Source organism: Dromiciops gliroides, chromosome 2, assembly GCF_019393635.1.
Source record: "Dromiciops gliroides isolate mDroGli1 chromosome 2, mDroGli1.pri, whole genome shotgun sequence".
NCBI classification, from domain to species: domain Eukaryota; kingdom Metazoa; phylum Chordata; class Mammalia; order Microbiotheria; family Microbiotheriidae; genus Dromiciops; species Dromiciops gliroides.
Genome location: NC_057862.1, coordinates 22,907,035 through 22,968,352, shown reverse-complemented (window position 1 = coordinate 22,968,352; position 61,318 = coordinate 22,907,035). Strand labels below are relative to the sequence as shown.

The window sequence follows — 61,318 nt, the reverse complement described above, 5'->3', positions numbered from 1 at the left end:
AGAAAATTAAATTTTGTGTTTCTTTTGAAAAGCACAGCCTTTCTGGTGTGAACAATAGACCACAGAGAAGGGAATAAGCCTATATATGTGTGTGTATATATGTATATAACTATATATATATAACTATATAACATATATATATACACACACACACGAGCTAGATGTCATATATATATGTGTATATCTATGTGTATAAGTGTATGTACACACAGAGCCGGGAATGGTTCAAATCCTGGTCTCCTCTGTCTTGTGTTCTTTCCGCTACCTTACTGAAGTTCTGTGACTTAATTCATCAAAATGGCTATTGACAAGGGCAGCTAGGTGGCGCAGTGGATAAAGCACCGGCCCTGGATTCAGGACTACCTGAGTTCAAATCTGGCCTCAGACACTTAACACTTACTAGCTGTGTGACCCTGGGCAAGTCACTTAACCCCAATTGCCTTACCGAAAAACAAAACAAAACAAAACAAAACAAAAAAATGGCTATTGACACACTGCAAAAAAATGACATGATTAATGCCTAAGGCTACTTGTAAGTAAAAGATCTTTAAACACCCTACATTTTCCATTAACATATCATTAGCTTAATGGAAAACAATGGCTTGGCATGAGGATCTTGTTACATATGTAAGAACTGCTATAAATGATGCCTAGGATCTAGCATTCCAGGGACACATTTTTTTAATCATAGAGAATGGATACCATGTCCAAACACTCTATTCAAATGTTCATTACCCTTCTATAGTAAAATCGGTCTTAAAAGGCCCATTAACCACTGCTATTTGAATCACACAGATGCAGAAATGTCCCGTCTGTTAGAGACCATTACAAGTTGCTGACAAGGCATTTCAGGGTGTAAAAGCAAAGCTTCGTAATGAGGAAGTTGCCCAATAGGCCAGGGTAAGGCTGTGTGTGACCAAAGAGAAGAGACGTAGATTATGGTTCCAAATGAGTGGTTAGGAAAGCAACATGGCCCAGCAGAAAGAGCATTTTGGTTTAGACTGAATGGAGTGAAATGAATTGAAAGAAAGGAAATGCTCTAGGGGCTTCAAATATCAACATGAACACCAGATTGGGGGGGGGGGCACTGCAGGACATCGAGTAATGATAGGGTAGCTTTAAAAGCTGCCATGACCTGAGGCTTCATTGGGAGGCATACTACCCAGAATGATGGAGGAAATAATCTCATGGTTATTCACTGCTCTAGTCTATCTGTTGGACAATTAGGTCCAATTTGGACCATCACACTTTAGGAAGATCAGTGGCCAGTTGGGGTGGACAGCCAGATGGGTAAGCACTACAGACCATGCCGTTCAAGGCTTGGTTGAAGGAAATGGGGTTGCTTAGCCTGCAGCAAGACTTATAGATCCTTCAAGTACTATTCATTGGCCGCAAAGGTAAGAACCACATTTGGTAGACAGTAGAATTAGGATTTCATATGATCAAAGTGATGATAGCTTGAAAGGACCTTAGATATGATGCACTCTTAACATTTTTTTTTCTCTACAAATAAGAAACTGAAGGCCAGAGAGAATAAAGCACTTGGTCAACATCTAACAGGTGGCACCTAAGAGTTAACTCGGTCTTCTGAGACTCCAAATCTAGTGGCTTCCTGCCATATTTCCTAACAATTAAAATTGTCCAAAGGAATGACTTTGTAGGAATATCAGAGGGGTTTCCTGCTACACATTTTCTTTTGAGGTCACTCACTCTCCTGGGATTATGAGTGTTGGGTGTAGAAGCCTTGGGTCCTAGTTCCAGTTGACTTTGGATATCATTTTCCCTTCTGGGTCCATTTCCTAATCCATAAAATAGAAGAAAGGGGTCAGCTTTTCTATACCCCCCCCTCCTAGTTCTTAAAAATTTTTTTTAAAAGGAGCAACATGGCTCAGTGGAAAGAGACTAGTCTTGGAATGAAGACCTGGTTTTATGCACTGGCTTTGACACCATGATTTTTCATGACACCATGAAATCAACCTTCTCTTTTTCTTAGGTCCCCTCCCCCCCATATGTAGAATGAGTAATATTTGCATCCCCTACTTCCTGGGCTCGGTTGTTTTGAAAGCACTTTATAGACCATAAAGCATCACAAATCTGATGTATCAGCTACCTTCCTTGGAAATCAAGGAAGAAGACACTGGATATAGACTACTAAGAAAGGCAAAGATGGAAGAATGTTTTATTTCTAAATTATCTTCTAGGCTCACTTTTTAAAATGCAGTTTAAACTCTGAAGTACCACCTGAAACCTATCAGATTGGCTAATATGACAAAAAAATTAAATAATAAATGTTGGAGAAGCTGTGGAAAAATCAGAACACTAATGTATTGTTGGTGGAGCTGTGAACTGATCCAACCATTCTAGAGAGCAATTTGGAATTATGCCCAAAGGGCTATAAAGCTGTGCATACCCTTTAACCCAGCAATACAACTATTAGGTCTTTTTCCCAAAAGGATCATAAAAAGGCAAAAGGACCCACATGTACAAAAACATTTCTAGCTGCTCTTTTTGTGGTGGCAAGGAATTGGAAATTGAGGGGATACCCATCAATTGGGGAATGGCTGAACAATTTGTGGTATATGAATGTAATGGAATAATATTGTGCTGTAAGAAATGATGAGCAGGCGAATTTCAGAGAAACCTGGAAGGATTTACATGAACTGATGCTGAGTGAGATGAGCAGAACCAGAACATTGTACACAGTATCAACAACATTGTGTGTTGATCAACTGTGATAGACTTGACTCTTCTCAGCAATACAATGGTCCAAGATAGTTCCAAAGGACTCATGATGGAAAATGCTCTCCAAATCCAGGAAAAAAAAAAAAACCAAAACAAAAATGTATGGAATCTAGATGTAGATTGAACCATACTATATTTTCTTTTGTTTTTCCTTTTTGAGGTTCTTCCTTTTTGCTGATTCTTCTAGCACAGCATGACTAATGCAGAATTATATTTAATGTGATTGTACATATATATATAGTCTATATCAGATTGCTTCCTGTCTTGGGGAGGGGGGAGGGACGGAGGAAAAAAATTCAAATTAGACATCTTATGAAAACAAATGTTGTGAACTGTCTCTACATATAACTGGAAAATAATAAAATACTTCTATGGGAAAAAAAATGCAGTTTAAAAAGTTTGTTTCATTATTGTATAATCAGAGCAAAAGAAGCACTTCCCGCCCAAATACTATTATACTGTGAGAATGTATGCATCTAGTTCCAGCAAAGTAGCTGCAGGTTCCTCAAGTATGGCTTTGACCCCAGGGGTGCAAAAACTACCTAGAAGCATTTGAAAAATGGATCACTTGTGCTCCTTGGCTCCCAGAGTCTGAACAAAGATCAATTGATCAAAGTTAGAGAAGCGAATGTCATCTTTTTTTTGTCTTTTTTTTTTGCAGGGCAATCAGGGTTAAGTGACTTGCCCAGGGTCACACAGCTAGTGAATGTCAAGTGTCTGAGGCCACATTTGAACACAGGTCCTCCTGAATCCAGGGCCAGTGCTTTATCCACCGCATCACCTAGCTGCCCCAGAATGTCATCTTAATGAAAGGAAAAACACACGGAGCTAAATCTCAGTGGGAAAGGCTAATCCTGGAAGGGGGCTCCGCTTCACTGGAAGGCTTCAAGAGGTGGTTGGGCATGGGCATGGGTGAGAGGGTCCATGAGATTCCTTTCCACCCATAATTCCCAAGAGGTAAATCTACAGCAAAGGTTGGGAAATCATGGCTGTGCGTGCTGCCCAAGGCCAGAACTGGCTTTCTGTTTCAATTCGGCTTTTCTATGACAGTGATTTCTAAGAGTATTTCACGACACTTTTTAACTATTCCTCATAGCAATTTAAATATATGCTTTCATTTATTCAAACGCATGGACTCATTTTAGCACCTTTTAAACAGTTCTCCATTGTTGCTAATTATGTGGGTGTGGTTCATTTTCTGTGGATCAGATGGTCCTTTAAAGGTCCCCACTCCTGGTAAACAATGAGTCCTTGTGGGCTCCCAGTTCTATTTCCATTTCAGAATTTCAGACCTTCTTTCTCAAAACCACAGCTAGATATAGATATTTAGATTTGGCCTGAGGGATTTTGTGAAAGCTGCCTCCAAATTTGTTCATCCAGACAAAATGAATGACTGAAAATGGGCACCTGTCATTCAAGTTGCTCATGAACCCCAAATCCTAGATATGGGGGCAAAGACCATAGCTATCAGGCCATTGTACCTATGCTGATTAATGACTAAAAATTCGTTTGTGCAAGAAATCACACTTAGCTACTGATTCACAAATTCAGTTTCAAGTCCAACGGAGCCTCTGTTTCCCTGGATCAAACTGCTTCTTTACATAAAGAACCATAAATGTCCAGGTCTTTAGGATACAGTCAATTCGATTCTTAACTCCTTGAGTGAGTTATTTAGGTAACTTGACAGTACTAAGGGGCCAGAATGCTTCTGCATGAAGTTGGAATTTAAGAGCAAGCAAGCTGAGAATATAAAACTATATTGGCCTAAATAATTTGGTTTTATGTGGAAAATAAATCATAACAGTTATTTCAAGAAAGTAACATTCATCAGCATAATTGTTAACTGCCATTTTATTATTTATCCCTTAAGACTGAAATGTTGTGCCAAGTGCCAGTTAGTAATCCTCTCCAGCAGAACAGGTGGTGCTCTGCTTCCATTTTCCTTATTTTTTACAAATGCAGTACAAGTAGAGGGCCACCCTAATTCTTCTCTATTCACCCAGCATTTGCTAAAACCTTATGTATTAACCCGAAAACAGTGGCTTTCAGGAAGACCTTCCACCCAACCAAAGGAGAACCCAGCAGAGATTCCTCTGGTCACTCCTGCAATCACAGGTACTGCAGAGCTAAGGTGCGTGAAGCCAACTTGCTTCAAACCTCTCCTAGGTGCTCATTAGAATCATTCACACTGACTAAATCATGTAGTGAAACCCTTTAATCAACACAGGGCTAGTTTCTAACTAGCACGATTCTTTAATATTAACTTTCATAACTCAGAAGTAAGATGACTACAAATTGCTTTCCTAATTTATGCTGAACTACGCACAAATCATCTATTTCATACAGATACAGATAAATAAGTAAATATGTTTCAAAAGGCCATGTTCTAAAGAAGGGAAAAATTGCCTGGTCTTCTCTATTCCCAAATGCATGCAGTCTTACTACCTGTGTATCAAAGACAAAGGAGTTTCAGAATAGCTCCAAAGTCAAATTATTAGCAAGGGAATGAATTCATGAATGTTTTCAGAGCAGCTTAAAAAGAAATATCCATGTCCCAGGACCCAAACACAAGCAGGGCCAATTTACCTTGAAGGCAAAAGGACCCAAAACTCCCTTTTTAGGCTAACTATACACATGGCAGAAAACACATGCTTAAAGCTGGCCCGCAGAACCCAGGCAATGGGAGCTATTTACATGGTGGTAAAGACCACCAGTGTAGACTGATGCCAAAGAGGATGGGGAAGAGTGAAAAGGAAGGTCTATCTAGCCTGGTGATTGGGAAAAAAATAGCTCTAGTGTCTAACATAAATACAGTTATCATACAGCTACTTAAAACCCTCCCTCGAAGACCCTCCCCACAAAAAATCCATCAGCACCCTTTCAAAAAAGGACTCATCTATAGCTATAACCAAACAACTACCAGGAAGCCACTCTGAGTAGCAGGATCAAGTACCATAAAGATACCAATCACCATTCCCCAGCATCATTCCACTTAGATATTCATGTCATTTTCAAAGAGTAGTTTTCATTAAAATGTTGTGTTTCACTAAAAGTAACTAATAAGTGCAATGGTGATTATGTTGGGTGAGGGTTTGAATTTCACCTTAGTAAACTGCATGCTCAGCCAATTCCTTTCCAAGGTTGACGCCTATACTCAAAGGCTAGGAATCCATTCAAACAATTTCATAACGAAAACTGTCAATAGGATCGCTGGTGAGTTTGCTAGAGGCTCTTCTGATACAGGGAGCCCTTAGCAGGCCCTCATGTTGTTTATAAGGCAATAACATATGCTGCAAAATTCCTATCATTTCTCTGATTCCAAGATGTAAAGTAGAAAGCTATGGGAAAGATACTATGCATACATGTTCTATCCTACCACATGAAGCATCTAAACTTAATTAATTAGTGCATTTCAGGCTTTTAATTGGGCATATTATTTGAAGTCCTATGCCCTTATTTCCCCTTCAAGATGGTTGGTTTTGATGCTGAGACAAATTTAAATTTCACATTGTTGTAGGCAATCAGAATTCATTTTAAACATACAAATATACCCAGGGAAGGGTCTTATGATATTTTATAACATAATAAAATTTGTGTCTGATTTATGCTCCTAAATAACATCTCAAACATGCAAAAACTCTAGGAGAATGTTTTGAAATTAGCTCCAACTTCCCCCAAGCCCTGCACATCAATGCTAGGTTTACAGTTTTATTTATAGAAAACAAAAACAGCTGTATTGATGAGATCTACATAGAGCATTATTCATTATAATGATATTTACAGTTTTAAGCAAAACCTTGGAAAAACAGAGGACAGCTTCAATTTTACAACAGAGAAAGGAACACACACACATATAAAGACAAATATTGACAGAGCTTAACATTACAAGAGAAGTATCCATTATCAATACGAGACCCCAGGAATCACTTGGCTGGACAGCTAGAGCTTCTTAATCTGACTGTCCAGGTCATTAAAATATGGATGATTCAATGCCATTTTGCCAGAAATTCGTTTGGCAGGATCATAGACCAACATTTTCTGAAAAAGAAAGAAATGGAAACCTATTCAGGAAATTGTATCAATGAAACTAAACAGATTATCTATTTAAATTTTCTATTAAATTAATGTCTATCACCAAGCAATAAATTAATGTCAAAAACTTTTGGGGCAGCTAGGTGGCACAGTGGATAGAGCACCAGCCCTGGATTCAGGAGGACCTGAAATTCAAATCTCACCTCAGACACTTAGTAGCTGTGTGACCCTTGGCAAGTCACCTAACCCCAATTGTCTCACCCCCCCCAAAAAAAAGCTTTTGTAAGATTCTCACTTCAGGAAATTTTAAAAGCCATCAATCCTTGTGCCTGCCTTAACCAAGAGAACTACTTAAAAAAATAAAACACCCCCTGCCCCCACATTCATTAGTGTTAAGAAACCCTAAGTGCCCAAACCTCTATTTTTTGTTGTTGTGAATTCCATGTTCAAATACATAAAGCATTTCAGGCTCATAGTTTACAAGTAAGAATATAAATTTAGGCCAGGAAAAATAAAAATTATATTTTTTTTGGCTAAGAGAAAGTCATTTGCAACAGCAATTTAAGATGTTTTTTCAGGATTGGTGGTACCTAACTGTAGTTGTTTCAATATTGCGGAGAGGAATCAGGGTGGGCAGGGGGAATGAAGCAGCGCATGCATATTCCAGGGGGCTTACTTAGTATTAGGCAAAAATTAATTTACACATTTGAAAGCACTAAGGAAGCAGAGTTAAGACTGACCAGAATGTGACATTAGACCAACAAGGGCAACATGAATACCCTTGAAATCCTAACACAGTAGACATCACATGTAGCTGAATAAACAAGGCACATGACAAGCCGTTGGTTGGCAGCAGTCTCTCCTTTGCCATATTTCTGGGCCCTGGGGTTGCCTTCAAAGGTATTTAAAACAGATGCTACCACAAAGCAGGGGCCCTTCAGTTGGGGAGTGGTCAAACCAACCAACTGATGCATAATAATGCAATGGAACATTATTATACCATTAAGAAACGAGTGAAAAAATACAATTATTCTTATTAACTGTTACAGCTTGAAAGAAGCAGGACCAGACGAGCATCCACAGTGACTACAATAACATAAAGGAATACAGCCAGACAACCAAAAACCACCTTTATCCTTTCCTTGGAGAGGATGTCTATGGGGAGGGGTGGGGAGAAGCCAAGTACAAGAGATGGTAGAGGGGCCGCTAGGTGGCACAGTGGATACAGCACCGGCCCTGGATTCAGGAGGACCTGAGTTCAAATCTGGTTTCAGACACTTGACACTTACTAGCTGTGTGACCCTGGGCAAGTCACTTAACCCTCATTGCCCTGCTCCCCCCCCCAAAAAACAAAGAGAGAGAGAGAGAGATGGTAGATGTCTTCCACCAAGATCACAGCATGAGCTGGTTTTGTGTCACTGTTTTAATTTGTGACAAGGAAGGCTTATGGGGTGGGGTGTATGTATCAACAAAACCAGCTAGACTTAATCCTGGTCCCTGAGATCAAAAATGACTCCCCTTCAACCACACTTTAGTAGGTCCTGGAAGCACCAAACCAACTGAGACCTGGGGCAAGTCTTCAGTGTGAGGGAACTGGTTCCAGAAGACTAGTCAATGCCGAGGAGTTGTCTGCTGTTCACACTGGGCTAACAAAGGCGCAGCTTGGAGTGCAGAGGAGAAATGGAGCCGGAGGACGTGCACTCCAAGCCTCTATTGGACACTTTTGGATGAGATGCCCAAGATGACTGGCTACACGTGAACAATGGTCTCTAGCATGCTAAGTCCTGGGCTCATAGCCCAGCTCTGGGGCCTCCCAGAACTTCCATGTCCACACTTGTGAAATGGACAAGATGGCCTCTGATGCTTCTTTTAGCTCTAGATTTATGATCTTATGAACTAAAAACCTTTTCACTTTGTACTTGAAAGCAAAAAATACAATAGAATTCACAAGCAATGAGTGACAAACCACGACAAATTATAAAAGAATAACGTTGGTTAGAATAGTTGGCATGGAATGAACCTCATGTTCCAAAGTCATTATGTACACACACACAAAATACAAACTAGATCTGACCAGGTACTGAAGATAGGAAACAAGCAATATTCTCAACACACCTTAACAGCCCCGAAGATTTCAGAAATAAGAACACACACACACACACACACACACACACACACACACACACACACATGCGCACGCACACACGCACGCACGCATGCTCTTGAACAATGATGTTATAGAGAAAAGTTTTGAAAAGACTTGATGGCACTGATCAATACAAAGTTCAGTCCCAGTCCAGAAGACGAAAGATAAAACAAGACCCTCCCCTTCTGTCAGGGGCAATGATCTTAAAATGCAGAAAACCAATTTTCATGCAGGAACAATGTGGGAATTTGTTTTGTCAGACTCTTGAGTGTCTGGTGAGTTTTACTTCTCTTTCGTTTGCTGGGATTGGAAGGAGAGCCCAAATCATTTCATTTTTAAAAAGGAATGGCTCACTGCATTGGCAAGAAGAGACACATATTGGGACAAAGTGCTGTAAAAATAAGAGATTGACATTACTGAGGCTGTCATAGGAATAAGAAATTTATTTTGGCAGGGAAAAGGCTGTTTTAAATGACTAAGAGACTGAAGAATTGTCTTTCTTATTGAATATGTGGGAGAAGGACTGGCAATGACAGAGACTAGTGAATTCAAGGGAAAGGTAGCAGGCCACACAGGAAAAACTGGGATATTAGCAAGACCAAAAACTGAGTGGGCACAGAATAACACAGATGAATGGAACAGATGCCTGCAAGACATAAGCACTAACCCCAAAAGGGAGAAGGGAAGAATATAAGCCTAAAACATAAACATCAGTGTTTAAAAGTATGCCCTACTAATATTCTCTTTTCCTTTCTTCTCCAATCTAAGAGGAACCAGACATTTCAGTATTTCAAACTAAAAAGATAACTAGGAGCTAGGCAAAGTGTCTTGAAATGTAAACCCTTTATGAAGGCATAGTGATTTAATAAACATTTATCACTCAGACTTTTAAAATAAAAACTTGCTGATGAGCCAAAGGTAAATAATATAGCACAAAAGTCAACAAGGAACAAATGGTCTTCACCAGGAGTTATTCAACAATTACCTTACTTACCAACTCTTACCTTAATTCTTTCAAGTTAATTAAAGTATAACAAACCCTCCTAGAGTCAATAGCCAATTAAAAAAAAACAATATCCTTTCTACAAAACAAAGAAAAAGCCCAGAATCCCCCCACTGTCACACCTTGGTTCTGCCCCCAAACAAAGAAAACAAAAATACACTAACAGAAATCAGCTTGATCTCAACACACACACACACACACACACACACACACATTTTTGAATATTACATGTATAACATACTCTCTAAAAAGCATGTAGTATATAATAAAAAAAAACCCAACCCAAAACCACTGAAAGCAGGAGCTTTCCATTTTCAACAAGTGAGTTTACCATAAAGCCCCACCAGAACTTTATGGGAGAACTACTCACAGAGAGCAGATCGATGCCGTTTTCATCAAGGTTCTTGACATGTGACGTCAGACTTCCTGGTTTCCACTTGGGGAACGTATTCTTATAATCCTGCAGCGACTCGACTTCTGGCCATACTTCATTATTAGGTGTCCCCAGAGCCCTGCAGGACAAAAGTTTACTAAGAGACTCTCTCTTTACTCTGGGAGGGTTTTCCATAGTGTGAGAACAAGAGGAAATGCATAAAATACCTGAAAATTCGGAAGAGCTGGTCAATTTCAGAATCCCCATGGAAAAGTGGCTTCTTAGTTGCTAATTCAGCAAATATTGTGCCTATGCTCCAGATGTCTACGGGAGTGGAATATCTGGCAGAGCCCAGCAACACCTCTGGAGACCGGTACCACAGTGTTACCACCTAAAACACACAAATGTTAAATAGTTTACAAATGCACTAAATGTAGATTGCTGGGAATAAGACATCTGTCAAAACCTGAGGATGGATGTTTCATTTGGAGGAAGAGCAAAATGCAAAGCTAGAAATAATTTCCTTTTTTTTTTTTGAGTCATTAAGAACAAGGGTCAGCCCAATCCTACTCACCTGTTTTTGCAGAGCCTAGGAGCTAACCAGAGCTTTCACATTTTAAAATAAAGTCTTGTACTTTATTAGCTCAAGGGCCATATAAAAAGCAGGCAACTGGCTGGATCTGGCCCTCAATTCCTGCTTTATATATGAGCTCCTTAGGCCAGAGAGATGAGATTACACCAGCACTTATCTTTTTATGTACAGAAATTAAACAGGAACACAGACTATGACACAAGCTTGCTCCCGGGGCCCCTCCACAATGGATGCTGTGCCTATAGAACATGGCAGTCCCTGTTTACATGCCAAACTAGAGATGTGGGCAAGCACACCAATGATCCAGAATCTCCCACTGAAGGGTCTCATTTGTTACACACAGGACTAATAACAAAGGAAATAGGGAGTGAGTGACCTGACCCCAGACAGCAAGACCTTGAGTGAACACCTCACTCCTCAGAAACCAGACAATGCTCTAAGTGGGTCACACAGAAGCTGCAGACTCCAGTGGACGCCTCCCTCAGGAGCCTTAAGCTTGAAGGTTAAAAGACATCCTTGAGCTCTGTAGCTGAGGTTACTGTCACAGCTGGGCCAGTGAGCTTCCTTCATGTAAATAATGGGCAAAAGCACCCATAGGCCTCTTAGAAAGGCCTGTAAGCAGGGCCTTGGCCCCCAAGTGCGGTGTCAGCTACAACACTTGAGCTCTGCAGAAGTCCCAGAAGGCTCATGGTGGCTGCTGCCCAGCCAGAGGAGCCTGGCGAAGCCCTGTCTGCCCATCCTCGCTTCTCTGCAAGGCGGCACTCCCCTGACAAGCTCCCCCTCCTTTCTCTGCACCCCCACACTGTCCCATTCAGAACACTCTTAGAGGCCTCCTAGTTCTTACTGCTCTGCCTTTCTTTGGGTCGATTTGTCTCCTCTGCCCTACCAGGCGAAAGCACATAAGCATGGCAGTTCAACCACGCTTGTCCTACAGCAAGGTCATCCACAGCACAGAACGGGCAGGTGACAATTACTTTAAAAAACCAATCACACTATCGATCTGTAGCTGGAAGAGACATCAAAGTCATCAGGCGAAGCCCATCATTTTACAGAACAAGAAACTGAGGCTCAGGGGCTAGGTGACTTGAAGGATGGAATGGCTTCAACGGAACCAATCTCTGACCAATACTGAAAGCCCCCAGGGGAGCCCCTTCCTGGGGAGCCCGCTCCCTTCTTTCCACACCTCCCAGATCCCAATGGAGGAGCTGGGATTCTGCCTGATCCCCAGGCTCGGGCCCCCACCCCACCCGCCTATTCCCCCCACATTTATCACCATTGACAATGATCCTCAGAACAGGGCCTGGCTCAGTCAGGTTCCTCTCCAGCCTAAAACCTGCCCTCAACACCCTGGGGGACCCGCACATGCATGGCCACAGATGCTCCTTCCTTCAAAGACCCGCCATCTACTGACTCCCCACCTCCCTCCCCCTCCCCTGCAGAACCAGAGCCCTCCCTTAAGCACTTGCACATACTCCATGTACCCAGAACCACAAGCACCTATTTCTCTATTCCTTATGGCCCCTAACCCCACCCCGTCCTTCAGGGTGCTCCCAGATCATTGCTTCTGTCCTGGTGGCTCTACTTCCCTCCCCTACTACCCTTGACATGTTGGTGAACCAGCTCAGCCCTGCACGATCCTCTCACCTTGTTCCCATGATACCTTGCCCAACCCATCTATCACCCACACACTGCTCTTCACACACTGCTGAACCCCCAGGAAGCCATGACCAGCTCCCTGAAAATGTCCCCTGGTCTCAGCTGCCCTCACTGAAGCCAGGCTTCCAGCACACACATGCCCCGCTCTGCAGCAGCTGCTCCCCATTCTCCTGTCTATTCTTCACTGGGGTCCAACAGTGGCTCTGCTCGGCTTCCCTCTGGGGTCACGCTCTAGCTCCGCCCCACCTCAGGTTGTCTTCCCTCCTTGAGGGTAAGGACTGGCTTCTCCCCTTTTGATATCCCCATCCCTTATCACAGTGCCTGGCACACAACAGGTACTTAAATGTTTACTGACCAGTGATCAGGGGGACCCCAGTGAGGTGATAAGCAGAGCGCTGGACCTTGTCTCCTGACTCCCATTCATAAGGAAAAAGGAGACAGTTTTAGGATAGAATGCGTCTTTTCCACCGTAAGTGAAGAATTAAAAAAAAAAAAATAGAATAAAGCTAATTTATGAGATAAATAGAAAATACTAAGTCCAAAAGAAAAATTTCTTTTAACTCTTCTTACCTCATGTGTGTAGACCCTTATAGGTATTCCAAAGGCCCGTGCAAGTCCAAAGTCAGCGAGCTTAATTACACCTTTATCATCTATTAACAGATTTTGAGGTTTCAAATCTCTGTGCAGAACTCTTCGTGAGTGACAGAAGACAATGCCTTGTAAGATTTGGTACAAATAACTCTTGAAAAAAAAAGAAAATATATTTAAAAACTTGAAACCATTTTAGTCTTTTTCCTAGTAATAATAGCTGCAGGATTTTAACTCTTTTCAAACTTAAAGAAACGTGATGATAACCATCAGTGGCTAGCCCACTTGAGTCTTATCGTTATAGCTGTATTTTTTGTACTTCATATATATACATTGTCTATTTTCATCACTTTATATTTTTCTCCAAGAGAACCTTTGGGGAGACGATAGTTTTGTGCTGACTTCTATTATAAAAATGACCAATAAACAAGTGTCAGCGATACTCAAAGTTCATATCCACTGTTAATCAAAGGATATCCTCAACAAAGCTCCATTTTAAATACAATTTAATAGGACAAAACCCTTCTGGAGAAGGGCTAATCAATGCCCTCAGTTCTTCATCATAAATACGTTAGGGGGATTTTAAAAGGAGCGCTGTTCATGCAGCCAGTCAAAGCGCCAGAGCTATAAAAGTTAAAAGTATCTACAATACAATAAATTCTCCTTGTAATTAAGTTGTGTACCAAAAATGGATACTAATTGATTCTTCTAGCACAGGGAACCATGAAGATGAAATTACCCAGCAAGGACAAAATTCCAGTATCAAGCGTTCGAGGACACAGCTGTTCATTAGGGATCTACAGTGCCCCCTAAGGATCCCAGTCGCCATTTTACAACTTCCCACGAAGACAGGGTGGGTTTATTTCATGGCCACAGGGGAAACAACACAAGGGCGCCATTCTCCTTTCTGCTGGTTTCTAGAGAATCTGTCTGGAACCCACTCTCTTTGTAGAAATAAATGCGCCCAGGAAGGGGTGGGGTTTGGATGGTCAAGTGGCTGTTCTATCACCACACTACCAGTCTTTTCCCTCGATAGAGCGAAGGTCCCAGAGAGCAGGACGTTTTCCTTTGTTTCTGTGTTTATCTTCAGTGCCTAGCACGGTGCCTGACACACAGCAGTTGCCTACAACATGCCTGAATGACGACTCATGCTCCCCAAATTTGAAAGGCATAAGGCAGGAAGTTCTAAGAATTATCACGGACTTGGAAACATTGATTTTAAGTTATAGCTTGAAATGAGTAAACTAACTAAGAAATATGAATGAGTAAAAACTGGAATTAAGTTCATCTTCCAATTACAGAATCAGAACTGGAAGAGACCTTAGAAGCCAACTGGGTCCAAATAGCAATAGAAGACAATTCTCTGCATCAGAATGGAAGGGGGGGATTCCTCCAGTCTCTAGTTAAGAGACCCGACCAGCTCCAAGTAGCCCCTTAACTTTGGCTCAGGTCTAACAGAAAAGAGATTCGCCCTGATGTCAGGCCCCAAAGGGCCTCTTGACCACCCAGTTCTACCCTCTGGGGGGGCCAAGCCTGACAGGTCTAACGCCTTCTCTACAGGGCAGACCTTCTAATACTTAAAAATAGCTGCTCGGTCCCCTGCACCTTAAACTTCCTCAGCTTCTTTAACCAGAACCTCCTACGGCCCAAGCCTGAGGGCCCACCATCACTGCTCTCCTCAGGAGATTCCCCTACCTTCTAAACAAAAGTCAGTATCTATCAGCCAACTGGTAAGAATCGCCTTACTTTGTACACAGTATCAACAACATTGTGTGTTGATCAACTGTGATAGACTTGATTCTTCTCAGCAATACAATGGTCCAAGATTATTCCAAAGGACTCATGACGGAAAATGCTCTCCAATTCCAGAAAAAAAAGAACTGTGGAATCTAAATGCAGATTGAACCATACTATTTTTTTTGTTTTTCTTTTTTGAGATTTCTTCCATTTTGTTCTGATTCTTCTTTTACAACATGACTAATGCAGAATTATGTTTAATGTGATTGTACATATAGAACCTATATCAGATTGCTTGCTGTCTTGGGGAGGGAAAAAAATTGAAACTAGAAATCTTAGGAAAACAAATGTTGAAAACTATCTCTACATGTAACTAGAAAATAATAAAATACTTTTATGATATTAAAAAAAAAAAAGAATAGCCTTACTTTAACCAGTGAAGAATCCATATACTGGCCAGGAGGGATAGAATCCAAGTATTTCTTGAGGTCCATAGAGAGGAATTCAAAAATGAGGTAGAGTCTAGCATCTTGCATGAGTACATCTTGAAGGCTAGAAATAAAAAGCAATTTAATGAATTCACATCTTATGAATATTTCTAGTCTCTCACTTCCATGAAAAATGTATCAAGGGTGTCAGAGGGGACAGCAAAAGTACCCTGTGAATTGGGCCTATGAATCCGATACAGACTAGTCTATAAAAAGGGTCAAATGGGAAGCTAGCATTTAAGAGCAGTTTATAGAAGAAACCACGAGCTTCCAGGGTCGTTTTAAAAGTCGACTACAGGTAATCCCAAGTGAAGTGCCCAGTTCCCACAATGCTCTGAGAGGCTAACACAACCAAAGCCAAATGCCAAGGTGTTCTCTGCACAAGAGAATGGGAGGAAGGAATAGACATTTTCAAATGGGGACGAGAGGTGGGGCTCCTGGAGTGGGGAGCAGCTTCTAGACACTGGATAGACTCCCATAGCACCTATTTTCCACCGGCAACAGCGGCTTGGGCAGCTACCATTATAAATCAAGTGGTTCCCCAGCAGATAGCTGGCTGGTTGCAGGGATAGGATGAAAAGTCAGAGGCCTCGGATCTAACTTGCCCTCTACTACCTCAGCCGCCTTGGCAGGAGGCATGTTACTCCTCTTATTCTACTCCTGTAACATTCCCTGTCCAGACACAGACATCCTTGAGCTATATCCAGTCCTTGTATGGAGCTCTTACTCATGAAAGGCCAAATAAGCTTTGTTGAAATAAATTTCAAAAAATTTTGAAGTAGGAAAGTCCTACAGAGAAAAGTTAGCTTTAAAATGGTGCTAGAAATGAAGGTATTTCCAACCCACAATTTTATGCATACCTGACAATGTTGGGGTGACGAAGTTCTTTCAACAGAGAAATTTCTCGAATTGCAGTACTTGGAACACCCTCTTCCTCACTCTCTAATCTGATTTTCTTCATGGCTACCACCTGACCTGTAGTTTTATGTCGACCCTTATATACAACACCATAGGTACCTAAAACATAAAAAAGTCAAATGTTTCCCTTCTACCAAAACAAGCGGTTACCAAAAAACAAAACAAAACGCCACTCCTGCCTCAAAAAAAAGTATTCTAAGTCATCAAAATAACTCTCTATTCCCATGAATGTGTAAATGATATGCTATTTCCAACAGCTTTGTTTGGCTATTGTCCTTTTATTCTCTATTAAGGAGATGATTTCCCTTACTCAAAGACTGAAGGCAGGAAACAAGCCACATGTAAAATGTAACATCTATTCCATTAATGGGGAGGACTGGCATTTACTATATGTGTATCATCTACTTCTGTAGCTTATTCTAACAACCAATTTTCATGAGCATGAGAAACCAAGAAAAGGTTATGGGATTAACATACATATTCTTTGCTTAGGAAGGTGATGACAAGGTTTCCATCAAAATAAACCCATGAAGGGGGCAGCTAGGTGGCACAGTGGATAAATCACTGGCCCTGGATTCAAGAAGACCTGAGTTCAAACCTGCCCTCAGACACTTGACTTACTAGCTGTGTGACCCTGGGCAAGTCACTTAACCCCCATTGCTTCGCCAAAACAAAACAAAATAAACCCCTGAAAATGTCAAATCAGAAGATCTGGTTTCAGATCCCAGGTGTGACCTCAGTGAGATCTCTGTACTTCCCTATAGGTGTTCTCTAAGGTCCCTTGTAGCTCAGATCCCAGGATGTGACTTAAGCTCACTCTTCTGCTTCCTAGAAAGTTAAGTACCAAATAGCTAAGCAACTGAAATTTTATTTGTGTAACTGAGTTATAAACTGCCAAGTGAAAACAATTAAAGAATAACATTTTGGGGTGCTGTGTACAGAGAACAAGACAACAAGCCTCATAATTAAGCTCACAGGAGTTGCCATGGCCCATGCACTGAGTTAAGTCCTGGGAATACAAATGCAATCACAAGGACAAAAGGCCCCTGGGTCTGAGTCACCCACGAAGACACTTCACAAAAGAGGTTAAGACTTAAGCTGGGCTTCCAAAAGAGAGATGGAAATGTCAAACGTGACTTGGACTAGGGTGGAGGCACCGGAAATGGAGAGGTTCAAATAGAACACATCACGAAGATACAAAGACTTGGTGAAAAACTGAATAAAAAGATTAAAAGGCAAAAATCAAAGTTCTTTCAAGTCTGGGAAATGTTTTCTCAATGAAATGTAAAGTATAATTTACTGATATCACAGAACTTCAGAGCTGAAAGGTAGCTCAGAAGCCAATGAGACCATACAACTGGGCATCCTGCCTTTACCTGAAGAGGTAAAGTGAGGGGAAATCTGCTCCCTGGGAGAGGAAGCCTTGAGAACAGGGGCTGTTCATTTTTGCCCATACACACTGAAATGAATTTAGGCCTTTTCATTTCTACCAGGCCTAAATACTCCCCTTTGCAACCATGACCCACCACTCCTGGTTTGGCCCAGTTAGGCCATCCATCCAGTGAATGGGTCTCCTAACCTTCAAAAGACCCACCGCGATCCGCCCCCCACCCCACCATAAGATGTTGACTGGAGTCCCTCTCCCATCCTGTCTGCCCTCTTTTTTCTGAGTCATCAACATCTTTGTTGGGTTCACAAGATACTGTCTTTTCAAAGTCACAGTATCCCAGATACCTTTTACTCGTTTGGTTTTTCTACTTCCAGTTTATTCCAAGCAACTGAATTTTCTGTTTTTCACTGAAAGAGTGCTAATAAAGTAGGAATTATAAAACCCACAGAAGTCCAAATGATGACAACAGGACTGTGCTTTCTTTGAATAATAAGAGGATAATTAAATCCAAAGAATATGACTGATCCTAGATTTTCTCAGTCTCTTTTCCTGGTTCATAATCCTTGTCTCCTACCCCCACTGCAGTGTATTACAGAGACTTCATTAACTTCCATGACTTTCACGATCATCTCTATGCAGATGGCCTTCAGACCTAAGTCTTTCCCTACTCTCCTTCCTGAGCACCGCTCCCACCACCAGCTTTCTATTGGGAACTCTGAATGGAATCGTCTCCAGGCATCTCAGTCTTATCTTTCCTTCCAACTCATTCCTTTTCCAAACCTCCTTATTTCTACCTATCCTTCCCATCACCCAAGTTCAAAACCTCAGGCCTCCTCCCCCACGGGCCTTCCCAGACCCTTCTCACCCCTTGCTTCTATCAAATGAGCTGCTGACTCTTATGGATTCTGCCTCCACAAGCCCTACAGACTCCTCTGCTGGATCTTCACCTCCCTGCTACTGGAGTGGGGCAGAGCAGAGGCTCTCTTCTTGGCCCTCTCTATTGTCCATTCAATCTCCAAATGCCTATAGGGAGCGCAGCCCTAATGTCCCCAAGACATCTGAAACTCCAAGGGTCCCAAGTTGAACCCATCATCACTCCAACCCCCAAATGCTCCTCGTTTTCTAACTTCCACATTACTACTCAGGACACCCCATCCTCCCAGGCATGCAACCAAACTCTCAGCCCCCCATAATAACATCTTTCATGCACACCCCCTCCTCTCCTCTGACAAGGCCCCCACCTTAGACTGGGATTATCCTAAGAATCTGCTGGTCCAGCTCCCTGCCTTGAGTCTCAGCCCCACTAGGTCAGCTCAGCTGGCAAACTTAGACCACTCCTCTGACCGCTGGCTCTAAGCTGTCCTTTTCCGGTCTATTTCACCGGGTTCCTCAGTCCTTCTAAGGCCTGGTCTTACTGGCCATATTCTTTCCCCTACATTGTCTTGCTCATCCCCATGGCTTTTCCCGTGCTATCCCCATCTCCTGGACCATCCTCCTGCCTCACAGAAACTGAGCTGTGAAGCAAGTTAGGAATTAAGTGCCACCTTCTCACAGGGAGTCTGTCCTGACTGATCCCCTGACTGCTAGTGTCCTCTACTCAGAAATCACTGTGCCAGTACTTCGTGTATATTGTCCCCCTCCTCCAAACACAGGAATAAGCTCCAGAAAGGAGCTGCTTCTTTGTCCACTCGGCATCTACATACAAATGTTTAACAAATGTCTGCTGATTACTGACTGAATTGGTTCACATAATAATTCATATGTGGGTGGAGATAAAAGGACACTCATATTAAGAAGCTGAGAAGAAAACTATGCAGTTCTCCGCAGTACAGATTTTAGGGGGCATTAAGATTAATTTGAATCGATATTAGCTTTTTAATCTTATCATTTTGAAAATTGTATAAATTACTCACCTTCCCCAATTTTCTCAATTTTCATGTAGTCCTCCATAGCTCTTCAATATGCTCTGAAAAGGAAAAAAATCAAAGTGAGTCCTCACCACAACTTTTAGTTTTTTGAGAAGCAGCAGAGCCCAGTGGCTAGAATTTGGCTCTGAAGTCAGTGAGACCTCCTGGGTTCAAATCCTACCCTTGACACTTACTTTCCCCTACATTACATTTCCCCTACAAGGTATCTGTTTTTACATAGGTTACCACTGTGCTGCTCCAATAAAATAGTTTTAACTATTTTGAGTGGGAGCCAGAAAAAATAAAATCAAGAATACAGAGAAAGTGCAGACTTGCATTAATGGCCCCTTTTTCATCTGAGAATTCTTTATACAAATCAAGTCCCAAATTCAGTCTCCATCCCTATTAATAACTTTGGTCAAACAGTAGGGCTCAGGTTGTCTCTTTCTTGCTGTTATGCTCAAATAATAAATACTCAAAAATACTACAGATAACTTAGCATGTTCCAAAGAACACTCAAACAATACAGGTAATGCTCTAGGCGTGTATGTAAAAGTAGCAAAAGTAGCATTGCTTCCTCCATCAATCATGACAGACCTCTCAGGAAGCCCTAGGGAGTGCACTAATAAATCATTTAAAGGTTAAGTAACTTGGTCAGGTCATAAAGTTAGGCGGGGGGGGGGGGGGGGGGGGGGGGGGCAGCTAGGTGGTGCAGTGGATAAAGCACTGGCCCTGGAGTCAGGAGTACCTGAGTTCAAATCTGGCCTCAGACACTTAACACTTACTAGCTGTGTGACCCTAGGCAAGTCACTTAACCCTCACTGCCCCGCAAAAAATCCCTCCCAAAACAAAACAAAACAAAAAAGAATAAAGTTAGGTAGGAAGTTTCAGGAGTAGAATCTGAACTCCTTCCTGAATCTAAGCTCTTCATTCTAAGGACTTCTTCATACTACACCTCAATAGTTTACTAGAGGGGTGGCTAGGTGAAGCAGTGGATAGAGCACCGGCCCTGGAGTCGGGAGGACCTAAGTTCAAATCCGGCCTCAGACACTTAATACTTACGCCCAGGGTCACTTAAAAGTTTACTAGAGTCTAAGATGATCGATTTTGTATTTCCTTTGCTATTAGCTTATGTCATGATGAACAACACAACACAATACCTGGCATTTTATGTAGAATTAGTTTTCAAAAAGCTTTAAGTATGTTGTCATGCAAATAATAGTGGAATTTATTATTCAAGTGTGTCTACTGCATTTGTGTGAGATCATTTTCCCCATTAGAATATAGGTTCCTTGAGAATAGGGAGGGCTAGCTTTTTGTTATACCCCTAAAAGGCACCTAGAACAGTAATAAAACCTTGTGGAATGAATGGATAATGGAGAAAGTCACAATGAAATCGCTGGGGCATACCTTGGCTCACACACCATCATATATATACCAACACACTGTTCAGAAAACTAGGAGTCAGAAGAATTAAGAGCGTTGTCCATGATTGTGAAGCTAACTCAAGCTTCACAATCATGGACAAAATATTTGGGCCTGAGTTTTCTCCTAAAGGGATTGATCTAATCAGCTCAAAATTTTGCCAAATATAAAAACCCAAGTTAAATTATGGTGTTACAAAAAGAATTCAAAGAAGCAACAGAAAACACGAACTAACGCAAAAAAGAAAGTACAACCAGGAAAATAATGCGCCCAATGACAACTATGTAAACACGCACGCCATAGTTATTATAGTGAGCAGGCTTGGATACATGGACCATTGAAAAGTATACGTCGGGGGCAGCTAGGTGGCACAGTGGATAAAGCACTGGCCCTGGATTCAGGAGGACCTGAGTTCAAATCCAACCTCAGACACTTGACACTGTGTGACCCTGGGCAAGTCACTTAACCCTCATTGCCCCGCAAAAAAAGAAATAAAAGTAAAATTTAAAAAAAAGAAAAGAAAAAGATATACCTCCCACCTAGACTAGAGGTGGAGATGGACCATACAACGTACGATCAAACAGAGTTAATGTTGGTTACAGAATTTGAGAGTGGAAGGGGTCCTCAAGTGGCCAATTAATCCAACCCACATACATGGTTAGTTTTACTTAACTGCTATTTTTCCCTTTAAATTTTTGTTACAAAGAATGGCTTTCTGTGTAGGGCAAGAGAAAATGCACATTCATGAATGAAGTATCAACAAAAATGAAAAATTTTTTCAAAGCATTTGTTATCAAGTTTGAAAATGCAGCTGAAATTTTTACTAAAAAACAAAACATCAGTGGTAAACTGGTAGTCTAAATCTTTCAAATACGATTATCATATTTCAGTACATTCAAAATTGTACTACAGTAATGGACAGTAATTCTAATCTTTTTACATACTCATGGCAAGGAGGGTAGAGTTGTGCAACTGGCACTTGGAAAAAGAATTTTAACTGCCATTTTCATGACCTCTGTCCCAAGCCTGTCCCAAATACCACATGCCATCTCACTTCTATGCCTGGAATATTATTCTCCCTCTTCACCTCCAGCTAAGAATTCTAGCTTTCTTCATTGATCAGCTCAGAGCCCATCTCCTACAAGATTCCTGTTAGCGTTCTGTGGATCCTGGAAATACTTTGTATTTACTGATCTGTGTATATATTGTATCCCCCTCAAATAGAATTAATTTGCCCCAGCCACCCCAGCCTTCAGCAGTCACCACCCTGATCAGTCAGCAGTCATGTGAGGAAAGACTGCTAGCAAAATTGACTTGCTGAAGGCTCAGATGCTGGTTAGCATTTTTAGCACTATTTCTTAATTAAAGTATATATGTTGTTTTTTTGACATACTATTGTACACTTACTAGACTGCAGTATAAGCATAACTTTTGTATGCCCTGGGAAACCAAAAATATTAATGACTCACTTTATTGTGGTGATCTGGAACTGAACCCACAATTATCTCCAAGGTATGCCTGTATGTTTTTTATTGTATTTTTGCTTATTTTGTTAAATATTTTCCAATTATATTTTAATCTATGTGCAGCATGTTCCACACCTCTGGCCTAGAGCACTAAGAAATTAAGTGACTGGCCCATCATGTCAAGAAGCAGACACAGACCTAAGTCTTCCTGGCTCTAGAGTCAACCATCCAACTGAGAGGGTGATGTCTCTCAGTTATTTTGTTGGAGAAAACTTTGTTTAGCCTTTCTATTACCATAGAAGACAAAACTACGATGTCACACCATAATAAATTGCAGTAAGGACTGAAGTTGGATTCTCATGTAGCCAACGTTCTTGGCTGCTTCCTTGCCTGCAAAATGAAGGGGTTAGACCAGAGGACGCTCTAGAACGATTTGAGGACAGACGTGGATCACAAATGGCTGGATACCAATTTTGACTTGTACGATGTATAAAGGGGCAGATAGAACCTTTCCCTCTACACCCAAAATGCAGGAGGCCGAACTACATACAATTCGGGCAGTCAATAAGCACAAACAATATGGGCAGGATTAATGGGAATTAAATGAGGGAAGGCAAGAGAATTAAGAGGGGATGGGAAAGGCTTCGTGTAGAAGATAGAATTTTAGTTGGAATTTGAAAGGAAACCAGGAAGTGGACAGGAGGAGGCCTGGGGGACAGCCAGAGAAAACACTCTGAGCCTAAAGATTCAATGTCCTGTTCACAGAGCAGCCAGAGACCAGTGTCACTGCACTGAAGAGTGTGTGGCAGGGAAGAGGCAGCCAGGTGATGAAAGGTTCTAAAGGCCAAAGGTATTGTTGTATTTGATCCCAGATCCAGGGATCTACTCAGCAATAGGAGGCCGTTAGGCTTTGGCAGTTGGATCGTTGGTAATTTTGGAGAGTGCTTCAGGTTGAATGAAGGTGCAGAAGCCAGATTGTAAAATGTTAAGAGAAAAAACGACTAAATTAGTTCATTTTGAAAAAAGCTAAAAATTCTTCCACCAATCTTGTGTTCAATCTGTTACCTTGTCTTGCTGTCAGTCTCAAAGTTTCTGGGCAAATACCCTTTTCAAATGTCTCTTCTCACAGGCAATAGCTCTCCATCTTCCTCCTACCACTTCTGAAGAGATGCACAGCAGGGTCAGTAATGCCCGGTGCTTTCAGTTTTTTGCAAACTACCTTGGTTGTCTAGGAAACTGATCCACGAGATTCTTTGGGCATGGATTAGAGGATAATATTCAAATACTACTTCGGACATTTTCTAGTTGTGTAAACCTGGACAAATTACCGAGGCTTGGTTTCTTCCTCCAGCACTTGCATCGGACTTGTAAGGATCAAATGGACTGCAGACAGGAACACTGTCTATCCAAGGGCAGGCCCTACCTTCCTGTATTTCGCAATAACCTCCTCTGTAGCAGGCCAAGGCTTCTTGTCCCAGTGCCCTGTGTAGTGCTGTTAAGAGCAAGAAGATTGGAGTTCAATGTATACCCTTGGATCATGTCACTCTACCTCAGATGCCTCAGCCATGAAATAAATTGATCTAACCAGACAGATCCCTTAAAGTCCTAAATTCTAAAATCTAATGCCCTGGCCTAAAAACTGCTAAGCTTACTATCATCCTGTATCGAATCACTCCAACTCGCCTCTAAAAATGGGAATGACCACATCTGTACTACCCACCTTAGCAGGAGGCTATTTGATTGTGGATAAAACAATAGGTTTGAGTTGGCAGGAATCCAAATGATAACTAGACAAAAGATGTACGTTTCTAAGGAAGAAATTCAAACTATCAATAGCTGTATTTTTTAGAAATGCTCCACATCATGAATTAGAGAAATGCATATTAAAGCAACCACAGTTCCATCACACCCCCACATAATGGTAAAGCTGACAAGAAATGCTGAAGGGGCTATAGGAAAGAAAACAAGCATGCTGGTGAGCTGTGAACTGGTCCAACCATTCTGGAAAGTAATTTGGAAACACGCCTCACACCTCCAAAGTTACTAAACTGCACAGTCTTTGAACCAATATTGTTACTAGTCCTATACCCCCCCAAAATATGACAGATGAAAATATTTCTAGCTCTTTTTGTCATGGCAAAGAAGGGGGGTGGCGATGGACATCAATTGGGCAATGGCTGGATAAATGATGTTATATGATACAAGGAATCATATTGTGCTGCAAGAATCTCTCAATAAACACTTAATTAGGCCTACTATGTGCCGGGCACTGGGTTAAGTGCTGGGATCCAAAAACAGACAAAAGACAGTGCCTGCCCTCAAGGAGCCTACAATCTAATAAAAGAAATGAAAAGACTATTTCAGAGAAATTACTGCTATGGACTAAGGCAGATTCAAGTGAGCAGAACATCACTTAAAAGATAAGTCACTTTGGAAGACTCTAGAACTCTAATGTAACAGACTTCAGATCACTGCAATGACCTAGCATAATATTATTCCAGGGCCGATGATTAAGCATGTTACCCATCTCCTGACAGGGAAGTGATGGCAGAATGAAGAGCAAATAAGATTAGTTCATTGTTAATGTTACCAGGGCTTTATTTTTTTCTTTTCCAACGAGGTAGGGTGGCCATAGGGAGAAAGAAGAGATTTTTAAATTAAAAACAAAACAATTAAAAGTGTCCTTTTTCCCCCAAGTCAGAGGAACGTCCAAGGCCCTGGTTACATAGAGGCACATTATATATCCCCCGAAGCCCAGGAGGCTAAGTGATGTGTCCCAGACCACACAGGAAGCAAGTTTCCCATGAATACATGGGCTGAAAGGCCTTGAAACCTGTCATCAAACCCAACTTAGGGTTGGCCTAGGCCAAGTCCCCCCACTTGGCCGCACTCGGGCCAGCTCCGCTCACTTCAGCACCCCGGGGTTCCTGGGCTATACGCAGAGCGCAGTCGGATGTGGAAGGCATCTGGGGGCTCCCCTGCACCCCGACTTTTCCAGGGGAGGAACCTGGGGCCCCGAGCTGGGAAGGGGGACCCCACACAGCCACAAGCACCGCACGGGGGCTCGGGACGGCAGAGGGCTGGGGGCAGTGTGGAGTTAACCCCAACCTCTCTCCTGGCCATCGGCCCTCCTGAAGCGCCTACTACGTGCCGGGCACTAGGCCCGGCGGTGGGGGCCTGCACCTTGGTCCTCTCCCGCCTGAGGGAGGGGGTCCCTACGCCCCTGAAATCCCCGGTGCGGCCCCTGCGATGCCTCTGGGCTGGGGAGGGAGGGGACAAGGGGCGCAGGCCACATGGAGCCCGGGCTCCCCACGCTCCCGAGTGCGAGGGCGCTTGGAGATCCCCGCCTGTCCCCACCCTTCCTCCGGCCCACAGCGGGCTGGGGTCCTTCCCGAGGGGGCCGGGAAGGGGACCGCGCCCCGCACCCCGGGGTCCGGGCCGGGAGAGGCCTTGGAGCTCGGGCTCCAGCAGCGCCACTCACTTACAGGATTGGAAACTGAGGCTGAGGCTGGAGGGGCCCCGTCAGCCCACGCGGCCAGCCCTCCTCCCCCTCCCCCGGCTCCACTCCCCCCGGGGCACTTCCCGAGCCGGCGCCTGTCCCGCTCCCTCCCTCGGGCCGGGCCTGGGCCCAGGCCTGCTCACGCCCCTCGGGCCGCCCCGGGCCCCGCTTACCTGAGGAGGCCGAGGTCGAAGGGGCAGCGGCGGCAGCTGCAGCGACAGCAAGAGGGTCTACTCCGCCTCAGCTCCCGGGACGCCGACTGAGGCCAGTTTCAAACTCAGCGCGCTAAAGTGTCTCCGCTCCACCAATCAGCGCGCCCGTAGACTTTCAAAGCGGCCAATCAGAGTCCGCACACAGCGCCGCTCGCTTTCCGGGGGAGGGCGGCGGCGCGAAACAGCGGCTTAAAGGCGGCCCGCAGAAAACGCGAGGGCGGGCGCCGACTGAGCCCCGCGCAGGCGTCCTCGAGTTCGCCTCGGCCCCGCCCACCAACCTGGTCCTGTAGTTTCTCGTAAGAGACAAATTGAGCGGTCGGGCGGCATCGCGTTAGTTTGAGTCTGGGCACTGTGGATACATCTGTTAGAGGGTCAGGGGACACGTCGGATCCAACCTAGGTATCACATAGTGCTTTCAGCTTTGCAAAGCGCTTTACAGGCATTAACTCACTATAGTCTCACAACTCTGGGAGGTATTTACTAGTATTATCCCCATTTTAGAGATGAGGAAACTGAGGGAGAGGTTGGGACTTGCAGAGCTGGGGGTGGGGGGATAATTAGCATCTGAGATAAGGTTTGGACGGATCCAGAACTCTAACCACTGAGCCACCTATGATCTAGAAAGGATCCTATGCTCCAGATCAGGGATTCCTAACCTTGGCTCCCCAGACTCCCACATTTACTCCAATATAGTTTCCTTTGTGATTCTATTTCATGTTATGGATGTAAAACATTATTCTGAAGAGTCCATAGACCCCACCAGCCTTCCAAAGAGTCCATGAAACACTAAAAACTAACCCTCCTGACTCAGATCACAAATGAGGTGACAGAATAGCTAGAATTTATGTAGCATTTAAGGTTTCCAAAGCATTTGACATGTTAACAGTGAGTTACCATTTTATAGTGCTTACTGTATGTGTAAGTGCTTTACAATTCTTTCATTTGATTCTCAAAACAACCCTCCAAGGTAGGTGCTATCATTATCCCCATTTTACAGATGAGAAACAGAGCTTAAGTGACTTGCCCAGTATCACACAGCTTGTAAGTGGCTTTGACAGCACTTGAACTCAGGTCTTCCTTATTCTAAATCCAGTCCTCCACTCATGCCCTCTACCTGCCTGTAATGTATGTAAAGTGCTTTGCAAAATGTAAAGTGTCTTACAAATGCTATTTTATTATTAAAGCTGGAAGGGACCTCAGAGGCCAACTAACCCAAGTCCTTCATTTTTTTGGTTTGTTTTTGTTTTTTCCATATAAATATTTTATTATTTTCCAGTTACATTTAGAAATAATTTTCAACATTTGTTTTTATAAGATTTCTAGTTTCAAATTGTTCTCCATCCCTCCCCTCCCTCCCTCCTCCCCAAGACAGCAAGTAATCTGATATAGGTTATAGATGTACAATCACATTAAACATATTTCTGCATTAGTCATGTAATGAGAGAAGAATAAGAGCAAAAAGGAAAAATCTCAAAAACAACAACAACAAAAACAATAGAAATAGTATGGTTCGATCTGCATCCAGATTCAACAGTTCTTTTTTTTTTTTTTTCTGGATGTGGAGAGCATTTTCCATCATGAGTCCTTTGGAGCTATATTGGACCATTGTATTGCTGAGAAGAATCAAGTCTATCAGAGTTAATCAACACACAATGTTGTTGATACTGTGTACAATGTTCTCCTGGTTCTGCTCATCTCACTCATCATCAGTTCATGCAAGTCCTTCCAGGTTTCTCTGAACTCCTCCTGCTCATCGTTTCTTACAGCACAATAGTATTCCATTACATTCATATACCACAACTTGTTCAGCCATTCCCCAGCTGATGGGCAACCCTTCAATTTCCAATTCCTTGCTACCACAAAAAGAGCAGCTAGAAATGTTTTTGTACATGTGGGTCCTTTTCCCTTTTTTATGATCTCTTTGCCAAGCCCTTCCTTTTCCAGATGAGGCAACTCAGGCCCAGGGAAGTTCAATAACTTGGCCAAGGTCACTCAAGTAGGGTCAGAGGCAGCCTTTGAACCCAGGCTGGCTCAGCCAATGCTAGTGCTCCTTCCTTGTAACCAGGATGCTTTTGAGGCTATGATATTTAACACCTTTACCCCCCACACCCAATACCATTTATGCAGTTTTACAGATGAAGGACTGAGGAACATATGCCCTAAGGCACACAGTGCTAAATGTCAGTGATAAAATTTGAACCCAGATCCTCTGCCTCTGGAGCCATGGCTCCATGCCCACCTCCCTCTAGAGATCTTCATCAAAATTTCTTGTTTTCCAAAAGAGAAAAGGAGTGGGAGTGACTTGAGCAAGGTGATCCATGTGGTAAGTAGCAGAATAAGTCCCCTATCTCCAGCTCCAACCCTGTGTGGCTTCTCCAGTGTGATTCAAAGTTTATTAAGAACCTACCTGCTTCCTAAAAGTTGGGTGAGATCTTCTAGGTCATCTGCTCTAAAATGCCAAATTCCCAGCCCCTCTTAACCCCAGGGTCTATTTGTCTTGTATATTGCTTGCTTTGTATATATCTGTTTTCCTGTTGTCTCTTCCATTGGATTATAAACTCCTTGAGGGAAGGGACTAGCCATCATCTCTTTTTGACTCCTCAGTTCCACTTAGCTAAATAAATGTTTATTGACTGAGTCATAGGTAACCTAGGGCCCAGGACTTTGTCAAGTACTAGGTGTGGTGGGGAGGGTAGAAAGGAATCTGTTATTGGTTCAATGCAGCTAGGATAAAAAAGGAAACTGTCCACTTAGATTTGCATCAGATATTTCCAATGAAAGTAGAGTTGGCCATGACTGAAAACCCTGAACAACAATTTAGAGGAAAGCTTTGGGAGGAATTTAGAGCCCTCAAACGAGAGGAAAGAGGAGCCTGAGGGAAGTGGGAAGGGCACAAGTATCCAAGGCTAAATTAGTCACATGATGATGAGATTTCAAGTGATGAGCTTATCCTGAATGGGTCAGCATTTTCCTTGAAATTGATTCCTTGAAAGCAGAGCTAGAGAAACCAAAAGAAAGGTGCTATTTATAATAAAATATTCAGAGCACTCTCTTTGAAGAGGCAAAAAGCTGGAAGGTGGGTGCCTTACAGTGGGGAGTGGCAGAACAAATTCTAGTACGTGAATGGAATGGAAGACATATGCATGTGCATATATCCACATATCCATACGCATAATAATAGCTAATGTTTATATAATAATACCTACTATGTGCCAGACACTATGTTAATTAAGCACTTTATAAATATCTTATTTGTTCTTCACAACAACCCTGGGAGGTGGATGCTATTATTACCCCCATTTTATATAAAAGGAAACTGAGGCAAAGAAGTGAAATTATTTGCCCAGGGTCACACAACTGGTAAGTGTCTTAAGTCATATTTGAATTCAATTCTTCCTGAGTACAAACCCAGTGATCTATCTATTCTGCCATCTAGCTGTTCTCAGTAGATATACATACATGCATGCATGCATGCATATACATATGCACAGAAATATGCATACACACATACACATGTACATACACATGCACATGCACATGCACATACACATACACATACACATACACATACACATACACATACACATACACATACACATACACATACACATACACATACACATACACATACACTTGCATATTGTCTAGACCTTTGAATTCATCTAGATAGGGAAATCTTGAAAAAGAAACTTTCCTAGTTAATGAAGAAGCTGATGGTACAGTGGATAGATTTCTGGGCCTGGAATCAGGAAGACCTTAGTTCTGTCAAATACAGCTGACTGAAGTAGACATAGTCCCCATTCCCAGATCCATTAATTACTTGAGGCTGACCAGGCATTATCATACCCAGCCTCTGACTTTTTTGTAAATGTCCTAAGCTTTCCCCTCCAAGATTCAGAAGCTTTCTCTATGGACTTTCAGTTGCTATGCAAAACAATTTACAGTACAATATCCCAAACCCAGTACACCAGCAGCCTCTCTCCCTTTGGCCAAATACTTTATGAGAACCCTACTCCATCCCCCAATGTGGGCTCCCCAGCATTTGATTCTGCTTGGAATCCTGTTTGCTACTCCTTGACCCAAGTAAAGATCATAATTTTTGTTATATTGGCAGTCTTCAGGTTGACGGTATAAATCTGACCTCAGATACTTACTGGATGCATGACCCTGGGCATTACTTAATCTCCATTTGCTTAAATTTCCTCAATTGAAACATGGAGATAATAATAACATCTATATCCCAAGGTTGTTGTGAGGATCAAATGAGATAATAATTGGAAACAAGAACTTCAAACAGGATCCGATACAGAGTAGCCACTATATGTTTATTCCCTCTCTTTCCTCCCCTATTAATTCAAGCTGCTAACACTCTTCTACAACTCCAAGTCTTTAAGAGTTGTGAGAAGCCTGAGAGGCGGGTACAATGGCTTGCCCAGGGACACACCAGCCATCCATGTCTGGCAGGAATGGAAGGAAGTCTCCTTGACTAAAAGCTGACTCCCTAACCTCTGTGCCACATCATCTTTCCAGGGACTATTGATGTACTGTCTTAAAGAACAAATTGAGGCAGCTAGGTGGCACAGTGGGTAAAGCATAGGCTCTGGATTCAGGAGGACCTGAGTTCAAGTCCGATGCCAGACACTTGATACTTACTAGCTGTGTGACCTTGGGCAAGTCACTTACCCTACATTACCCCACCAAAAAACAAAACAAAATGTTAGGGGCAGCTAGATGGCACAGTGGATAGAGCACCGGCCCTGGAGTCAGGAGTACCTGAGTTCAAATCCAGCCTCAGACACTTAACACTTACTAGCTGTGTGACCCAGGGCAAGTCACTTAACCTCAATTGCCTCACTTAAAAAAAGAAAAAAAGAACAAATTGAGTAATCCAGAAAACTTTAGAAAGACATTTCAACTGATGCTCAAAAAAGTAAGCAGAATAAAGAGAAAAATTTATACAATATAACAACTTAAAGAGAAACAACTCTAGAAGATGTCGGAACAAAGTAATTTTTTATCTTGAATTCAAGAACTGATAGAGAAGTCAAGGGAGTACAAGTGAAAGGAAGGAAGGAAGGGAGAGAGGGAGAGAGGGAGAGAGGGAGGGAAAAAGGAAAAGAAGGATGGAAGGAAAAGAAAGAAGGAAAGAAGACAGAGAGAAAGAGAGAGATAGAGAGAGAAGGAAGGAAGGAAAGAAAGAAAGAAAGAATTTATTAAGTGCCTACTATGTTCAGAGAACTATGCTGGGGATACAAAGAGAAAAGTATGACAATCCTTGATCCCAAGAAGCTCACATTCTATTAATGGAGGAAACAACACAGTGCAGAATTAAACATAAACTGTCAGACCAGGTCTCTGTCAATGTTTTGCTTAAATGTATTTCTTAGTGTGTGTGTGGGGGGGGGTGTTAGGTGGCACCATGGTGCATAGAGCTCTGGGCCTCAAGTTAGAAAGACTCATCTTCCTGAGTTCAAATGTGACCTCAGACACTTACTAGCTGTGTGACCCTGGGCAAGTCACTTCACCCTGTTTGCCTCCGTTTCTTCATCTATAAAATGAGCTGGAGAAAGTAATGGTCAACCACTCCAGTATCTCTGCCAAGAAAACCCCAAATGGGGTCATGAAGAGTGAGGTGACTCAATAACAAATGAAGGCTCTATGGAATGGAAGGTGGTATTTGGAAAGGATAACATTTTTTAACAAAAGCTTCAAAAAAAAATCTCTCTTTGTTTCATGTCCCTATTCGGTTTCCTCCAGGGACCTTAGAATTTAATTTGTCTTGCTCCCACACAGTCAGTGGATGACTGGAAAAGTATTGTGTTTACTATATGTCAAGCACTGTGCTAAGCCCTGAGGATACATACCGAAAAATGGGATCAGTTCTGGTTCTCAAGGAACTCATAGGCAAGTTGCATATTAAAGAAAAAAAGGGGGGGGGGGGCGGCTAGGTGGCACAGTGGATAAAGCACCGGCCCTGGATTCAGGAGTAGCTGAGTTCAAATCCGGCCTCAGACACTTGACACTTACCAGCTGTGTGACCCTGGCCAAGTCACTTAACCCCCATTGCCCCGCAAAAAACCCCCCAAAAAACAAAACAAAACAAAAAAAACAGAAAAAAGGGGGGGGGCAGCTAGGTCGTGCAGTGGAGAAAGCACCAGCCCTGGATTCAGGAGGATCTGAGTTCAAATCCAGCATCAGACACTTGACACTTACTAGCTATGTGACCCTGGGCAAGTCACTTAACCCTCATTGTCCCACAAAAACAGAAAAGAAAAGAAAAGAAAAAGAAAAAGAAAAGAATTTAGTTGCAGAGTGTATGGAAAGGCCCCAAAATTCTCAGGCAGCTGCAGTGAGGCAGGGCAAGGTTCAGTGGTCCTTAGGTTACAGCTGAAGGCCAGATGACAGTGCTGGGCATCCAAGGGACAGAGGCAGGACAGACGGATGGTAAGACCTGGAATTCAAAATCTTACAAAAATGAATGTTGAAAAGTATCTTTACATGTAATTGGAAATAAAATTTTAAAAATACTATTAAACAATAAAGTTCCTCTTAGCTCAAAATTTTAAAAAAAGACAGGATTTAAAGCTTGCAGGGAAAGTCAGAATTTGAACCCATGTCCTGGGTTCTTTTCATTGTAGTTGGTGGTTTTGCTTGGCTAATTTTTTTTTTTTTTGGTTGCTAATGGTCTCTGAGTATTCCTTAGGGCTTTTCTGTGGAGTATGCACCTTTTGAAAGCTAATTTTTATATTTTGTTCTGGACCTGTGATTTTGATATCAAGAAGTCCCAGTGAAGAAACTCCCTCTCTAATACAGATCTGCAACTACCCTGAACATTATAATCTTAGCCTCTAAGATTCTCTAAGACCCAGAAAGTTATCTGGCCACTGAGAGATGAAGGGACTTATCCAGGATCATACAGCCAAAGTCAGTACCTGAACCCAGATCTTCCTGACTCTGAAGCCAGCTCTCTACCCACAGACTCAGTTTGAAGACAGTTGCCAAACACATTCCTTGTTGGATTAGACTGTCTCTAGCAGATTTGTTTCCTCTTCATTTCATTTCAAACTAACATTAGGGTGTCTTTTGGAAAGTTTCAAAACATGGGGTTATTAGTTCCTAATGACCTGATCTTACTTGCTCTAAGTAATGTATATGGGAGACATTTGACCTAAGGAGGCCTCCATTCAGTCCTTATATCACAAAGACTGTCCCCAGCAACCTTACAAGGTTGCTGATTTGCCTTTCTAGACATTCAAGAGATTCAGGGATCTCTGTGATGTAGATCCACCTTTCCCAAGGGGCATCAGCTCTGAGCCTTCTCATTCATAGCCCATGAGCCCTCATCTTCCCATGAATTCTCTGTAGCAAATTTCTTGGTCATTCAATCCATCAATAAGACTGACTGACCTTCCTTTCAGGACAGGACTGATCCATCTCCTTTTGCAGTCATGCCTGTCCTTGATGCCATCCCATATCTATTCTCTCGCACAGAATCATAAGATCATGGATTTAAAGCTGAAAGGAACCTCAGAAATCATTTAGTTCAACTTCTCCAACCGTGGCATTTTACATATGAGGAAACCGAGTTTGCCAGTGTCACACAGGTACCAAGTATATGAAGTGGGATTTGAACCCAGGTCCTTGTTCTCCAGAGCTGGTGCTTGTTCTACTATATCATGCAGTCATCATGGGTGGGGAATATGCTGCAAGCTATTAACATTTATTGTGCGTCTTTCCATGGGCCTTTGGGTCACCAGGAATCTCTCATGCCTGGCATTCCCTCTTTCCTCCTCTCCATCTCTTGGTAGGTCCTTTCATGCTTCATCTATAGGAAGCCATACCCGATCATCCTAGTTATGAGTGACTTATATTCCTGGAAATACAAGATAAGTATCGATCTTGCTAAATTTCTATAGACGTGTTCTCTCTGTCTCTGCCTCTCTGTTTCCCCCTGTGTGTCTGTTCTTCTGTCTGTTTCTCTGTCTCTCTGTGTGCCTGTTTTTCTGTCACTGTTTCTTTCTCTCCCTTTGTCTCTGTCCCTCTGTCTCTTTCTCTCTCTTTGTCTCTGTCTTTGTCTGTCTCTGTCTCTCTCTCTCTCTACACACACACACACACACACACACACACACACACACACACACAGAAGAATGGAAGCTCCTTGGCAGGGTGGAGGTACCTAGAACCATGCCTGGCACATTACAGGGGAGGGAGAGAAGGTGTTTGAGAAGCAGACCTGTCACAGATTTCATTGCTGTCAGAAATTCCCCAGAAAAGATACTCCTACAAGTTCTGCATCTTGCAATCTTAAGGAGTTTACAGGACACTAAGAGGTTAAGTGCCCAACCCATGGTCAGCCTGTGTCAGAGACCAGATTTGATCCTGGGTCAGATACTCGACCACCCCTCTCTGCCTTGCACACAGTGGGTGCTTGGTAAATGTTTGTTGGATTAATGTCTGAGAACTTAGGGAGCTCATTCACTAAGTAGCTTGTAATTTGCTTGGGTGGATGACAAACTCACAAATTTAATTTAAGTTTATCTTTCTTGAAACTGCATAATGCTGATAAGAAACCAGACTAAAGATGTCTTGAAATGAGGCTGAAACATTGTGTCTTTACTCCAAACTGTTAACAAACTTTATCCAAAGACCTTCCAGTTCAGTCACTATGGATGGCTACAATCAATTTGCATAAAGACTACTTAGTAGCGCTGACATTCTTTGAAGAGTATCAGAGTTATAATATAACCATTGTATTTCAAGACAAATTCAATCTGGAACATGGATGTCCAAACTGGGGCTGCCTTCACCTTGGAAGTAAAAAGATTCACTCACTCACTCATGCACTCACCCATTCATTCATTCATTCGCTCATTCACTCACTCATTCATTCATTCACTCACTCATTCATTCCATGTAACAGGCATTGTAGATCAGGCAAAGGGCCAGGTAAGCTCCGAGTCACTAAAGTTATACTAGCCAACATAGACTGAGCTTGCAAAGACTTAGAGACTTAATGGGGGAGGAAGAGAAGACAATTAACTCTGAAGTTGGGATAAGGACAAAAGAGGTTCAGAGAAAGTGCTATGAGACACTTGAGGAGAGGGAAAAACATTTTGCCTAGGGTAGGGAAGCCTCACAGGAGGCTTCAGGAAGAGGCAGCATCTGATTTGAACCTTGGAAAAATTAAGACACTTTAACAGATTGAGATGAGGAAGGGAGTCCTTTCTAGTTCTGGAGGATGGAATGAGCAGAGGCTCGAAGAAGGGGGAGGACAGGATGGATCCAATCAGGCAGTCTTCACCAGGCACTTATTAATCACCAAGTTCTCAGCACTATGGTAGGTGCTGAGGATACAAGGAAAGCCAAAAAAACAACAAAAAACTCAGTCTCTACACCCAAGAAAGTCACATTAGAAGAATGGGGGGGGGGTATGTAAATCACTAAATACATACAGAGTAGATGGAAGGTAATCTCAGAAGGGAAGGCACTAGCTCGGGGACTAGAGGGACTAAGAGAGGATATCCACAGAAGGTAGGAGCCAGGGATGTGAGGAGGGAGAACGTTTCAGGTAGAAAGGATGTCTAGTACAAGGGTAGAAGGCAGAATGTCATCAGTGAGAAACAGCCAGAGGAATAAAGACTAGAAAGGCGGGGGCAGCTAGGTGGCACAGTGGATAGAGCACCGGCCCTGGAGTCAGGAGTACCTGAGTTCAAATCCAGTCTCAGACTGGACACTAGCTGTGTGACCCTGGGCAAGTCACTTAACCCCAACTGCCTCACCGAAACAAAACAAAACAACAAGACTAGAAAGGCAGGAAAGGGCCATGGTAAAAAGCTTCAAATGCCAAATTAAGTATTTTATGGTTTATCCTGGAGTAAAGAAGAGACCCACTGGAGTGTTGAGTAGTGGGGCTACATAGGAAGATACTTGTCATAAATGTTTATATTGACTTTTTTGTTTACATGTTGCATTCTTCCAGTATTATCTCCACTTCACAGAAGAGGAAACTGAAGTAGACAGAGATTGAGTAACTTGCCCAGGGCCATACAGCCAGGAAATGTTTGAGGCTGGATTTGAACTAAGGTCTTCCTGATTCCAGGTTTGGCAATCTATTTGTGTTAGTTAGCCACCTAGCTGTTTTAGGCAATGGGGGATAGAAGTACAAGGAATGGAAAAATCCCTACTCATAAAGGGTTTACGTTCGAATGGAGGAGACAGCAGATAAATGGATAGATAGATGATACCTAGCTAGCTAGCTAGACAGAAAGATAGATGATAGATTAGAGAGGTAGATAGATGATAGATAGATACAGATAATCATATATATGACATATATATGATATTTGTGTGTGATTGGTTGGTTGGTTGTTGTCCTCCATCCTCAGAAAGGACCAAAATGATATCAGTAAGTTAGGGCCAAAATACAGCATGTCTGATTGTGGCTGACCAGACCAGCACAAACTCAGAAGGTTCTACCACAGGTCCACATGAACAATATGTGTGATATAAAGATTAAAAAATGCATTAAATATACAATCCAAGATAGCTTAGAAGAGAAGACACTAACAAGAACATTGGGAAGGATTTCATGTGGAAGCTATAGCCTGAGCTTAAAGAAAGAGAGGTAAGGAGGGAGTACCTTCCAGATGTGGGGAATAGGAAATGCAAAAGCACAGAGGCAGGAGGCAGAAGGCCTCCTGCAGAAGGTGAGGAAGGCCAATTTGGCTGGATCATAGAGGTCAGGAAGGCTGATTTGATAGATTTGTGACAGACTGTAAAGGGCTTTAAAAGCTAAACAGAAGAGTTTTTATTTGATCCTAGAGTCAATGGGAAGACACTGGGGTTGGTTGAATAGGGGAGTCACATGGTTATATCTGTGCGGCAGCCACGTGTGGGATGGGCTGGAGTGGGGAGTGACTGGAAGCCTGGAGGCAGGTAGGAAGTTGTTAACAGTAATCTAAGTGAGAGGTGATGAGGGCATGAGCTAAGGTGAGGGATGTGTGATTAGAGAAAAAGGGTCTGATGTAAGAAATGTTGTGAAAGTAGAAAAAGCAAGAAATTGATTGGCTATGTGAGATAAGGGAGAGTGAGAAGTCCAGATTATAGCCCGGACCGATGGTGTTGCCTTTGGCAGAATGAGGGAACTTTTGAAGAAGGGAGACTTCTGGGAGAGGGGAAATAGTCTTAGACATATTGTGTTTGAGATCTATAGGACATACAATTTGTAATGCCCCATGGGCAATTAGTGATGCAGGACTAAAATCCAGGGGAGAAACTTGGAGCTAGATATAGAGAAGTAGGTGTCAGCAAGATAGAGATGAAAGTTAAGCCCATAGGAGTAGTTAGAAAGGGGAGGGAGAGATCAAGACAGAAAAATGAAGAGAGATAGAGGAACAGAGAAAGAGAGAATAGAGGGAGGAGAGAAGAGGGCCCTGGACAGAACCTTAGAGTAAATGCACAGTAATCAGCAGTGATGTAAATGATGAGCCAACAAAACAGACTGAGAAAGAGTGCTCAGAGGATACAAAGCAAAGCTGGCATGTGGAGTGTCATAAAAACCCAAAGGGGGGCAGCTAGGTGGCACTGTGGATAAAGCACCGGCCCTGGATTCAGGAGGACCTGAGTTCAAATCCAGCCTCAGACACTTGACACTTACTAGCTGTGTGACCCTGGGCAAGTCACTTAACCCCCAATGCCCTGCAAAAAAAAACCCAAAGGAAAGAGAACATCTAGGAGGAGGTGGTAGTTGCTATCACATGTCAAAAGCAATAGAGAGATAGAGAAGAAAGAAAACTATAAAAGACCATCAGATTTAGCAATTATTACAAACTAGAGGGAACAATTTCAATTAAGTTTGGTTTGTTTGCTTTTGTGGGACAATGAGGGTTAAGTGACTTGCCCAGGGTCACACAGCTAATAAGTATCAAGTGTCTGAAGTCAGATTTGAACTCAGGTATCATGTCCTCCTGAATCCAGGGTCGGTGCTTTATCCACTGTGCCACCTAGCTGCCCCCTTCAATTGAGTTTGGAAGCCAAATTTCAAAGGGCTGGGGAGTAAGAGGAGAGGAAGTGGATGGAGAAAGTGTAGATCACCTTTTTCAAGGAGTTTAAGACTAAGAAAGGGAGAAGGGATGTAGGACATGGCAAGGCCTTGTGAAAGGTTTTGTTTTGTTTTGTTTTTAAGGATTGGGGAGACTTAGAGAGGTTTGAAGGCAGAGATAGGGGTTGGAGAATGGTTGAGCAAGGAATCTGCTGGAGAAGAAAGGATGGAATGGGATCAGTTACCCATGTAGGGGGGTTGGCCTTGGCAAGAGGAACCACCACTTGGTAAAAGATGGGAGACAGGAAAGGTAGAGAGAGTGAGAGATATTGTCAAGGGATCTGAAGTGAAGAGAAGGAAGAACAGAGAGCTCGTGACAAATGGCCTCATTTTTTCCAGTAATGTAAGAGGCAAGGTCCTCAGCTGAGGCATTTGATGTGTGGAGTAGATGGCACAGGGGGCTTGAAGAGGGAAGAGGAGACTTAGAACAGCTTCTGTGAGGAGTGAGATGGGGAATCAATTAGGGAGACAAAAAGGATCATTTTGTTGCAGTGACAGTTCACCTGAGTTTGGGTAACATCACATTGTCATGTATCCAGTCAAAATATCATGGTTCTAGAGAATAACTGGGGGTTAGAGTAGCTAAGTGGCACAGTGGACAGAGCACTGGCCATGGAGTCAGAAAGGCCTGAGTTGAAATCCCGCCTCCGACAGTTGACACTTACTAACTTTGGGGCCCTGAGCAAGTCACTTAACCCTTATTGCCTCACCAAAATAATAACAATAACAATAACAACAACAACCCTGACTTAATCAGGGTCACACAGTGAGTTTATGTAAGAGATGAGACATGAACCTGTCTTCCCAAATCGGAGACTAGTACTCAAGCTATTATGCCACATTGTCAACAAAAAGTTATTTTTATTATCCTTCAACAGAGATGTTACTATTATTATAAGAGGGTGTTTGGCACTCAGACTAATTAAAATAAGGAACTGGGGGCCTAGATTTCTCTACAGTCAATTTCAAATTGTAAAACGAATTGAAGGCATAATTACTTATTTGGAAATGACACCACATCCTTATAACAGTTGGGATTCCACTAGAGGGTAGTAGACACAAATCATAAAATATGAAAAGGAAGCTACTCCCTTTTGGATCTGATAGAAGCATTTCATTTTCTTCACCTTCTACCATTCCCATCTTCCCCTCTTGCAATAATATTAAAAAACTACACTGCTAAGGGAAAAGTCATGGCTGTCTTCAAAGGCTTCCCTCTATATTAGCTCAAGGTTATTTAATAAAACTCTGGCCATATGTTTAAAAGTAATGTAAAAAAGCTGGGCTTGATAGATTGGGAAACAACATGGGTGTAAAATCTCACTTCAAAAGCCCCATTGATATCCATCTCCCCCTCAATGGTGGAGATCAGTGCCCCACCCTGCTCCTGCTAAAAGGGAGAAGCACTAGTCTCCCACAAATGAGGAGAGAGCCCCACACCAATGGGCTTTGAGACTGGTTGCATGAGTATTTAAAAACACCATTTCGTTCATTCAAAAACTATTGAGTACCTATCATGTGCAAGAACAGGACTTGGTGTTAAAGGGCATAAGAAGATGAGAGAAAAGGAGTTTGTGATTTGTTTGGGGAAGATGAGACATACACGGTACCCAAAAGTCTTGGTGACTTCACCAAGATTTTAAAGCTTTAAAAAATTACACTAAGATATGCTTATTGAAGATAGCTTTCATGGTAAAATTTAAGCTTCTTGAGGACAGGGGCAATTTTTATTTTTGTCTTTGTATCCATAGACCAGATGTTCTCAAATTTGTTGATCCCAGGACCTCTTTAGACTCTTTCTTTTTGCAGGGCAATGAGGGTTAAGTGACTTGCCCAGCGTCACACAGCTAGTAAGCGTCAAGTGACTGAGGCTGGATTTGAACTCAGGTCCTTATGAATCCAGGGCCAGTCCTTTACTTACTGCACCACCTAGCTGCCCCCTCCTCTTTAGACTCTTAAAAGTGACTGAGGACCCCAAAAAACTTTTGTATATGTGAGTTATATATAATGATATTTACTATACTAGAAATTAAAACATCTTAGAATTATTATACAGATAGTTTTGTCCTTGGAGTCTCTGAAAGGATCTTGGAGATCATCCACAAGTTCCCAGAACAAAGGGTATACTGGAACAAACTCAAACCAACTTAAGAGTCTATGATAAAATTTCAGTGTTAGCTTTTTCACTTTGGAAATTGGCAAAATACAGATCAAGGCTTGATTTACTGTTTTGTTGCTTGTCTGGACTTAAGAAACTGTTAGAGAAAATGTTAAGAATGTAGATGAAACTTAAAAGTGTGGTAGCCTGCATACATTCCTCCCCCAGCCAGTTGTTAAACATTTCCCAGCACCCTCCCGCCCAGACCCCCCTGGGAGAACCACTGCCCTAGTCTGACAGTGCCTGGCAAGTAGGAGGTGCTGACTAAGTGCTTGTTGAATTGAAATGAATTCACAAAATGCTAAAATAAGAGATCCAGCCCTGGAAAGAACAAATAGTAATAAAAGCTGACAGAGCACTGTAAGATTTGTAAAGCATTTGGCCTCATTATCTCATCTGAACCTCATTACAACACTGGCAGGTAGTTTTAGGATCACAAGACTGTAGATTTAGAGAAGGAAGAGACCTCAGAGGCCATCCAGGCCAACCCCCTCATTTTAAAGATGAGGAAACCCAGGGAGATGAAGTGACTTACCCACCATCAATGACCAAAAAAGGAATTGAACTCAGATCCTCTGACTGTTTCTACTGTACCTCTAAATATAAGCACCCATTTTTATATGTAATGAGTGAAAAAAGCATTTATTAAACTCCTACTGTGTGTGTGTGTGGGGGGGTCAGGAGGACCTGAGTTCAAATTCAGCCTCAGACTTGCTGTGTGACCTGGGCAAATCACTTCACCTTGTTTGCCTCAATTCCCTCATCTGTAAAGTGGAGTAACGGAGAATCAAACACAACTCAAATGACTGAACAACGGCTTTTATAATTCCACTCATTAAGTTCTCCCAGCAGACTTAGCAGTAAACAGAAAACCTATACACCGGGTTACTGTTCTTAATGTGTTATCTCTAAACACAATAAAAGGGACAAGTAGTATCATGGGCCCATAAAAGAGCTGCTGCACCATCCCATGAAAAACCAAAATGGTCTCACCGTGGGCCAGCAGAACCAGGAAAGGAGACATAGAAACTCCATTCAGCAGCCTGAGCATGGATGGGAATTCTCCCCTGCAGCATGAACAGAAAACAGAAATGGAGTATGACCATGTCAGAGGGGTACAACACAGGGCATTTTGTGATATGACTGTCTCATTAAGGAGAAATTATTACCAAATTGTTCAGCTTAGCTCGAATTCAAGCAGACCTATCTCCCATCTCTTTTAAGATAGACGAGGAGAGGGCAGCTAGGTGGCACAGTAGATAAAGCACCGGCCCTGGATTCAGGAGGACCTGAGTTCAAATGTGACCTCAGACACTTGACACTAGTTGTATGACCCTGAGCAAGTCACTTAACCCTCATTGCCTGCCCCCCCCAAAGAGACAAGAATATATGTGTGTATGTGTAAAGTATGAATTTCTCACTTGTTTGCAAGTAAACGACAAATTTTTGACAAAATAATATTCACTAATTACTAAATCTTGGAATTGAAAGAAACTTCAGAGTACACAGAGTCTAATATCCACATGGAGAAACTGAGGCCAAAGAAGCTAATTTTATGCATATATGTATATACATGAGTGTGTATGTGTATAATGTGTATATATACACATACATAGTTGTGTGTGTGTGTGTGTGTGTGTGTGTGTGTGTGTGTGTATCTGAGGCCACCAGCTCAATGCCATGGTCTATAGAGCACTGGGCCTGGAGTTGGGAAGACCTGAATTCAAATCCAACCTGTGGCCCAGGGAAAGTCACAACTTCTATTTCCTCATCTGTAGAGATAATAATAACACCTACCTCCCAGGGTTGATGTGGGAATTAAATGTGATAATAATCGTAAAGTACTTAGCACAGTGCCTGGCATATAGTAAGTACTATATAAATTTTAGACATTGTTAATACTCATTGTTATTGTAGACAAATTCCTTTGATATGAGAGATTTCTGCTTTTTTAAAATAAAAAATATTGTTATTTAAAGTTTTGAGTTCTAAAATCTATTCCTCCTTCCCTTCTTCCCTCCTCTCCCCACTCCCTGAGATGGTAAGCAATCAGATATAGGTTATACATGTGCAATTATGTAAAACATTACCTTATTAGTCATTTTGTATAAGAAAACTTGAATAAAAGAAAAAAAGAAAGAAAGTAAAAAATAGCATGCTTCAGTCTGTGTTCAATCAATATCAGATTTCTGCTTCTTGAGGGCAAAAAATTTAAAAAGGCTATTTTTAAAAGTCCCTGTAACTAGATACCACCATTTTTTTAAAGGGATCAATCCTGCAATACCACTGCTAGGTTTATATCCCAATGACACCTGAGAAAAAGACCTATTTGTACAAAAATATTTATAGCAGCTCTCTTTGTGTTGGCTAAAAATTAAAAAACCAAAAGGATGCCCATCAGTTGGGGAATGGCTAAACAGCTGTGGTATGTGATGGTGATGGAAAATTATTGCGCTATAAGAAATGACAAGCAGGATGATTTCAGAAAAACCTCAGAAGACTTACATGAATTGATGTATAGTGAAGTCAACAGAACCAAGAGAAAGTTGTGCATAGTGACAACAACATTGTTCAATGAAGAACTATAAATTACAACTATTCTCAGCAATACAATGATTCAATTAACCCCCAAAGAGTTAATGATGAAGCCTAATATCCACCTCCAAAGAAAGAACTGATAGTGAACACAGACTGAAGCATGCTATTTTTTATCATAAAAGTATTTTATTATTTTCTAGTTACATGTAGAGATAGTTTTCAACATTTGTTTTTATAATACTTCTAGTTTCAATTTTTTCTCCCTCCCTCCCTCCCCTCCCTCCCCCAAGACAGCAAGTGATCTGATATAGGTTATGTATGTACAAATCACATTAAACATATTTCTGCATTAGTCATGTAATGAGAGAAGAATCAGAACAAAAAGGAAAAGTCTCAAAAAAGAAAAACAAGAACAACAAAAATAGAAATAGTATGTTTCGATCTACATCCAGATTCAACAGTTCTTTTTTTTTTTCTGGATGTGGAGAGCATTTTCCATCTTGCGTCCTTTTGAGCTATATTGGACCATTGTATTGCTGAGAAGAATCAAGTCTATCACAGTTGATCAACACACAATGTTGTTGATACTGTGTACAACGTTCTCCTGGTTCTGCTCATCTTACTCATCATCAGCCCACACAAGACCCTCTAGGTTTCTCTGAAACCTGCCTGCTCATTGTTTCTTACAGCACAATAGTATTCCATTACATTCATATACCACAACTTGTTCAGCCATTCCCCAATTGATGGGCATCCCCTCAATTTCCAATTCCTTGCCACCACAAAAAGAGCAGCTATAAAATTTTTGTACATATGGGTAATTTTCTCTTTTTTATGATCTCTTTGGGAAAAAGACCTAATAGTGGTATTGCTGTGTCAAAGGGTATGCACAGGGAAGCATGCTATTTTTAACTTTCTTTCATTTTTTTTCTTTTATTCATTTTCTTATATGAAATGACTAATATGGAAATGTTTTACATAATTGTACATGTATAACCTATATCTGATTGCTTACCACCTCAGGGAGAGAAGGGAGGGAGGGAGGGATAGAATTTAGAACTTAAAACTTTATTTTATTTTTTGTTCGTTTTTGTTGGGGTTTTTTTTTGCCAGGCAATTAGGATTAAGTGATTTGCCCAAGGTCACACAGCTAGTAAGTGTCAAGTATCTGAAGTCACATTTGAACTCAGGTCCTCCTGAATCCAGGGCTGGTGCTTTATCCACTGCACCACCTAGCTGCCCCTGGAATTTAAAACTTTAAATAGAAATGTTTATTTTTTAAAATAGGATCTATGATTATATCAATGTAGGGAGCTCATGGGATCTGAAACTGAATCCTGATTTTGGCAAATACTACCTTTGTTACCTTGGGCAGGACATTTTACTCAGTTTCCTTATTTGTTAAGTGAGGATATTGTACTATATGACCTCTAAGGTTCCTTTCAGGTTTAGATCAATGACCTTAGTGAAGAATTTCCTATGTCAATGAAGAATTGTATGTATTTGCAGATAGTGGCCTGTGGGTGCTGAAGGGTTGTATGACTTGTACTATTAGAGGTTGAATCTGAATCTAGTTCTTTATGGCTCCTGGGCCAGCAATCTGGCTAGAGCATGGGCAGCTAGGCTACAAGCTGGATGGAGTTCTAGGTCTGGAGTCAGGGAGACTCAAGTTCAAATCTAGCCTCGGAAAATTCCTAGTGATGTGATGTTTTCTCAACTGTAAAATATGGATAAGAGCATCTCCCCCTCCCCCTCCAGGGTTACTGTAAGGCTCTAATGAGAAAATATCTGTAAGGCATTTAGCACAGTTCCTGGGATATAGTGGCATCCCCAGGCCATTCTCTGAGGCTATAAGTTACAAGAAAGTCAACAATCTGCATTGGGAATGGAGTTTCCACACCTAGAGTATGGATGAATTCATAGAGCTGGACTGAAAACAAAAGCAAAATGAGGCAATCATTTTACGGGTTTAAATCCTTTAATGATGATAGCAATGTTTACTGAATTGATAATTAAGACTTGGGTTGGAATCCTCCCTCTGACCCTTGCTAGCTTTGTGATCATGGACAAGTCACTTGAACTCTCAATGCCTCAGCTATCCCATCTCCTCTGTAAGATGGAAACCTTCATAACAAATGAAGCCCCTACCTTGTCTGGCTATCATAAGGCACAAAAGGGATCATGGGTATTGATGTTATCATGAATCAGACAGTCTCATTTGATCCTCCCAACAACCCCAGAAAGTAGATTGTGAAAGAATATGTAATTCCCATTATAGAGATGAAGAAACTGAGGCTGGGAAAGATTAAGGACTTGTTGAAGGTTACTCAGCTAATAAGTGGGAGAAATGGGACTGAGATCTGGGTCTCAAGGTCATATGGTAATGGGATCAATGACTTAAGAATCAGGAGATGGGGTAGAATCCCAGCTTGTCTTTTTCTGTCCCTTGCTACCTGTTTGATCTCAAACAAATTACTTGATGTCCTGGCTCTCAGGTTCTTTATTTGTAAAATGGGGGGGGTGACCTTGGAATTCAAATCAAGCTTTTATTAAGCACACAATATGTCCAAGACACCATGGATATAATGGTGAAAAGAGAAGGTCCTGCCTATAAGGGGAATGAGGCACATCCATTGTTGGTTGTGGTAAAGGTAAGGCAGAAATCCAAAGTGGTGGTGTTATTTTCTTCTTCTTCTCCTTCTTCTCCTTCTCCTCCTCCTCCTTCTTTCTCCTTTTCCTTTTCCCTCTATTTTTTTTAAACTTGAAGACAGAGAAATGAATTGCAGCCAAGGGACATTTGGGAAAGCTTCATGGAGGGAGTGATGCCCAGACTGAACATTGGGAGCTATCATGGCACAATGCAAACAACAGGGATTCCTGAATCAAAGGATATGGTTTCAAACCTTGCTTCTGATACTACCTGCATGATATTGGACATGTCATTTAAACTCCTTGCATCCCAGTTTCTTCTTCTGAAAAATGAACAGGGTCAGACTAGTCAGCTTCTGAGATCTTTTCCAACTTGAGATCAATGATCCTTTGACCCTGAGAAGGTTTTCTGTGATGACCAACAACAATTCCAGAGGACTCATGATGAAACTTGCTGCGCACATCCAGAGCGACAGGTGGTGGACTCAGAGGGCAGCCTGAGGCCTTTTTGCTTCTGACCACTGGCTCCCTTAATCTGCCATCCCTCTTATTACCTCTCCCACTTTATTCTTAAGTGCCCTGGTATTATGAATAGAGACTTCACAATAGAGTGACACCTGGAAAACCAGATCTACCTAATGGGGGCATCTTGGCATCTGCTCTGTTGCTGAATATACCCCAGCCAGTCTTCACTACTTATTCTTACTCTGAGAACAATAATCAAATTATAACTGCCATTACCATGGGACAGAGTGTGACAATCAAGCCCTACATACTGTCTCTGTGGCTCCAGATTGAGCTGTAATTTAATATCACAACCACTTGTATTATTAAGATACACACACTAATACATGATCTATTAATTTTACAACTTAATCTAACATAACAACAATTCTTAATTGATTAGGAATGACCAAATTCAACAGCCTCATACTTTGCACAGTAATGATGCTTTCATCAGTACTAAGAGGCTAAGCAAGTATATTATTTTCTTTAAATAATGAGACAGTAAAACAGGGTTGACTCATTGGCTAATACTAGAGTATTTAGAATAGACCATTTGTTCATTATTCTTGGAACACCAAAATTGTTAGCTCCAGAGAAAATTGACTCAGAAATAAAATGAAGAACATAGCCCCAAATAGCTGAGCATTTGACACATCCCCCAGCCACCAGGAATCTCCACTCAAGACAACAGAGGACCATAAATCTAGAACTGGAAGGAGACTTGTAATACCTGTACTCCTGCCTCCTTGTTTTATATCTCAGGAAACTGAGGCCCACTTGGCTATTGAAAAGTGTGGCAGAGAGGGCAGCTAAGTGGCACAGTGGATAAAGCACCAGCCCTGCAGTCAGGAGGACCTGAGTTCAAATCCAGCCTCAGACACTTGACACTTACTAGCTGTGTGACCCTGGGCAAGTCACTTAACCTTCACTGCCCTGCAAAAAAGAAAAAAAGGAAAAAAAAGGAAAAAAGAAAAGTGTGGCAGAGAATCCTAGGCTTTTAAAGTTAGAAAGGATCACGGGCTCCTAGATTTAGAATTAGAAATAATCTTAAAAGCCATCAAGTCCAACCCCTCATCCCATTTTAGAGATTAGGGATCTGAGAGAGGTAATTTCTCCAATCTCACATGGAGATACATTGAAGAGCTGGGTTTCAAACTCCTCACCTCTTACTCCAGAGCCTTTGTTTTTCCATTATACCCAGCTGCCATCCAGTTCAATCCCCCCATTCATCAGATGAGGAAGATGAGGTTGAGAGAATGGCCAGCCCAATGTCACAGTTAAAACGAGACAAAGCTATATAATAGGCCCTCTTCTTTCTTCTTTTCCCACTAATTCTCTTGGAGATCTCATTAACCTCTATTAATTTAATTATCTCATAACAATAATGATGGTGATGGTGATGATTTCATGAAGCATTTTTGTAGCACATTTTTAAAAGCACTTTACTTATGGTATCTCATTTGATCTTTAAAAAAGAAAACCCCTGTATGTGGTTTTACATAAATGTCAGATATGTATATATGTATAGGTATTTATACATATATTCATGTTTAATTATAGCCTTCTGTAGGGTGGGGGGAGGCAAAAAATGAAAAGTACCCCACAGAGACCTAAAGAAAACTTAAAAGGAAGCACAAAAAAGGTGGGTGTCTTTGAAAACCATGTGTAGTGTTTATTACATAGGTGGTATTTTTTTTTAATGAAGACTCAAATAGAAATTCATGGTTTTGTGTTGAATCCTCTCTTTATGTTCTGCTATGTGCATGGAAATATTGCTTTTTCTTTTTGTATTTAAGTTTAAAATGAATAAATTAAAAAAAACACCTGAGTGGTAGGTCTTATATTATCCCCATTTTACATACGATATAAATGAGGTACAAAGAGGTTAAGTGACTTGTCAAGGATCACACAGCTAGTAAGTGTCTGAGGAAGGATTTGAACTCCAAGTCACAGACTCTAGCCACTGTGCCACCACATATCTAGTCCTTAATTCTCTCATGTGCTCCAGGACCAGATCACTGAATGCCTGTGAAACACCTCCACTTGGGCCTCATGGGCATAAAAACCCAACACGTCCAAAAGGGAGTCATTATTTTCTGTCTTCCCTCCCAAAGAGCCTGCTCCACTTCCTAAAGTCTCTGTTTCTGTGTAAGATACTACCCTCCTTCCACCCAGGTTTGCAACCTCAAAGTCATCTTTGATTCTTCCCTCCCTTACCTGGCATATAGAATCAGTCACCAAGTCCTATAAAATCTACCTCCTTGGTATCTCAGGTATCCATCCCCTCTCTTCCTCTTATCCAACCTCTGCATTACTTAAGGCTTTCAGCCTTGTTTAGCTAGAGTATTGCAATAGTCTCCTAATTGGGCTTCTTGCCTTCAATCTCTCCCATCTCCAATCCATCCTCCAAACAGCTGCCAAATTGATGTCCCAGAAGCACTCCCCTTCTCAAGAAACTTTAGGATAAAATGTATACCCCTCCTGTTTGGTACTAAAAGCCCTTTGTGGTTGGGCTTCAATCTCTGCCTCTAGACTGATTTCATGTTATTTGCACACCACCTTCTAACTAAGCTGACCTATTGGATACAGTATTTCATTTCCTGCCTGTGTGCCTTTGTCTAGGCTGCCCCTCCAGCCTGCAGTGTATTTTGTCCTCACCTTCATTGTGCAGAATCACCAGGCTCAGCTACAAGATATCTTTCTGATCTTCCCATTCCCACCATCTCCAAGTAATGATCCTTGAAATGGCTTTGCATTTATTCTGCTTGTATTTTGTATTGACTTATCTGTTTACTTGTTGATTCCTGGGCTTAAAACATACAACCCTAGAAAGAACAGTTGCATCTTGTCTCTATGTACCACTAGAACCATGGGCAGTGCCTGGAGCACAATGGTGACTTAATAAATGAGTGCCCTTGTGACTAGGATAAATTCACTCATAAAATGGAAGTCAATAGCAAAATGGATTAGGAATCAGAATGCAATAATGTTCTTTTGTGAGAAATATACTTGAAACAGAGAGACACACAGAGGTAAAACAATGGGATGAAAGAGAATCTATTGTGTTTCCTGTGAAGTTAAAAAAGGTAGGTATAGCAACCATGATCTCAGACAAAGCAAAAGCAAATATAGACCTAATTAAAAGGGATAAGCTGAAAAACTACATCTTGCTTTAAAAAAAGTAACCATAGCCCTTTTCCTCCTCTCCTTTCCCCCTTCTCCCTCTTCTCCCCCTCCCCTCTTCTCCCCTTCCCCTCTTCTTCCCCTCCCCTCCTTCCCCTCTCCTCCCCTTCCCCTCTCTGTCCCCTTCCCTCCCGTATTCCCATCCCCATCCCTCCCTTCCCGGCCTAGACGATGCAGTGGTGGGGACGGCCGAGGAGGCCACGGAGCTGTTGGCCACGTACCTGACAGGCGAGCTGACGGCTACCAGTGAAGACTATAAACTTCTGGAAAACATGAACAAACTGACTAGCTTGAAGTACCTAGAAATGAGAGATATTGCAGTAAACATAAGTAGAAACCTAAAGGACTCAAACCAGAAATATGCAGCACTTCAGCCTTATCTGGATCAGATCACTTTAATTGAGGAGCAAGTAGCAGCTCTTGAGCAGGCTGCCTACAAATTGGATGCATATTCAAAGAAACTAGAAGCAAAGTACAAGAAGTTAGAGAGGCGATGAACGCTTCTCCAGCACAAAGACGGACTCCAGGAATGACTGTGAAGGGGTATCGAGCTGGGACGCTTCGACTCCATAAAGGGAAGCCGTCTGGCCGATCCCCGGAGGGTCCCAGCCCCCCTTTGCTTGGATGAGTGACTGGCTGCCCCCTGACGTTCCCCTAAAACTCTGCCCCGACCGTGTGCTTCGTTGTGTGCCCTGGACCAAGGCTTAGACATCAGGATCAACCCCGGCTGGAGCCAACTCCGGGCTCCTCCCCCGCCCCACATAGGGCTCCTCTTTGACTGTTCTGAATGTGGCCCTCCCCCACCTCCCCCCTCGTGTTCTTGAACTTGGATAATAAATGCCGATTTCTTAAAAAAAAAAAAGTAACCATAGACAATGAAATGATATCAATATGTACCAAATGGCATAGTATCCAAATTCTGAAAGGTAAAGTTAAATGAATTATATGAGAAAATAGGCACTTGTGGTAAGATAATAGAATTTGGCAGACTGATTGGGATGGGCCACACCTGTCCTGTCCTGAGTGAGGTATCTGCTGATGTCATCAGGAGAAACCACTCTCCACAGGCAGTTTGAAGGACCTCCCCTTTTGGGGGAGGGAGAGTAAATGGTTGCTGAGGGGAGCTCAGTCTCTTTTCGGAGTCATTTTCTTTCTGGTGGTGCAAGCTGCAGGAGCAGATGAGAAAGAGGTTCTTTCTTAGCAGTTTTGTCCTGTGGGCCCTGGGTGAAAAACTGTTTTCCATTGAAGCTATGAACCCCAGGTGGTGAGTTAACATATGAACCCTGCTCTTTTGAATTAGCTGAACTGGAAGTGAATTTGGGGATTGTATAGACTTAGGTTAGAGTTAGGGGGATTATCCATATTTCTTTTTCCCTATTCCCTTGTCTTTGATTTTTATTAATTTCACCTTTGTTGTTTATTTTATTCCCATTAACAAAACCTGATTCATTTGTGGAAAAGAGCCTGTTAGGCTCCTTTCTTATTGGCCTGGGAGAAATACCTAAAAAGACAGTTTGGAGGGGAAGGGAGCTTTGGACCTAGAGGTCCCTCATTATTTCCGGGACCCCAAAATTATGGTGAGCCACTCAATTAACTCTCCCTATATTAAATTTAGCCCCCACACACTTAAAACTATAGATAGTAAAGCCTCAACTTTCCCTCCTCAGAGCTAATTAAATGTAACCATAAAATAAATAAGAAGGAAGTCAAAGAGGTGAATAGCATCTTAGAAAAGGTAGATATGATAGAACTCTGGAGGAAACTGAATGGGAATAGAAAGGATTATACCTTTTTCTCAGCTGTACATGGTATGTTCACAATATATTTAGGGCATAAAAACCTCACAAGCAAATGAGGAAAAGCAGAAATATTAATTGCATCATTTTCAGACCATAATGCAATACAAATTACTTTTAATAAAAGGCCATGTAAGTGTAGATTAAAAATTAATGGGGGGGGCAGCTAGGTGGCATAGTGGATAAAGCACCAGCCCTGGATTCAGGAGGACCTGAGTTCAAATCCGGACTCAGACACTTGACACTTACTAGCTGTGTGACCCTGGGCAAGTCACTTAACCCTCATTGCCCTAAAAAAAAAAAAAAGAAAGGACTTTAATCCATGCTTTATTTCAGGTATTGCTGATTCCCAACCTGGCTTTACCCATTGGACCACCTTGCTATCTTTCTTTGCCTCTCTTTGATCAGTCAACCAATCAACTAGTGTTTATCAGAAATCCATTATGTGATGAGAGGTTATGACTACAAATACAAAGAATGAAAAAAAAAAACTTTGCTCATAAGGATCTTAAATTAGATGATCGTCTTGGGATAAATTGACCTTAATTCCCATTTTAAGTGAAATATCCTCAGTTTGAACCTGCTGGCTTGAGTGGAGAGGTCTCTCAGAAATCAGTCCATATGAACACAACTTAGCTGTTCTTACGTTCTCAGTCATCTTATACTTTACACCCCTCAATTGTCCAGTAACATTAGCTGTTGTAAGGGGAAAAGTTGAAAGAAAAATACTATTTGAAGACACCTGGGGTCCTTTTGAAAGAACATTCCCCCCTTCACCCACAGACTGTAATTACTTCTTATGAGCATCCTCGTTATTACCTTTTGGATGTCATTAGTACCAAATTCCTAAAAACAACTCTGGTCATGTGGGTGGTGACAGCTGAGCTATTGGGGGTGAGGTGGACTAGAGGTGAGGAGAGGAAAAGGAGTTTTTTTCTAACTCCAACCCTTGCTCCCACACTGTTTCTCTGTAAATTTGGCTCCTTCCCTCTAGTTCCCCAAAGAGCATGCATACAATACATTAATGTCTTCATAGCTGTAACTCTCATATTGTTCTTGCATTGGGTGCCTGGGTTATATGTGGGGGAGGAGGAAGCAGGCAGGATGGAGGTGGCAGCCCTGGATGCATATAGCCTTGGAATGAGAAATGTGCAATTTCTCCGTCCCTTGGACACATCCAACACGAATTCCACCCTCCCTGAGTCACCATCACCTAACTAGTGAAAGTGAAACCCTTTTATTAGAGAAAACACCCTGTAATGAGTGTCTACTTGACCTTGTGGAATGAGAAATCCTTAACTTTCTCAGGGACGGTCATACAACTTTTATTTTACATTTCATGTGTGCCTTCACTGCATAGTAAAGGAAATATTCAGATCAATTTATTTCATATTCCATACTCTAGTTCTGACTCTAACCCTAATTCTGACTTTGACCCTAGTTCTGAGCTGTCCAATTTCACCAACACGAATGAATATTTATGGAATTTTACAGACAGCAGCTCTGTGAAGGGGGGATTGGGTAGCTCATGTTATCTCCATTTTACAGATTAGGATACTGAGGTCAGGTTCATACAGCCAGTAAGTGGTAGAGCTACACAGCATGCCATAGTGGGAAGAACATTGGATTTGGATTCAGAGGACTCCACTCTGTAAGCATTTATTAATGTGTCAGGCACTGTGCTGGCTGGTAGAGATTCAAAATGAAATTTGTCCTTGCCTACAAGGAATTGATGTTTTACCAGGGCAATGCAATGTGGACATGGATGCTTAGTACAAACAAAGTCATTTCAGGCTGGGTTCAAATTCCAACCCTTCTAGCAATATGGGCTGTGTAGCCTTGGGCAGAACACTTAACTCTCTGATTCAATTTCTTCACCTAGCAACTTTTTAGACTACATTAACTCATGTCCCTTCTAAGGCTAAGCCCAATGATCCCAGGAAATCCTGGACTCAGACTCAGTTCTCTTGTTTCCAAGTCTAATGTTTCATTTTGTTATTCCACCAGGTTGCCTTTAAAAAAAATGTAATGAAAATCCTCTTTCCTGAGACACAGAACCATCTCTCTCTCTCTCTCTCTCTCTCTCTCTCTCTCTCTCTCTCTCTCTCTCTCTCTCTCTCTCTCTCTCACACACACACACACACACACACACACACACACACACACACACACACTTCCTATTCCTCATCATCCATTGCTGGCTGAGTAGTCAGGAAGATCTAAGTCCAAATCCAGTCTCAGACACTAGCTGAATAACCCTGGACAAGTCACTTACCCTCTGTTATCCTCAGTTTCTTCAACTGTAAAATGGTGATAATAATACCTACATCCCAGGATTGTGAGGATCAAATGAGATAACATTTGGAAAGTGCTCAGCACAGTACCTCACACATAGTAGGCACTTAATGCTTGTTTCCTTCCCCTTCCTTTCATCTTTTGTCCCTTTCCTTCAAACCTAATCCATACTTAATTATGATTGGCTAATGACAATGAAGATGACCAAGTGAAATTTGTATAGAGGACTATGAGGACAAATCTTAATTGGTTTTACTTTGATACTATTACGTTAACATCACTCCTTGTCTGATTCTGTAAAAAAAAGTTATCCAATTTTAAGTATACACCTATTTTTATATCGTTTTTATTTCCAAATGTATTCTTCTGCCAAAGAATAAAAAAAAGAAAGAAGAAAAGCAGTCCATCCTAAATAAATAATACATCAACAAAGTCTGATGCATTTGAGACATGACACCCATAGTCCTCCATATATTCTCATTTTCCTCCTCTTACTCATCCTTTTTTTACCTCCTCCTTCTCTCCTTTTTATTGCTCTTCCTTTTCCTTCTCCTATGCTTCTTCCTCCTCCTCTTTTGCCTCTTTCTCTTTCTCCTCCTATCCTTTCTTCTTGCCAAATATTTCCAGGACCCATAACAGAACTATACTTCTTAATGCCCCCACTTCCTACCCAGCAACTTAAAATAATAATACTTTGACTTTCAAGGAACTTAAAGGGGCCATGTTGCAGCCCTCCTGTTTAAAGTACTTTGAATTCTAAAGAAGGGTGGAATTGGTTTATTGGGTTTTATCCTGTAGGGGATGAAAGTTAGACATTTGGGAGGATCTCTTTTTTCAGCATCATGGAGTAGGGAATAAAAACATTAATACGGTAATCTTGCACTTCTTGTATGTTGTTGTTATTTCTCCTTCATTCTCAAAGAGGACCATGGCATCAGGGTGATGTCACGACTTGTAGTGATTTGGATTTAAGGGAGGGAGAGCTGTGAAGTCACCAACCTCATTCTCTTCCAGAGCCATCTGGGTCCATTAGCAAGATATATATCAGGATGACTGTAGATGGCTCCAGATGTTGTAAGACAATTAGGGTTAAGTGACTTTCCTAGGGTGACAGAGCTAGTAAGTGTCTGAGGTCATATTTGAACTCAAGTCCTCCTAAGTTCAGGGCCAGTGCTCTATCCATTGATTCACCTAGCTGCTGTGCACTTGTTGAATATTGTATCTCTTGGTGTGAGAAGAAGGATGCATTTTGAATCAGATGCTCTGGGTTCAAATCCCAAATCTGCCACTTACTACCTATGTGACCTTGGAAAAGGTATATCACTTCTCTGAGCCTCAGTTTCCATATCTGTAAAATAAAGGTGTTGAGCAAGATGGCCTCTAAGGTCCCTTCTAATGCCAGATGAATGATCCTATGATCCTTTCCCCTTTCTTCAATGGATCTGTCATTTCACTGATGTGTGTACCGCCCCCCTTCCCCGCTGAAAAATGCAGGTGCCAGCTCATCCAAACCTTCTCATTTTGTGTCAATAAATCATGTCTGTGTCCTGTTTTAAATTCTCCATAGGGGTTTTAGCCAATGTCCTGGGGGCTTTCCTCCAGATCTCTTGTGAAATGAGGGGATTAAACTACATGCCTTACATTTCATGAATACCAGTGGATTTATGAGGGTCATTCATTGGCTGTGCCTTACTCCTTCACAACTGGCTCGCCTCCTTTTCAGCCCAATGCACTTTTCTGATGATAGCCTTAATTCTCTTGCTATGAAATATTCACTGGATGAATACTTATGCTTACACCCACCATATATCTCTCTATTCCTCTTTGCATGACCTAGAACCATAACTCTTTAAAGAATAGTTCTCCAGAGTTCACAGCCATACAGTGTTGCTAGAAGAATATATATTCTTTTTAAAAGATGGGACTTTGTTCAGGGATAAACAAGCAATTAAACATACAGCACTATGCACAAAATACAGTCTAGCTTGCCCTCATCCTCCCAGATAATGCTTAAACCCAGTTCATTGTTGCTCTGCAGCAGGAGTTCACCTTTTTTGGTGTCCTAAGCTCCTTGGACAATCTGAGGAGGCCTATGGACTCCTTCTTCGAAGAGTGTTTTTAAATGTATAAAATTATATGCATAGGATTACAAAGGAAACCAATTATGTTGAAGCACAATTGTCCAAATTAGGGAAAAAAAAGTTTATGAACTCCTGGTTTACAAGAATGGTCCAATATATGTACATATGTGTATACATAAATCTACATGATGATAGAATAGCTCTATGGTTGTTCATTTTATAGTATACCATGGTTTTCTCAATAGGTATTCTTTATCCACTTGATTTTTCTTGTGTGGATTGACCAAAATCTTTTGAGTGATTAGAGATCTTTTTAAAAAAAATGATTTTATTGACCTATTTTGTTGTGTCTTTTTTTACATCACCCCAAATTTCCCTAATATTCCTTACCTTCCCAGTGATATAGATTTTATTTAGGAGGCTCTGCAATATCTTGGGACTTGAAATCATCACAATTTTATTCACAAATAAGAGCATCTGAAGAACCTCACCATTTATAGGGAACCCTGTGGTTTGGTCATTGACAAGTAGTAGGTATAGCTATTAGCATTTGATGCTTTGCCTAATAATAATAATCTGCAAATTGTGAAAGAAAATTATATGTTACATTTTTTACATGGATAGGAGAATATCTTAGGAGAGAATCTTGGAAGCTTTGTAGAAGAAGCATATAGGATAACTTCCCATGGAGCTGGGCATGTGCTCAGGTGTCTTATGGGAAGACATGCTCAACCCAGGAATTCCTAGAAAAAGCACAAATTTACATGATCTGTGTTATATTTTCCTTTATTTTGCAGAACATTTCACAATTAAATTTTTAAAAATTTGTTTAACATTTATTTTTTAAAGGTTTTGAGTTCCAAATTCTCATCTTCCCTCCAGCTTTGCCCTTACTCATTGAAAATGCAAGCAATAGGATATCAAATACACATGTGAAATCATGCAAAACATAGTTCTACATTAGCCATGTTACAAAAAATAAAGTGAAAAAATTGTACTTCAATTTGCACTCACAGTTCATCAGTTCTCTCTCTGGAGGTAGATAGTATTCTTCATCATGCCTCCTTTGGAATTGTCTTGGATTGTTGTCTTGATCAGAATACTTAAATCTTTAAGTTGATCCTCATTATAATGTTGATGTTACTATTTACAATGATCTCTTGGTTCTATTCACTTCACTTTGCATGAATTCATATAAGTCTTCTGAGGTTTTTCTGAAGTCATCCTGCTCATCTTTTCTTATAGTACAATAGTATTCCATCACAATCAAATACTAAAACTTGTTCAGCCATTCCTCAATAGATTGGCATCCTCATGATTTCCAATTCTTTGTCATCACAAAAAGAGCCGCTATGACTATTTTACTACATATAGGTCCTTTTCCTTTTCCTTTGATCTATTTGAGATACAGACCTAGTAGTAATATTACTAGGTCAAAAGGTATGCAAAATTTTATAGCCTTTTGCACATAGGTCCAAATTGTTCTCCAGAATGATTGGATCAGTTCACAACTCCACCAACAGTATGTTAGTGTCCCAATCTTTCCACGCCCCCTCCAGCATTTATCATTTTCCTTTGTTATGTTAGCCAGTCTGATATGTGTGAGGTGGTATCTCAAAATTGTTTTAACTTGCATTTTGGTAATCAATAATGATTTAGAGCATTTTTCTTTTCCATATATACATATACATATCTCTATCTATCTATCTATCTATCTATCTATCTATCTATCTATCTATCTATCTATCTATCTATCTATCTATCTATCCATCCTTGATTTCTTCTTCTGAAAACTGCCAGTTCATATTCTTTGACCATTTATCAGTTGGGGAATGACTATTTTATAAATTTGATTCAGTTCCCTTTATATTTGAGAAACGAGGCCTTTATCAGAGAAACTTGTTATAAATCCCCCCCCACCCCCCAGTTTCCTGCTTTCTTTCTACTTTTGGCTCCGTTAGTTTTGTTTTTTCCTGTTAATATTTGAATGCTCTGCCATTTGGTGCATATATATACACACACACATATATACATATATATACACACTCATATACATATATGTATACACACAGACACACATACATATGTATATATACATGTATACATATATACACATATATACATACATATATATATATATACACACACACACATATACATATTTAGTATTGAAATTACTTCATTGTCTATGGTACCTGTTAGCAAAATGTAGCTTCCTTGATTACCTCTTTGAATTGAGTCTTTTTTTAAAATTTTACTTTGTGAGTTCATGAGTGCTACCTTTGCCTTTAAAAATGTTTTTTAGCTAAAACATAATAGATTATACTCTAGCCCCTTATTTTAACTCTGTGTGTATCTTTATGTTTCAAGGGTATTTATTTTAAACAATATATTATTGGATTCTGATTTCTAATCCATTCTACTGACTGTTTCTGTTTTATGGATGAGTTCATCCTATTCACATTCATAGTTATGATTACCAATTGTGTATTTCACTCCATCCAATTTCCTTCTGTTTATCCTTCTCTCACTCTTTTTTACTCTATCCCTCCTCAAAATCTGTCTTGCTTCTGACCAGTGCTTCCCTTAATCTGCCCTCCTGTTTATCAACACCCCACTCCTTTCTTTTATCCTCTCTTCCTCCTAAATCCCTGTTAGGTAAGATAGATTTCTATGCCCAGTTTAGTGTGCATATACATTCTTTTCTTTTTGAACCAATTCTGATGAGAGTTGAGATTCAAGCATTGCCTGACACCCACCTTTTCCCCTCCACTGTAAAAGCTTTTTTGAGCACCTCTTTTATGTGAGATAATTCCCCCCATTCTTCCTGTCTTCCTGTGAATTCTTCTTTCTGATTCCTTAATTTTTAAAACATAATTAACAACATAATTGACAAACTCATGCCCTCTGTCTATGTGGACTCCTAATAATGACAGATTTCAGAGGAGTTAAATGTATCAACTATTCATATTGGAATTTAAACAGTTTAACCTTATTAATCCCTTATGATTTTATGTTTACATTTTTATGCTTCTTATTTTTTTAATTTCATTTTATTCTCTGGTTCTAAAATATCAGAACAATTTTCCTTTATCATCTTTTGAAATATAACGTCGAGGCTTTTTTTCTTTATCATTGCTCTCAAGTAGTCCAATAATTACTAAGTTATCTATTCTCAATCTATTTTGTAGGTCTGTTATTTTTCCAATGAGATATTTCACATTTTCTTCTATTTTTTTCATTCTTTTGACTTTGTTTTATTGTTTCTGATGTCTCATGGAGCCATTAGCTTCCACTTGCTGAATTCTAATTTTCAAGAAATTATTTCCTTCAGTGATCTTTTGTACCCTTTCCCCCCATTTGTCTAATTCTACTTTTAAAGGTGTTCTTTTTTCCAGTGAATTTTTGTGCCTCTTATCATTTGGTGAATTCTGGGGTTTTTTTGTTTTTGTTTTTTGGTGAGGCAATTGGGGTTAAGTGACCTGCCCAGGGTCACACAGCTAGTAAGTGTTAAGTGTCTGAGGCCGGACTTGAACTCAGGTCCTCCTGAATCCAGGGCCAGTGCTCTATGCACTGCACCACCTAGCTGCCCAGAATTCTGTTTTTTAAGGTATTATTTTCTTCAGTATTTTTTTTTTTGTGTTTCTCTTTTACCAAGTTATTGATTCCCTTTTCATAAGTTTCTTGCATCACTCATCTCTTTCCCCAATTTGTCCTCTACCACTTTTATCTCTTTTTTTAGCCCTTCCAGGAATTCTTGTTGAGCTCATGTCCAATTTGCATTTTTCACCCTCTGAGACTGTGTTTGTATCTGTTTTCATGTTGTTATCTTCTAAATTTGTGTCTTGATCTTCCCTGTCACCATAGTGACTTTTCATGGTCAGGTTCATTTTTCCTTGTTTGCTTATTTTTCCAGGTTATTTCTTGGCTTTGAACATTATAGATAACATTGGGTTCTGCTCACCAAGGGGTGAGGAGGCACTGTTCTATGCTTTAGACTTTTTCATGTGTTTTTTTTTTCAGAGCTAGTTATGGGGTTCTGCTAAGTTCTCAGTGTTTTCAAGGTGATGTGATCCTGGGAGAGCTGTAGCGCTGCTCTCTTATCTATGCTCTAATCTTTACCCAGGACAAGCCCCTGCTCCCCTTCAGCTGCAAGTGTCAGTGCTCCTCTAGGCCCTGGGCCTATGACCAAGGACCCTTTTCTTGTAACTGATCACAAGTGCTCCTCTCCCCTCTGAAACTGTGACCTAGAACTGAATTTGTGCAATAGTGATGCCCAAAGGCATCTGATCCTGTACCCAGTGCCAGCTTATATTCCTTTACAATCTCCTTTTGACCAGTTGTCCAATCCCCTCCCTTCTTGTCTCTGGATTGAGAACCCCCAAAGCTGCTGGCACCACTGTTGCAACCTCCTCCAAAACCTGCTGGTGGTGCTGCTGCTATTTGTTCCCCAGGTCAGCCCCCTCCTCAGTGTCACAGACCTCTCTTGCAGACCTTGAAATTGTCTTGGGCTGGAAAAATGTCTCATGTTGACCTTTGGTTGGCTCCGCCATTCTAGAATTTGATTCAACATGCTATTTTAAAATTGATTGGAGGGGAAGGTTGGGAGGGTTCATCAGGGTTGATGCTTCTACTCCACCATCTTCTCCCAATTACATTTCAATGCCCCTTGGGAGTTTTGCTGGCAGCTTGCAGCCTGCTCATGAAGAGTCTGGCACCTCTGTTCTAGGATGTACAGAAGCCCCATGCCTATAGAGCATGAGTGTTTTCTTCAAGAAGAAAGTCAAGAGGGAATGGACATGATAACTCTTCAATAATATCATGACAAAGATGAAATCGATTACATTCTAATGATAGGGAAAGATTAGTTACCAATGTCAAATCCTTTTCTAAATCAGCTATCCCTGTACCACTGAACAGTTCCATCAAAGATTAAAATCAATGCCAAACTAGAAAAAAATATGAAATAATACAATTTAAAATCATTGCCAAACTGGAAGAAAAATTTTTTAAATTTTGTTTGCCTCTTTTAACTTTTGAGAGACTCTGCATGTGATTTTAAAAGCTCCAAGCTGCCCTTTTGAAATGTGTTTTTTATATCCTCTCCCCCAAATCAGAAATGGATAAAGGAAATGGCTAGCTCCTCCTACCACCTATTTCTCGGGTTCTCATGAACCTTCTTCTTTCTATGGAGCCCTCACCTGATGACAACACTATTTGAAATTCACACTGACTAGGATGGTCCAAGAAGTAGGAACCATTCCATGCAAAGAATGAGTTCAAGGTGTTTATTTTGGAGAAAAGAAGACTAGGGGAGAGGTTAGGGAGAGTCTAAATGAGAGTTGTCTTGGATCTAGTTATAGTATGATGGAGATAGTCAGCTGTTTTGTAGGGACAAAAAGAATCCTGGGGTTACAGTCAGAAAACATGGGCCCAGAGTTCTAGTTCTTTATACTAGCTTTCTGTCCCTGAGAGAATTGTATTATCTGCATACACACACACACACACACACACACACACACACACACACACACACACACACACACACCCTCCATTTCCTCCTCTATAAATGAGGGGGTAGAGTGCATCATTTTTAAGGTCTCTTCTATCTTTAAAATATTACAAACCTCACTATCTGAAAAAACTGTCATATGGACAAGAGATTCACTTTCTTTTCCTTCCTTCTCCTTCCCTTCTCTTACACCTCCACAGAACTAGGAGCAAAATGTGGAAGTTGTTGAGGGGCAGATTTAGGCTAGATGTAATTGAACACTTCTTAACAGAGCTATCTAAAAGGGGCCTGGGCTGTATCAGGGGGTAATTGGTTCTCCCTCACT

At 41.4% G+C, this 61,318-nt stretch overlaps 2 protein-coding genes across 5 annotated transcripts; one reads left to right on the top strand and one right to left on the bottom strand.

Annotated features, from left to right (window-relative positions):
- Window positions 1-4,822: 4,822 nt before the first annotated feature.
- CDK1 (cyclin dependent kinase 1) lies at window positions 4,823-26,239 on the bottom strand. Of its 4 annotated transcripts, XM_043980781.1 has the most exons (10): window positions 26,136-26,220; window positions 23,792-23,955; window positions 23,529-23,623; window positions 19,579-19,631; window positions 16,218-16,374; window positions 15,298-15,421; window positions 13,115-13,285; window positions 10,524-10,687; window positions 10,294-10,435; window positions 4,823-6,780 (listed from the first exon to the last, which is right to left on the bottom strand). In XM_043980781.1, the coding sequence occupies exons 4-10, from the start codon at window positions 19,613-19,615 to the stop codon at window positions 6,682-6,684; spliced, it is 894 nt and encodes a 297-aa protein (XP_043836716.1). In that variant the 5' UTR covers window positions 19,616-19,631; window positions 23,529-23,623; window positions 23,792-23,955; window positions 26,136-26,220; the 3' UTR covers window positions 4,823-6,681. The 4 variants fall into 4 exon arrangements, with proteins under 4 accessions (XP_043836716.1, XP_043836717.1, XP_043836715.1 ...); XM_043980782.1 differs by lacking the exon at window positions 23,792-23,955 and having other exon boundaries at window positions 26,136-26,239; XM_043980780.1 differs by lacking the exons at window positions 23,529-23,623; window positions 23,792-23,955 and having other exon boundaries at window positions 26,136-26,239.
- A 15,176-nt stretch (window positions 26,240-41,415) lies between these two features.
- Window positions 41,416-49,831, top strand: LOC122738190 (biogenesis of lysosome-related organelles complex 1 subunit 2-like). Its single transcript, XM_043980256.1, has 3 exons — window positions 41,416-41,528; window positions 48,749-48,855; window positions 49,478-49,831. Exons 1-3 carry the CDS (start codon window positions 41,416-41,418, stop codon window positions 49,804-49,806), a joined length of 549 nt encoding a protein of 182 aa, XP_043836191.1. The 3' UTR covers window positions 49,807-49,831.
- The last annotated feature ends 11,487 nt before the right edge of the window (window positions 49,832-61,318 follow it).

Coding starts and splice junctions, on each gene's coding strand:
- CDK1 (XM_043980782.1), bottom strand. CDS start 19,615: ATGGAGGACTACATGAAAATTGAGAAAATTGGGGAAG. Junction 15,422..16,217: donor CGTCACCCCAACATTGTCAG/GTATGCATAAAA, acceptor TTTTATTTCTAG/CCTTCAAGATGTACTCATGC. Junction 6,781..10,293: donor ACGGCATCGATCTGCTCTCT/GTGAGTAGTTCT, acceptor TTTCTTTTTCAG/AAAATGTTGGTCTATGATCC.
- LOC122738190 (XM_043980256.1), top strand. CDS start 41,416: ATGGTCTCACCGTGGGCCAGCAGAACCAGGAAAGGAGACATAGAAACT. Junction 41,529..48,748: donor GAACAGAAAACAGAAATGGA/GTATGACCATGT, acceptor GCCTTTGTCTAG/GCTGCCCCTCCAGCCTGCAG. Junction 48,856..49,477: donor CCCATTCCCACCATCTCCAA/GTAATGATCCTT, acceptor TTCCCGGCCTAG/ACGATGCAGTGGTGGGGACG.